The 72,089-nt window shown below is 40.4% G+C and overlaps 2 protein-coding genes, 3 non-coding genes and 1 pseudogene across 6 annotated transcripts; 4 read left to right on the top strand and 2 right to left on the bottom strand.

Annotated features, from left to right (window-relative positions):
• Nucleotides 1-6,285: 6,285 nt before the first annotated feature.
• On the top strand, nucleotides 6,286-6,359 carry TRNAG-CCC (transfer RNA glycine (anticodon CCC)). Its single transcript has one exon. It is a non-coding gene; the product is annotated as a tRNA-Gly (tRNA).
• Nucleotides 6,360-11,089: 4,730 nt separating this feature from the next.
• On the top strand, nucleotides 11,090-11,162 carry TRNAG-CCC (transfer RNA glycine (anticodon CCC)). Its single transcript has one exon. It is a non-coding gene; the product is annotated as a tRNA-Gly (tRNA).
• A 14,649-nt stretch (nucleotides 11,163-25,811) lies between these two features.
• Nucleotides 25,812-31,456, top strand: CRYBA1 (crystallin beta A1). Its single transcript, XM_019980989.2, has 5 exons — nucleotides 25,812-26,153; nucleotides 27,160-27,278; nucleotides 28,622-28,763; nucleotides 30,554-30,696; nucleotides 31,136-31,456. Exons 1-5 carry the CDS (start codon nucleotides 26,109-26,111, stop codon nucleotides 31,281-31,283), a joined length of 597 nt encoding a protein of 198 aa, XP_019836548.2. The 5' UTR covers nucleotides 25,812-26,108; the 3' UTR covers nucleotides 31,284-31,456.
• A 584-nt stretch (nucleotides 31,457-32,040) lies between these two features.
• Nucleotides 32,041-60,133, bottom strand: NUFIP2 (nuclear FMR1 interacting protein 2). 2 transcript variants are annotated; one of them, XR_011561945.1, is made up of 5 exons: nucleotides 59,755-60,133; nucleotides 52,925-54,649; nucleotides 42,380-42,412; nucleotides 33,182-40,525; nucleotides 32,041-32,809 (listed from the first exon to the last, which is right to left on the bottom strand). XR_011561945.1 is itself a non-coding variant. In XM_019980988.2 (4 exons), the coding sequence occupies exons 1-4, from the start codon at nucleotides 60,035-60,037 to the stop codon at nucleotides 40,473-40,475; spliced, it is 2,094 nt and encodes a 697-aa protein (XP_019836547.1). In that variant the 5' UTR covers nucleotides 60,038-60,133; the 3' UTR covers nucleotides 32,041-40,472. The 2 variants fall into 2 exon arrangements, 1 of the variants encoding a protein (XP_019836547.1); XM_019980988.2 differs by having other exon boundaries at nucleotides 32,041-40,525.
• A 5,810-nt stretch (nucleotides 60,134-65,943) lies between these two features.
• On the top strand, nucleotides 65,944-66,758 carry LOC109573198 (small ribosomal subunit protein eS1-like; annotated as a pseudogene).
• A 4,612-nt stretch (nucleotides 66,759-71,370) lies between these two features.
• On the bottom strand, nucleotides 71,371-71,477 carry LOC139177811 (U6 spliceosomal RNA). Its single transcript, XR_011562279.1, has one exon. It is a non-coding gene; the product is annotated as a U6 spliceosomal RNA (small nuclear RNA).
• Nucleotides 71,478-72,089: the final 612 nt, after the last annotated feature.

Consider the following 72,089-nt stretch of genomic DNA (forward strand, 5'->3'; position numbering starts at 1 on the left):
AGTCACAAGCTCACCCAGAATTGAGGAGAAGGGTCACAAACCTATACTTCTCAATGGGAGGAGTGTCAAAGAATTTTCAACCTTATTCTAAAAGCACACCAGCCCTAGACCACTAAGTCTGGACTTGAAGTCAGAGAACAAAGAAACTTCTATCTTGTTTAAACCAGACATATTCACAAAATGCAGTGCACATACAGCCCACAAGACATGGGGGTTGGGGAGGGTGAGCAGATAGTGAAATCTCACAGGATTAGAACTGTTCATTTACTCTCATTTACTCATTCAACAAACCAAGCTCAGTAGCTGCCGCTCCCCAAAGCTCTTATCTCACTCCATACTTCCCTCATCATAACACTTACCATGATCCACTGTAATTACCCACTTACTTGTCCATATCATCCTTGCTCTGCTTATCTCATGGACCATCCCTGTCTTGTTCATCATCATTCACTTATCACCTAGCACAGAACCTCAATAAATATTTTCACAGGTTCATATTTTACAACCAGACAGCAACTGATGCTTCAAACTGTTGGGATCTGGAGATGAAGTGAAGAGAAGTGACACTGGTTAGGACTCTGCAGGGTTCCTGAAAAAGTCCCCAGCAGCTTCAGGGGGATGAAATGAAGAGAGCAGGAGGTGGGACTGCCAGGCCTTGGTGATGATGGGTGAGGGAGAAGCAGGAGTCAAGCGTGTACCCACAGGAATTCTAACTACCTAGTGGTTAAAATTCCAGGCTTTAACTGCTGAGGGCCCGGGTTCAATTCCTGGTTGCAGAAATGAGATCTGACCAGTTGCACAGTGCAGCTGAAAAAAAGAGTGGTACCCAGGTTTCTAATCTGAGTAACAGAATAATAAACAGTGGCATCATTTGTTGAGAGAGAAAACAGAAAAGGGAAGTAGAAGACTTGGGAAGAAGGTTGTGAGTTTGGGCTATCTGCATTTTTAATGCCTGGGGGCCACCCAGGGGAAGTGATGCAGGAGGCAGCTAGACACACAGCTGGACAGACGCAAAGACCAGTAAAGACATGCACACACATTCCGAAACGTTCCCACTTGTGTCCATTCATTGTTCATTAAAAGTGTTGGAGGAAGCTGGGTCCAGGGCAGAGCCCTGGGATGGAAGTTGGCAGACCCACGTGCCCGTCTCCACTACAACCTGCGATGTGTTGTCTTAAGCAAGGGGTTCTTTCTTCCTGGCACATATTTTTCTGCTTTGTTGTAAAAATGAGAGGATCACCTCTGACTTCTCTCTTCCTTCCAGCACTTCTGTACAGCACTTCTATATTTGAAGGTCTACGACTTGAAGGTTATCACGCTAGGCACTGACCCTATTCCTGCTCCTCACAAAAACCAGATGGACCACAACAAAAAGAAAGTCACCTTCAGAAGGAGGCTGGTAGATAAACCACTGTATCTCCCTGAGTCCCACCTGCTTTCCCTTTTTTCCAGTCCCTGCTCCCAGTTCTCTGTCTACCCAATAGTCACACCCGAATCCCACCTTAGCCTCCAGGCTCCTTCAGCCATTCTTGGCCTCACCCTCTTCTCTACCCCAATAGGTGTTTTCTTAAGACCAGCAAGAACAACAGTTATCCTAATTCTTCACATTTGTGTCACACTGTGTATTTCTACTTTCTCAATATACATGATATTTATTGCACAGCAGTTATGTGGCAGGCAATGTGCCAGGCTCTGAGTCCCTGGAATGAAGACATGGGCCCTGCTCTTCTCACAAAAAGCAGAGAAGAGAATTAGCAATGTAATCTGATGTGATACAATCACACAAGGGCTGATAGGACCCACATAGGAGCCATACAGGGGCTGTAGAGGTGGTGTGTGTGTGTGTGTGTAAATGTTGTGTGTGTTTATGAGAATCCTCAAACCCTGTGAAGAGCTCATGAAGCATCAGCACTGGAAGCGATCTCCCAGGCCAATTAGTCCCACTCTCTCATTTTATTTGTACAGAAACTGAGCCCCAGGGAAGTCAAGTGACCTGCCCAAGAACACACAGCTGGTGAGAGCGGCAGAGCCTACACTGGAAGTAGATATCCCAGACTTCTTTGGGTCTCATCCACTGTCCTCTTGCCCCTTCATCGCACTCCTTCCTAAGATCAATCAATAATGATGATATCTTGAGCTTTATAAGTGCTAACATACTGCCCAGCACCATGCTGAGCTCTCCACATGGATTGTCTCATTTATTACTTATAGCATCTCTTAAGAGTTAAGTCTGTTTTTAAGATCTTCTTTGATGATAATATAGAGTCTCAGGTTAATTGACTTGCTCAAAGCCACCAGTTAACATGTGAAAAAGTCAATATTTGAACACGGGTAGTCTGAATACAGAGCCACGTGCATGAAAAAAAAAAAATCACCTGATGACCTTGCTTAAGCTACAATTCCTAGGTTCTACCCCTGGAAAGTCTGATTTTCTAGGTCTCATGTGAACAAGATGGAGCTTGCATTTTAGCTACACACAGTAGGTGATTATGATTTGGTGGTACTTGGACCACACCTGGAAAGACCCAATTCTCTTGTATCTTTTTTCAAAATTCAGTTTTCCTGCAGACACCTCTTTTCCGCAGGGAAATGGCTTCAGGACAAAGAGGGTGCACCAGCGACAGATATTGTGCCCCCTGGTGGTCAGATATTAGAAGCCAGGAACTGCAGCCGAGAGGGCTCCTGGTCAATATCACAAATGAGAATTTTTCTACAATTCTGTTCAGTGAATGTTCCTAAGGTGCCACTGTGTGCCAGCACTGAGCCAGCATAACTCATGATGCGCGCGACAGAAGCAAGACTTCTGAGAGCAGCATTCTTCAAGGTGGCCGCTTACTTGTTTTCACCCACCAGTACAGAGGCATGGATTTCAAGCTGCAGTTGGGCAAATGTCACCTGTTGCAGGTAGTCATGTAGTCAATGGGGTCACAAAAGAGCTGGACACAACTGAGCGACTGAACTGAACTGATTCCAGGTAGTCATATCTGATAACACATGGCTCTGTATTTTAGATTTTTGCGTGTCCACGTGGGCTAAGTTGCTTCAGTCATGTCTGACTGTGTGCAATCCCATGGACTGTAGCCCACCAAGCTCCTCTGTCCATGGGATTCTCCAGGCAAGAATACTGGAGTGGGTTGCCACGTCCTCCTCCAGGGGATCTTCCCGACCCAGGGATCTAACCCACGTCTCCTGTGTCTCCTCCGTTGGCAGGCAGGTTCTTTACCACTAGTACCACCTGGGAAGCCCATTTTAGATTTTTAGGGAGGTGTAAAAGAGGTTTCTGAGAAAAGCTGAGCCCACACTCTGGCGGAAGATGCAGGTGTGTATTTGCCATGCGGTGTGAGGAGGCCAGGCTTCGGAGTTAGGCTGCTGCAACTGCTGCTTCAGGCTCTGGAGTCCTGGGACAGTTCTTTAATCTTCCTGAGTTGCAGCTCCCTTGCCTGGAACATGAAGCAATAATAATTACCACCTCACAGGGTTGTAATGGGGAGGAAAACGGCCTCTTAGAAGAGTGCCTGGCACATGGTAGAAGCTTGAAAAACTTAGTACTTTTGATATACTTTGTAGTTATATATCATGGACTATGGACTTCCCAGGTGGCTCAGTAGTTAAGAATCCATCTGCAATGCAGGAGATGCAAGGAGGAAATGGCATCCCCTGGAAGGAGGAAGAAATGGCAACCCCTGGAGGAGGAAATGGCAACCCACTCCAGTATTCTTGCCTAGAGAATCCCATGGACAGAGGAGCCTGGCAGGCTACAGTCCACGGGTCACAAAGAGTCGGACACCACTGAGTGACTGAGGAAGCACACATATTATGGAATATAAAAGAGATAAACCAGGGATTCTCATATCAATCTTGATTTATTCTCCATGAAAAGGAGCTAAAAGAACTATTAATAATTCTCAGTTCTGTGCAATTGAGGGAAAAGATCTATTCTAGTTCCTGCTGCTGCTAAGTCAATTCAGTTGTGTCCAACTCTGTGCGACCCCATAGACGGCAGCGCACCAGGCTCCTCTATCCCTGGGATTCTCCAGGCAAGAATGCTGGAGTGGGTTGCCATTTCCTTCTCCAATTCTAGTTCCATAGACATGCAAACTACTCCACACCCTTAGTGGGAGTGTAAATTAGTACAACATTGGAAACTTGTTTGACAATGTCTGCTAAAACTGAGTGTGTGTATGACCCAGCAATTCACCCCTAGGTATATGCTCCAAATAAATGCTTATAGATCTTAACCAAAAACATATATAAGTATGTTCATAGCAATGTTGTTGCTGTTCATTTGCTAAGTTGTGTCCGACTCTTTTGCGACCCCATGGACTGTAGCCTGTTAGGCTCCTCTGTCCATGGGATTTCCCAGACAAGAATACTGGAGTGGGTTGCCAATTCCTTCTCCAGGGGATCTTCCCAACCCAGGGATTGAATCCGTGTCTCCTGCACTGGCAGGCAGACTCTTTACTGCTGAGCCAACAGGGAAGCCCAGTTCATAGCAATATTATTTATATCAGTCCCAGAGTGGGAGCTACTCAAATATCTATCAACAGTAGAATGGATTTAAAAACTGGTATTTTCATAGAATACTACCATACAGCAATGAAAAGGAGCAAACTAGGAATGAACATAATGACATGGGAGAATCTCACAAATATGAGATTGTTTGATGTTGAGAGAAAGAAGCCAAAGAAGCCAGACACTGAAGACCATGTACCTTACAGCTGCATGTATATAAGTACAAAATGGGGCATTCCCTGGCAGTCCAGTGCTTCCATTTCAGGGGACACAAGTTTGATCCCTGGTCAGGAAATCAAGATCCTGCAAGCCACTTGGCACAATAAATAAATTTTAAGAAGTACAAAGCGGTCAAAATGAATCTAATGCTGTACGGATTGGAACAGTAGTTACCTTTCAGAGTAGAGTACCCTTGTGCTTGGAGAAGGTATGAGGAGGCTTCTGCAAAGTGGCAATTAGTTCTATATCTTGATGTGTGTGGCAATCAAACAATTGTGTGCACTTTATAAAAACTTGTCATATATTGTGCACTCTTCTGTAAGTATGTTGCATGTGTGCTCAGTTGCTCCTCTGTCTATGGAATTTCCCAGGCAAGAACTGGAGTGGGCTGCCATTTCCTACTCCAGGGGATCTTCCTGACCCAGGGATTGAATCTGCTTCTCTTCCATCTCCTGCATTGGCAGGCAGATTCTTCATCACTGAGCCATCTGGGAGGCCCCCTAAGTATATTAGATTTCAATAAAAAGTTTACCTAAAAATCTCTTGATAGGTCCCTCATGACCAGTCACAGAATATACTCAGGTATCACTCATTACAAGAGCCCAGAGTCCTATAGGGTATCAGAATCAGGAATTCAATGCTCCTCTAAGGATGGGAGATGTGGCCTAGGCTCCTTGAGCTGGAGGCAGGTTTCCTGCTCAAAGCCAAGAAGAAAAAGTCTTTCTTGTGGATAAAACAGTTTCTAGAAAAACTACATCATTGTGCTATGGAACACAGCAAGAGGGCTCAGTATCTGCCTGGAGTCTCTAGGTGGAAAAATCAGACTCTAACACCAAGCCAATCACAAAGCTAGCACCTGGGCCCATGCTAGATTGCCTGTTTGAGAACTCCATTCCAAGAAATTAGGAAACAGAAGTGGTGAAACCCATATAATAATAGCACAGAGAAAGACAAAACAACCCCTACAGGAATCCTCCAAAACCCTGAGAATGAGCAAAATGCTGACCCCTCAAGAAGCAAATAAATACTGAAGAAAATATCATGATGGAGAGATGGCAGATGCAATAAATGAGAAAATTTATACCCCTAGATTTACAGGTAAAAGCATAATCTGAAAAAATGCTTCCATTCATGAAACATGAAAGCTGATTTAAAATAAACAAGTCTAAAATGTTCAACGGAGAAGGCAATGGCAACCCACTCCAGTACTCTTGCCTGGAAAATCCCATGGATGGAGGAGCCTGGTAGGCTGCAGACCATGGAGTCACTAAGAGTCAGAAACGACTGAGCGACTTCACTTTCACTTCTCACTTTCATGCATTGGAGAAGGAAATGGCAACCCACTCCAGTATTCTTGCTTGGAGAATCCCAGGGACGGGGGAGCCTGGTGGGCTGCCATCTCTGGGGTTGCACAGAGTCGGACACGACTGAAGCGACTTAGCAGCAGCAGCAGCAGCAAAATGTTCAAATACATGAAGGGAGAAGTAAAATCCATATCATAAGTGAGATATTGTGGGGGGAAAGGTGAGTTTGAAAAAGACCAAATAGAGGGACTTCTCTGATGGTCCAGTGGCTAAGACTCTTCACTCCCAATGTAGGGGGCCCAGGTTCAATCCCTGGTCAGGAAACTAGGTCCCACATGTCACAACTAAGAGTTCGCACGCTGCACCTAATGATGTCGCATGCCACAGTGATGATCAAAGATCACATGTGATGTAAATAAGACCTGGCACAGCCAAATAAATAGTATTTTTCAAAACCACATCTTCTCTAAAAACAAAACAAACAAACCAAAATGACCAAATAGAAACTCTAGAAATAAAAAACATGTAGACATTTCGGTTTTTTAAACAGAATCTAGTAGAGAGTTGGACAATTAACTAGATCCTGCTATAGACTGAATTAATGAATGGAAGACAAAGATGAGGAAGTTGTTCAGGATGTGGTACAGAGAGATAAGGAGACAGAAAATAAGAAAGAGGAAGTATACATGGTATATAGGATGAGAGGGCTTCCCTGGTCGCTCAGACGGTCAAGAATCTGCCTGCAATGCAGGAGACCCAGGTCTCAGTCCCTGGATCTGGAAGATCCTCGGAGAAGGGAACGGGTACTCTCTCCAGTATTCTTGCTTGGAGAATCCCATACACAGAGGAGCCTGGTGGACTATGGTCCACAGGGTTGCAAAAGAATTGGACATGACTTAGCAACTAACACACTATACTACTATAGGATGAGAAGTTCCAGCCAGGAGTTCAGAGAGAGGAAGATAAAGGTAGCAGAAAAGAGAGGAAGCACACTAACAGGTAACAATGGGAAGTTTTCAGAACTGAAGGAGAGGTGAGTTTGCCAATTGAAGAAGCACAAAATGTAATTTTTTTTAAAGTCCATATCCAGCACCTCCAATGGAATTGCAGAGCATTAAAGAAACTCCAGTACTTTGGCCATCTCATGCGAAGAGTTGACTCATTGGAAAAGACTCTGATGCTGGGAGGGATTGGGGGCAGGAGGAAAAGGGGACGACAGAGGATGAGATGGGTGGATGTCATCACCGACTCGATGAACTGAGTTTGTTTTTTTCATTATTATTTTATTTATTTTACTTTACAATATTGTATTGGTTTTGCCATACATCAACATGCATGAATGTGAGTTTGAGTGAACTCCGGGAGTTGGTGATGGACAGGGAGGCCTGGTGTGCTGCAATTTGTGGGGTTGCAAAGAGTCGGACACGACTGAGCGACTGAACTGAACTGAACTGAAAGATAAACAGAATATCTTAAAGGCTACTAAAGATAAAAGATAACAGATTACCTACATAGGAACACTAATCAGAAGGACAGTGGATTTCCCATCATTGCTGAAGTTTCCAGAAGACAATGACATAATATTATCAAACTGCTCAGGGGAAATAACTGCCAATCAAAATTTTATACTTACATATAAAGTAAGGGTGAAATAATTTGTTTTCAGACTTATAAAGATTAAGAGAGTTTATTATTTTAATAAATTTACTGAAAGAACTATTGAAGAATTACTATGGTAACAAGGAAGACAAATCCAGAAGAAAGGACTGAAATGCAAGAAGGAATGATAAAATATTAATTGGTAAATCTTTTTTTGTTTGTTTGTTTTTAATTGGTAAATCTAAGTAAGTGTTTTTTAAAAGTGAATAAAATAAAGGACCAAACAATAACATACAATATAGGAATAGACAGTTCAGAATTAAGATCTTTATCTTGTTCAGAAGCATAGAGAAACTGGACACATTTAAGACTATGTAATTGCTAAAATAAAAGAAAGAGACTGTACACTTTTCAAGCCAGTGGAGGAAAAAAAAGGTCATTGACAGAGTCATAAGGCAGGAGTGAAGGGAGAAAAGCACAGAAAATCACAATTTTTTAAAAAAGACACAAAGTAAGACTGTAAATTGCAGTAAAGACCCAGATGCTTGGGAAGAATGAGGGCATGAGGAGAAAGGGACAACAGAGGATGAGATGGTTGGATGGCATCACCGACTCAATGGACATGAGTTTGAGCAAACTCCAGGGGACCGTGAAGGACACGGAAGCCTGACATGCTGCAGTCCATGGGGTCACAAACAGTGTGACACAACTGAGCAACTGAACAACAAATTCACACTGTGGAATATTATATAGTCCATAAAGTGAGTGAATGTATCAGCATGGACAGATTCCAAAAATATAATGTTGAAGAAAGAAAAGGATTTGCAGAATTTATATGTGTAATTTATATTTATATAATTTACATGTACATTATGTATTTAGTTTTGCAAAACATAGAAAATTATACACAAATATTTTTATATATACTTATTTTTGCAAAACAAAAATTATACACATATATCCTTATAAGTATGTACTGCTGCTGCTGCTGCTGCTAAGTCGCTTCAGTCGTGTCCGACTCTGTGCTAGAAATATACAAACATAGATGGGAAACATCCATACTAACTTCAGAATAGTGGTTGGTTCTGAGAAAGGATTGAAGGGAATAAGACGGGGCAGGGGGTGAGTACAAAGGAATCTTTGATTTTATCTGTAAGGTTTATTTTTTTAAAAAGATCTGAAGTAAATATGTCCAAATGTTAACCTCGTTAATTCTGGCTGTAAGGCATGAGGTTTAGAGGTTGAAGGCGGCTGGGAAAGTTCTTTCTTACTTTAGAAAGTCACAGGAAGCCACTCTCTCTCTTCTGATGGATGTGAACAATGAAACACACAGCCCCGAATGCTACTGGAAAACATCCAATTCGTGAAAGCAATCAGGCTTACAATGAAGCCAACACTGAAGTCAGTAAAACAAAGATGGAAAAAACCCAGGTTATTGCAACATCACTGGGTCAATCAAGCCTGAAGCTTACCTTACTGCATTATTGTCTGTGAAACGAAGTAAATAATTTTCTTATTATCTAAGCCAGTTTGCGTTAGGTTTTCTATTACTTACAGCCAAACTTATAATAACTGATACAATGGGGATGGAGAAGTGGAGACATCTAAAACTATTAAGGAGGTAGAATTAGCAATATTCAGCCAAAGTTTAGATGGGATGGTTAGAAACAGAGAGGAGTCAAGATTGATCCTGATTTCTAGCTTGGATAACTTAATGGTGACATCATCTCTGAGGCAGCGAAAGTCAGAGGAAGACCAAGTTGGGGAGCAGGAGTGACAGTGGAAATCATCTGAGCAGTTCGGCTATGTTGGGTTTCAAACAGAGGAGTCTGTTTGAAGCTTTCTAACTAGACGTGTCCAGGAGGAAGCTGAATACACAAAACTGGACTTGAATGGTGAATAATGTCTCCCCAAAATTTCATGTCCATCTGGAACCTCAGAACAGGACCTTATATGGGAGTAGGGTCATTGCAGATGAAATTAGGCAAACTTAGATGAGATCATACTGGATTAGTGAAGTGAAAGTCATTCAGTCATGTACGACTCTTTGCGACCCCATGGACTATAGCCTGCCAGACTCCTCTATCCACAGAATTCTCCAGGCAAGAATGCTGGAGTGGGCTGCCATTCCCTTCTCCAGGGGATCTTTCCAACCCAGGGATTGAACCCAGGTCTCCTGAATTGCAGGCAGATTTTTTACTGGATTAGAGTGGGCCCTAAATCCAATGACGGTGTCTTTATCAGAAATCAGAAATGCGAAGACACAGAGAACCACCTGGGGAGAACAGCATGTGAAGATAATGGCAGAGACCAGAGTGATAAACCCACAAGCCGAGGAAGGCTAAGAATTGCCAGCAATTCCAGGAGCTACGAAAGGACTTCCCTGGTGGCTCAGACGGTAAAGTGTCTTGCTTACAATGCAGGAGACCGGGGTTTGATCCCTGGGTTGGGAAGATCCTCTGGAGAAGGAAATGGCAACCCACTCCAGTACTCTTACCTGGAAAATCCCATGGATGGAGAAGCGTGGTGGGCTACAGTGCATAAGAGTTAGACACGACTGAATGACTTCACTTGCCAGGAGCTACGAGAGCGGCATGGGGACAGTTTCTGCCTAAGAACCTCCAGAAGGAACTGACCATGCTGACACCATGAGTAAAATGTGTAGCCAAAGGAACTGTCAGAAAATAAATGTCTGTTGCTTTAAGCCAAGTTTGTGGTTATTTGTATAGTAGCCCTAGGAAATGAATACAAAGAGAGATGTCTGAATTTGAAATTTACCTTTGAGAGTTATCAGCATAAAGTAAGTGGTTGTTGAGGTCTTGGGAGTAGATAAGATTATCTAAGGAGAGTCTAGAATGAGAAGAGAAAGGAGGCCAAGAACAGACTCAGGAAAACTGACATGGAAGGAGCAGGAAGAGGAAAAGGAATAGATGAAGAAGATTCAAGAGGAGCAGCAGAGAGGTCACTTGGACGGAGGTCAAAGGAAGAGAGTGTTTGTGAAGAAGGACATGTTCAATGGGCCAAATATCATAGAGAAAAAAAAAAGGGTCAGTTGGGTGTGGCAATATGGAAATCACTGGTCTTCTGGGGCAGAAAAGTCTTGGAAGAAAGGCAAGGACAGAAATAAGACTGCTGTTTTTGAAGCCTGAGAGGGAGGTGAGGAAGTTGAAATAGTTACTAAATCTTTTAAGGCCTGTGGTTATAAAGGCAGAGGGAGTGGGTGATGACCAGAAGGGGAAGCAGAGGCTGGGGGAGGGGGTAGATTGGGGTTTTGTTTTTGAAATGAGGGAGGCTTATGCATGTTTACAGGCTGAGGAAAAAGTCAGTTGGAGAGAGATTAAAAACTACAGGAACATGACACAGAAACCAAAAAACAGAAACACAAACTCCCTCCCTGATGAAACTAGAGACATATGTAACTTCCAAGCAGATCTTTAAAACAAAAATCAAGAACTTCCCTGGTGGTCCAGTGGCTAAGACTCTGTGCTCCCAATGCAGGGGGCCTGGGTTCAATCCCTGGTCAGGGAACTATAGCCCACATGCTGCAACTTAGAGTTCACATGCCACAGCTAAAGATCCCACGTGCCACAGCTCAGACTTGTTTCGGCCAAATAAACAAATATTTAAAAACAAATAAACAAAACAAAAAGTGAACAAGGGTCCTTTAAGGAGGTGGAGTGTAACTCACCAGTCCCTGTGTTCGGGCTGTGCACAATGACCCAAAGAGTGCAGTATGACATCCAGAAAGGGAAGCCAACCCAAGCAAAACATCACTGGTTTTTAACAATCGCCAACAACAACAAAAAAAAGCTGACTGACCACCCTTTGCCATATAATGAAATCTACAGTTGACAGTCTCTGTCCAGCCATCCCCTTGTAGCTCAGTTGGTAAAGAATTTACCTGCAGTGCAGAAGGCCCGGGTTTGATCCCTAGGTTGGGAAGATACCCTGGAGAAGGAAATGGCAACCTACTCCAGTATCCTTGCCTGGAAAATCTCATGGACAGAGGAGCCTGGTGGGCTGCAGTCCACGGGGTCGCAAAGAGTCGGGCACGACTGAGCGACTAACACTTACTTACCCAGCCATCCAGAATTTCCAATAAGTTTTACTCAGTCTGCTTTTTCTTTCATAAGGATGGAATCTACAGATCATGACACATTTGGGAAATGTCTCCAACATAAAATAATAATAATAATAAACAGAAGTAAAGGAATCTGAAGCGAGTGAAGATTATGTAGGGAGAGGAAGAAAACTTCAAAGAAGCAAACACACCCTCAGAGAGATAAAAGAAAATGCTGTGTCTCTGGAATAAGAACAGGATGCTTTAAAAATGAAACAATCAGAGGAAACAAAACTGGACTCTTGGACATTAAAAATGGGATCGTTAAAATAACAAATTTAGCAAAAAGTTTGTGGCAGACAGAATAACAGCCCTCCAAAGATGTCTACACAGCTTATGAAGATGATCATACCTGACAAAGGGCCTTTGCAGATATGATTAAGGAGTTTGAGATGGGAGAGATTATGGTGGGTTATATGGCTTAATGGGATCTTCCCTGGTGGCTCAGACAGTAAAGCGTCTGCCTACAATGCCTACCATGTGGGAGACCGGGGTTCAATCCCTCAGTCGGGAAGATCTCCTGGAGAAGGAAATGGCACCCCACTCCAGTACTCTTGCCTGGAAAATCCCATGAATCGTGGAACCTGGTAGGCTACAGTCCGTGGGGTCACAAAGAGTCAGACACGACTGAGCGACTTCACTTCAGTTCACTTCTTCATCTGGCTTCATAATTACAAGGTCCTTCTGACAGATGCAGTCGGGAAGACCAGAGTCAGAGACAGATTCAAAGATGCTATGCTATTGGCTTTGAAGTTGAAGGAAGGGGCCATTGGCCAAGAAATGCAGGCAGCCAGCCTCTAGAAGCTGGAAAAGGCAAAGAAACAGATCCTCCCCAAGAGCCTCCAGAAAGAATATAGTCCTGCCTCCAGAAATGGAAGTCACTGTGTTTGTGGTAGTAATTCGCGATAGTAGCAACAGGACACTAATACAGAATTAAAAGCTAAAATCAAGGAAATCTCAGGCTTCCCTGGTGGTTCAGTGGTTTAGAATTGGCCTTGCAAATGCAGGGGACACCGTTTTGATCCCTGGTCTAGGAAGAGCCACCTGCTGAGGGACAACAAAGCCCGTGCTACTGAGTTCACGCTCTGGAGCCCACTCATTCGACTGTTGAGCCCACAGTGCCGGAACTACTGAAGCCTGTGCAGCTAGAGGCCCTGCTCCACAACAAGAGAAGCGCACCACAACCGGAGGGCACCCCTGCTCACTGCAACTAGAAAGCCTACACACAGCAACAAAGACCCAGCAGTCAAAAATAAATATATATTTTTTTAATCAAGGAAATCTCTCAAATGTCAGAACAGAAAGACAAAGAGATGTAAAAGTAAGATAGGAATATAAAAAACTAGAGTATCAGTTCAGGAGGTCCAACATTCCAACAATAAAAGTTGCAGAGAAAGAAACACATTAAACAGAGGTGAGAAAATGATCAAAGAAACAATATAAGAACATTTCAGAGAATTGAAGGACATACTTTTGAAAGAGGCTACTAAATGCCCAGAGAAATAAAGAAAGATTTTTACAAAAGCACAGCCTCAGGAAATTCAGATCACTGGGAATTTTTCCTTTAAAATAAGCTTTTAGAAAGAAAAAAACTCTTATACAAAGGATCAAGAATCAAAGTGATATTATATGTCTCAACAGCAACATTGCACACAGAAGGCAATGGGGAGCTGCCTTCCCCGTTCGTAGGTACTAGCAACTCTATACCCAGCAAACCATCAATCAAATGTGACCACACCAAAATACATTTTTAGATATTTTGACCTTAAAAAAATGATGTCCATTTGCCACTTCTTAGGACACTATTGCAGAATATGTTTTACTAACATAAAAAGGTGAATTATGAATGAGGATACAGATTCAACCCTGGAGCACTGCCAAGGGAGTTTCTAGGATGTCAGCCAAGAGAGGTCTCTGGACAATACCTATGCAGCAGCATAGACGGAAACTTCTTTGGTCTGGAGCAAGAAAACAGAGGCATCCAGATGGAAGTCTCCAAGGACAAAAATGGAGCCGATAGATGCTGATGGGTTGCCTATATAGCAGATTGTGTTAAGAGGCATTTCATGAATATTCATGAAAGGCTCTTAATACAATAGAAATACAATTATTAAATAATTTTACTAATAAAATTGTTAATAAAATAATTTAAAACACTAACAATAACATATTAATAAAATATAAAATAATTATTAATAAATATAAGTAAATAATATTTATAATAAATAATAACATATTAATAAAATTCATGAATATTGTATTAAGGGGTCTTTCCTGATGGCTCAGATGGTAAAGAATCTGCCTGTGATGCAGGAGACCAGGGTTTGATCCCTGGGCCGGGAAGATGCCTTGGAGAAGGGAATGGCAACCCACTCCAGTATTCTTGCCTGGAGAATTCCATGGACAGAGGAGCCTGGCGGGCTACAGTCTATGGGGTTGCAGAGAGTCAGTGATTAACACTTTCATTCTCACTTTTCATGAAGACGCAGAAAAATTGAACACACGACAAAACTAGGAAATGTTTAACTCCAGGGAAAGCAAAACATGGTTCAAGAAAGAGGACATTATCATGCATTACTTGGACCAGTAGTAAATAATATTTACAAAGTCGTAGAAGCTGATACAATGATTATGGATTTAAGCAAAATTTGTAATAGATCTACAGAAGGGTGGGAAGGGCAAGAGAGCTAAAATTCCATCTGCCAAATAAGAAATCAGCATGTTAAAAAAAAAAAGAAATCAGCATGTAATGTCTAAAATCAAGGAATACCGAAGGAAAAGCTAAAAGAGTTGAAAATGGTAACTTATGAGAAGCAGGGCTGCTGAAATAGTTTGTAAAATATCTATAGTTAGTTTGTAAATACTATCACACATAGTTTGTAAAAACTATCTATTGTGCATATTTTAAAAATATGTGACTTAAGCCACATATACTTTTATAATAAAATGTAGAAATTATCTTTTTAAATACTAGATGAGAGAGTATTTTAAATATTTATTTCAATATTTACAATGTTTTTAATATTTACTTATGTATGTATTTTGGCAGCATCAGGTCTTAGCTGTGGCATGCAGGATATAGTTTCCTGACCAGGGATGGAACCCAGGCCCCCAGCATTGGGAATGTGCAGTCTTAGCTATTGAATCACCAGGGAAGTCCTCAAGAGAGGGCTAATGAGTTAAACAAAGTTCCTAAGAGGACAGAATGGTATGTTACCCAGGACAGGAAGTGGTAAACATCTGGGACAGGAGGTGAAGAGGTAGATGTGGAAATAGTGTTGCAGGTATGGTAGGTTCCAGGGGCAGGAAGTTGAGGAAATCCATGTCTGATGAAACAGGATGTAAGGTCTCCTGCTGGGAGTAAAGGGAGCCCAGGTGGGTGAGCAGTGTGGAGAGCAGTGAAGTAACACAGCACGTCACAGGATGTGAAAATGGGCATTAAAGTGGTAGGTATTAGAAATCAAAACGAGTTATGCAGCAGAACACTATGTTGCATAAAATTTCAAAGGAGGTGTTTGAGAACTGATTTGACGGCTCTTAACCTTTCCTTCTGATGCTGAGGTTATCAAGTTGGAGAAATGTGAGACCAACTGTGGAGAGAGTTTTTCTGGGACATTGTGCTGGGAACCCCACCAACCTTCAGGGCAGGAGTAAAAGAGCTTCAGGTGAAGGCTCCAAGGGCTCCACTTAGAAAACTGGTTATGTGTCCCTGTAGTGAGAAATCTAAAGGTCAGAAGTTGGGCTGGGCAATTGCTGAGGAATGAAGCAAAGTGAGGAGCCTAAGCAACAATCAGCCTGCATTCCGAAATTTGCTGAGGCAAAGCACGTATGAGTGTTTCCCATGTAGGTCTGGGTTTCTGGGGTGGGTCATGCCTCAGAAGGAACTGGAATGGGGCTGGAGCAGATTTAGTCCAGCAGAATTCCAAGGATGGAGGGGTCCTCCACAGAGTAAAAGTAGAGGTGAACCATCAGGTGCCTTGGGGCTGTAAAAGGAATTGCCAGAGCGGAGAGGCACAGACCTGGGTCAAGGTTACTATAGGTGGGACTCTCCCAAGAACCAGGAAGTGCCCAGGAGACAGGCAGCTGTAAGAGTTGCTGGGCATAGAGTGTGAAGCCATCTTATCACAGAATCATTGAGTAAGGAATGTCCTGCTCTCCTTGCTCTCCTATTCCCTCCAATCTTTGAAGGATCAGAAGTCAGTGAGTAAGCAGGAAAGAGAAAAAAGAGTGCCCTTCACCTGGGTGCAGGCTTTCTGCCTAATCCAGGTCCTATCTGAGGTAGCAGGGAGGAGACTTACCTTCAAATGGAGATTGACATTTTGATGATGGATTGAACATTCTCGTTTTAAATTGAGACTGTCTTTTATTTTTCAAAGTACCATCCAACTTTTTAATTACCTAAAAATGGCCACAAAAAGTCATCGGACTGCCCAGGTTTATATCCAAGGCAAGGGAAAGAAATTAGCCACAATGGAAAAACATAACGACGCAGAGGAAATGAAATAAATTTGCTTTTATGGCTACTCACCATGAGTCATACCTGTTTAAACAAATGAAGGGCGAGGGATTCCTGTAAACAGCATGCTAAAGAATATAGATTTTGGAACCAAAGAGAATTGAGTTTGAGATCTGGTTCTGCCACTTCCCAGCATTGTGACCTTGGGTAAGTAACATAGGCTTTCTGAGTCTCAGGTTTCTACTGTAAAATGAGGTTAATTAAAGCAGATCTCTCAGGCTTCCCTGGTGGCTCAGATGGGAGACACAGCAGACATGGGTTCAATCCCTAGGTTGGGAATATCCCCTGGAGGAGGAAATGGCAACCCACTCCAGTATTCTTGACAGGAGAATTTCATGGACAGAGGAGCCTGGTGGGCTACAGTCCATGGAGTCAGAAAGAGTCGAACACGACTGAGCAACTAACACACAAACATATCTCTCAGGGTTACTTGGGAGGATTAAATAACATTTGGGAAAATACTTTAAAACATCCAGATTTCCTCCCATTCTCCATTTTATCAAAGGATGGTTGTAGGACGGTTGGTGGGACAGGGTATGCCAGGAAAATGATCATGAGAATGGTGACTTTTTTTTCACACTGTCTTCTCCAAAGGAAAAAAGAGAAGCGGATTGGCTGAGGAGTATCACAGGGGGCTCCAGATAGAGGTGGAAGGAGACTGGTGTTGGCAAATAAAATGCAGGACATCCCGTTCAGTTTGAATTTCACATAAGTATAGTGAAAGTGAAAGTCACTCAGCTGTGTCCTACTCTTAGTGACCCCCTGGAATAGTCCATGGAATTCTCCAGGCCAGAATACTGGAGTGGGTAGCCATTCCCTTCTCCAGGAGATCTTCCCAACTCAGGGATCGAACCCAGGTTTCCCACATTGTAGGCGGATTCTTTACCAGCTGAGTCACCAGGGAAGCCCATTTCAGATAAACAACAGGTAAGAGTCCCTTGGACTGCAAGGAGATCCAACCAGGCCATCCTAAAGGAGATCAGTCCTGGGTGTTCATTGGAAGGACTGATGTTGAAACTGAAATTCCAATACTTTGGCCACCTGATGTAAAGAGCTGACTCATTTGAAAAGACCCTGATGCTGGGAAAGATTGAGGGCAGGAGGAGAAGGGGATGACAGAGGATGAGATGGCTGGATGGCATCACCAACTCAATGGACATGGGTTTGGGTGGACTCCAGGAGTTGGTGATGGACAGGGAGGCCTGGCGTGCTGTGGTTCATGGGGTCACAAGAGTTGGACACGACTGAACTGAACTGAACTGAATGTTTTAGCATAAAAGATGTTGTGGGGCTTCCCTAGTGGCCCAGTGGTTAAGACTCTGCATTGAACACAGAGGGTGTGGGTTCGATCCCTGGTCAGGGAACTAAGATTCCACATGCTGGGTGGTGAGGCCAAAATATAGACAACAAAAACAACACAAAAAATGTTTGGGACCTATTTATACTTCGAAATAGTAATCATTTATCTGGAATTCAAATTTACCTGGGTGTCCTATATCTTTATTTGCTAAACCTGGCTGCTCTAAATGAAACAGACTTCCCTAGAGGTCTAGTGGTTGAGACACCATGCTTCCACTGCAGGGGCCACGGGTTCAATCCCTGGTTGGGGAACTAAGAGAGAGAGAGAGAATTGAGCTACTTGGTTGTGTTTGAGTGGGCTGAGTGCCTTGCAATAGGATACCTGTTTTTCTCTTGTTATTGGTGCCTATTTTTCTAATAGCTTCACAGGGTTCCAGTTGAGAGGAAATTACTTTAAGCTTCAGTACTGAGAAAGTTTTTCCAATAGTCATGTACAGATGTGAGAGCTGGACCATAAAGAAGGCTGAGCACTGAAGAACTGATGCTTTTGAATTGTGCTGGAGAAGACTTGAGAATCCCTTGGGCTGCAAAGAGATCAAACCAGTCAATCCTAAAGGAAATCAATCCTGAATATTCATTGGAAGGACTGATGCTGAAGCTGAAACTCCAATACTTTGGCCACCTGATGCGAAGAGCTGACTCATTGGATAGACCCTGATGCTGGAAAGATTGAAGGCAAAAGGACAAGGGGCCGACAGAAGATTTGAGCAAACTCCAGGAGAAAGTGGAAGACAGAAGCCTGGCGTGCTGCAGTCATGAGGTTGCAAAAGAGTCGGAAACGACTTAGCAACTGCACAACAACTGAGAAATTCAGTAAGATTGAGTGGAATTGAGATGTCCTCCAGCTAGTTAAACACAGAAGAAGCAGGCTAGGAGCCTGACCCCTTAGGACAGCAGCAGTCCCTCGCAGGCAGGCAGGCAGGCAAGCATCCATTTTTGCCTGGAAGCAGAGGGATGGATGAATGCAGAGAGAGCTCAGAAAGATCTGGAGGCTTGAGATGCCTCCCAAATTCTCTCCCAGTATTCAAGCCTTCTCAGGCCCAGCCAGGTCCTGGCTCTCCTACTTGTTGAAAGGTGTAGCAAGGACTAGGGCAAAAAAGATCCCCCAGGAGCAGCCCCTCATGGGGGAGGTAGGTGCTGGCTGAACGCTGACTGGGCCCTTTGCTTTGTACTCAGCCTGCTTATTCCCAAACAACAGAAGTGCTGCTCAGCCGCCTGGTCAGCCCCATTATGCTCTTGCCAGAAAGTGCTGAGTCCAGGGGCCACCCTGGCCCCATGACCTCACCCCTCCCGCCCTGGGCCTCATCCTGTGAGGCTCCCTGGGCCCAGAGGCAAGGCCAGGGGATCCAAGCCATTCATAAAGTTCTACTGAGCCTCTATCATGCCTGGCACATAGCCCTAGTGCCGAGAAATTCAAGGTTCAAATCAACCACATTACATTTGGGAGTGGTCTCATTCTCCTTAATGTCTGGTGTGTATGTGTGTTCAGTCGCTAAGTCGTGTCTGACTCTTTGAGACCCTTTGCACTGTAGCCCGCCAGGCTCTTCTGTCCATGGGATCTCCGGGCAAGAATACTGGAGAGGGTTGCCAATTCCTCCTCCAGGGCATCTTCCCAACCCAGGGATCGAACCCACATCTCTTGCGTCTCCTACGTCGGCAGGCAGACTCTTTACCACTGTCCCACCTGGGACGTCCCTTAATGTCTTTTATCACCTCCAAATCTTAAAGCCCATCCCACTGGGCAGGCAGTTACCCCACCTGTTCATGCAATGAGTGTGTGGACTTAGAACAGATTTCACAATCCATGTCCGCCATAGATCAACAGTGTACAGAAAATATGACAGAAAAGTGAAAATGTTAGTCGCTCACTTGTGTCCATCTCTTTATGACCTCATGGACTGTAGTCCAACAGGCTCCTTTGTCCATGGAATTCTCAGGCAAGAATACTGGAGTGGATCGCCATTCCCTTCTCCAGGGGATCTTCCCAACCCAGGGATCGAACCCAGGTCTCCAGCATTAATTACAGGGAGATTCTTTACTGTCTGAGCCACCAGGTGCTGTTAAGATGAAATAGAGAAAAATATTGGGGAAAAAAATGAACAAACGTGGTCTTTTCCAAATTCAAAGAAAAAAAATTTTGTTTTTGGGCCATGCCTCGCAGTTTGCAGGATCTTAGCTCCCCAACCAGGGACCCAGGCCACGGCAGTAAAATCACAGAGTCCCAACCAGCCCCACTGGCTGTCCAGAAATTCCCCAAAGGAAATATTTTTTACCTGATAAATATCTCTAAAATCTTTGCTGCTTGCTCCCACTAATCTCTGTGAGTATCTGGCACAAGATTCTATCTGATTTGGAACAATCAATAATATAGTTACCATTTATTGATGGCACTGGGTCCCATCACTGCCCTAAATGCCTTCATTTCCCTTCATCTGACAGCAATGGGTCAGGTAGGTATTATAATCTGACTTAATGTCAGAGAGGCAGGGTTGCCCAGAGGAAAGACTACAGCTTTTGGAGCAGATAGACATACATTCAAGACCCTGTTGAGTTCCCTGGCCCAGAACTTGGCTCCTCAGAACCTCAATTAACTCATCAGTAAAATGGGTATCATAATGACCTATTTCATGGGGTTGTCGTGAGGATAAAGGAGGCAGTGTCTGGTTCACAGTAAATGCTTCATAAGTTGTAGTTATTGTTATTAAAGATGAAGAGGAGAGACCCAAGCTCAGTTTAGGAGAAAGGGATACAAGCTCGTTTGCTCCCTTCATTCCCACTCTTGGAGTGGCTCTGCCCTGACTTTCCTGGAAGGAGATGGCGGAGGTAATTGGAGCTTGGAGGCCATAACCATCAGAGGGCTAGGGAAGCAGCAGCTTCAGACAATGTCAGAGGGGGTATCCTATAGAATTTGGTTAAAAACCATATTCAGATGTTATTTGCAAAGTATGGTGGTAGCCCTGGAGGTGGGTGATCCTTCTCTGGCTTCCTTGAACTTAGGATAATTGAGGAAAACGGATAGAGGACAGGCTGGGGATACTTATAACTCTAGGAAAATTGGATGGATATTTGTAAATTGTTTGCACAGTGACCCTCATCATCCCCCTCACAATATTTTTGTTCATGTATTTGGACTTTTCAATCAAACATAAATGCTCCATTTTTCTTCAAAAATTAAAAACTGGCTAAAAAAAATTGATTCCATCAGTCTTCATGGTTCTAACACTTCAATAGGGTGTTCAGTTCAGTTCATTTGCTCAGTCGTGTCTGATTCTTTGAGACCCCATGAACTGCAGCACGCCAGGCCTCCCTGTCCATCACCAACTCCCGGAGTCCACCCAAACCCACATCCATCAAGTCGGTGATGCCATCCAGCCATCTCATCCTCTGTCGTCCCTTTCTCCTCCTGCCCTCAATCTTTCCCAGCATCAGGGTCTTTTCAAACGAGTCAGCTCTTCGCATCAGGTGGCCAAAGTATTGGAGTTTCAGCTTCAACATCAGTCCTTCCAATGAACACCAAGGACTGATCTCCTTTAGGATGGACTGGTTGGATCTCCTTGCAGTCTAAGGGACTCTCAAGAATCTTCTCCAACACCACAGTTTAAAAGCATCAATTCTTCTGCACTCAGCTTTCTTTATAGTCTAACTCTCACATCCATACATGACCACTGGAAAAACCATAGCCTTGACTAGACGGACCTTTGTTGGCAAAATAATGTCTCTGCTTTTGAATACGCTATCTAGGTTGGTCATAACTTTCCTTCCAAGGAGTGTCTTTTAATTTCATGACTGCAATCACCATCTGCAGTAATTTTGGAGCCAAAAAAATAAAGTCTGATACTGTTTCCACTGTTTCCCCATCTATTTGCCATGAAGTGATGGGACTGGATGCCATGATCTTAGTTTTCTGAAATGTTGAACTTTAAGCTAACTTTTTCACTCTCTTCTTTCACTTTCATCAAGAGGCTCTTCTTCACTTTCTGCCATAAGGGTGGTGTCATCTGCATATCTGAGGTTATTGATATTTTTCCTGGCAATCTTGATTCCAGCTTGTGCTTCCTCCAGCCCAGCATTTCTCATGATGTACTCTGCTTATAAGTTAAATAAGCAGGGTGACAATATACAGCCTTGACGTACTCCTTTTCCTATTTGGAACCAGTCTATTGTTCTATGTCCAGTTCTAACTGTTGCTTCCTGACCTGCATATAGGTTTCTCAAGAGGCAGGTCAGGTGGTCTGGTATGCCCATCTCTTTCAGAATTTTCCACAGTTTATTGTGATCCACACAGTTCAAAGGCTTTGGCATAGTCAATAAAGCAGAAATAGATGTTTTTCTGGAACTCTCTTGCTTTTTCCATGATCCAGCGAATGTTGGCAATTTGATCTCTGGTTCCTCTGCCTTTTCTAAAACCAGCTTGAACATCTGGAAGTTCACGGTTCATGTATTGCTGAAGCCTGTCTTGGAGAATTTTAAGCATTACTTTACTAGCATGTAAGATGAGTGCAATTGTGCAGTAGTTTGAGCATTCTTTGGCATTGCCTTTCTTTGGGATTGGAATGAAAACTGACCTTTTCCAGTCCTGTGGCCACTGCTGTGTTTTCCAAATTTGCTGGCATATTGAGTGCAGCACTTTCACAGCATCGTCTTTCTTTATGGTTCTAACACTTCAATAGGGTGTAAAGCTCCCAAATGGAGATGCTGAGAGTATATGAAGCACAAGGACAACACAAGCATGTCAGTTGTGGCTAGAACTGGTAAGGACTGTATGTCAGTTTCATCTCTGCCTGCAGAGTCACATAACCCTGTCATTGGATGTCATTCATTCATTCATTTATTCAGAACATATTTATTGAGCCAAGACTTTTGTTCAAGGCTGAAGATGCAACAGTGAACAAGACAGAGCTCTTACCCTCATAAAGGATGGTGTGTAGAGGAAGAAGCAGATAATTAAGCAATCAGTTTCTTTGTTTTCAAAAATAGCCTTGTTTCTATAGAAAATATGTCCACATTGTTCAAAACTTGAAAAATACAGAAAAGTATACTATGAAAGGTTTTATCCTATATCCAAGCCCCAAGTTGTGTCTCGTTTCTGTCCTTGCAGCCCAGTATTTCTGGTTTCTACAGCAGTTTCCAAGCGTGCAATAATCCCACACAATTCAAGCCCCTGTTGAGTTCTTGAATAATTGATTATTGAAACCCATGCAATAATCAGTAAGTACAGGGTGCCATGAGAGCACTTGATGGGGGTACCTAAGCCAGTCCAGGGGTTAAGGAAAGAAAAAAAGAATGAATGAATGAATGAACAAGTAAGTGTTTCCCTAAGATCCTCAACTCTGAGGAGGAAGCAAAGGGAAGTTGAGGAAGAACCTCCAGCCATGAACAGCTGGTACCTTGAGCCCTTGCACAGCCACCAGCCAGCCAGTACCTGCTACGATACTCAAGGCCACTCTGTCCTTTGCCAGCCACTGATCCAGATGCCACCAGTTAGTCACGCGGCAGAAACATCCTAGGGTGGCACATTGTGTTAGTGTCAGACCTGTCCACTGGGAATGTTCTGTTAAATCTGCAAATGGATTTTTGGTTCTGAGAAAAGAGGGGTCAGACAAACCCAAGTCACAGGTTGGAGAGATTCGCAGAGGGATTAAGAGAACTTTACTAGGAAGAGTTCCTTCCTCTTTGCAAGCTGCTGAGATTTTTTATAGTATCCATCACCAGAAAGAGAGTAGGGTGATACGTAATAATAAGCGTACAATGTGTCAGGCAGATAGTCTCCTTTTTTTGGAAGGAGGGGGGCGGTGTTGAAAGAAGGCTGAATGACTTGCCTGGTCACCCACCCAGGGGGTTTAGGATTGGAACTCACATCCGCCAGGCTCAGAGCTCTCCTCACCCACGGCATCTTCCTGCTCCTCACAGCAGCTACGAGGCCTGAACAAGACACCCTCCCCTCCTTCTGGGCAGGCCCTCCAATTACCCCACACTACTCTCACCAGGAGCCCTGAACTTCCAGGGAGCAATCATTTTACCTGTTAGTGTATCTTGGGTTTGAGAGACTGCTAAGGGCCGAAACCAGTATATCAATATTAAAACAAACACCAAAAAAAAAAAATACTTTTTGGCTCCAAATTTTAAAAAGAAAATTGCAAAATCAAAATGAATAAATATTAATATAGCACAGCTATAGGGAACTTCATGTCTACTAGGTGACTACATAATTGAATTCAACTCTTACATAGTTATATTGGGTTGGGCAAAAGCTTCATCTGGGTTTTTCTGTACCATCTTATGGAAAAACTCAAAAATTTTTTTCAACCCAATACATATAAATATGACATAATAAAGATTTCTGAGCACACAGTGAGCTATTTTCTTTTTTTTTTTTTTTGTGAACCACTTGTTAAAAAATAGAGTTCAGAATCGTCATAATCCTTAATTTTTAAACATCGACAACAAATGTATACCCCGTATGGGAAGGGAGGTGCATTTTGATGTGTTGATATGACACGAGGTCTTAGGAAGGTCCTGGGGTGGCGAGAGGAACCTGGAGAAGAGCGGAGGACAAGAACTCATGCAGACCTGTCCTCACATCCCATCTGCTCTGAGAGCAAGTCCACGGCAGCAGGGCCCGCACTGACAGCCTGGCCCATAGCAGCGGGGCCTCCCTGGATTTCTGTATCCCAGGTTTAAACAAAGCCCTGGGGGATGCCCGCCCAGCAGGCTGAGCCACCAAAGCTCCGGGATCAGGGGGAACAAAAGCCAAGGGAAAGCAGAGTGCTGACAGGGCCAGAGGCCGCTGGCCGCAGGGCTATAAAAAGCAGGAGCCACCGAGGAAGCGGCACCAGATGGAGACCCAGACTGTGCAGCAGGAGCTGGGTGAGTAAGGCCCCAAGGGGTGCTCTGGCCTTTCCTTTCCTCCCCCTGCCCAGGACTGGGGCCCCATCTTCCTGCCTTGTGGTCAGAGCCTCTCAGGATGGCTGGAGAAGATTGGGGAACTCTGGGGGGAAGCAGACTTCTCTTGCCACCCCAAAGGAGTCACTTACATGACCATAACCACTGCCCTAGCCACCATGGCTGGGAGGGGACTTGGGAGCCCCAGAAATGACAGGCTTCTAAGGCACAGAGGGAAATTGGGGAGGGGGCAGAGGTAGAAAATGCTTGTTCAGAGGTTCAGAATGGAAAGATACATCACAGAGTTTACATGCATTCGTCTCTGGGCCAATACCAGTCAGAGGGAAAAGCCATGAATGGCTGTTTTGAATTAAGAAAATTGATGCATATGTGTCTGCCTTTCTTCCCTCTCTCCTTGTCCCCTCCTCACTGTCCTTCCTTCCTTTACTCTTCCTATCATCTTTTCTGTCTACCTTGCCTCTATGAGCCTCAATATCCTCATCTGTAAAATGGGGATAATGACAGGGCTTACTCATAGGTTCATTGTGAAGATTAAATGTATTCAGGCAGGTAACACATAAAGAATAAGACCTGGCACAGAGTGAGCCATGGTTGTGTGTGTGTTAGTTGCTCAGTCGTGTCCAACTCTTTGGGACCCCAAGGACTATAGCCCACCGGGCTCCTCTGGCCATGGAATTTTCCAGGCAAGAATACTGGAGTGGTAACCATTCCCTTCTCCAGGGGATCTTCCCGACCCAGAGACCAAACCCAAGTCTCCTGCATGGCACATGGATTCTTTACCATCTGAGCCACCAGGGAAACCCTGAGCCATGGTTAAGTGTTAGCTATTATTATCATCCTCTTTTCTTCCTCACTTTCCTTCAATAAGTCTTTCAGTGCCACCTGTCCCACTCCTCCAACCCTCACCATCCCAACATGGGTTCAGTGTGGTCCTCCATCAATCACTCTGGAGACCCAGTCCCTGCTCCTGAGATGTTCACCCAGGACATATTCAATAGGAACACGGATCAGTGCTGTGATGAGTGCTGGGAAGGAGGAAAGAAAGCAAGTTGCCATAGGCTGGGGAAAGCAGCAAAGTCTCGGGAAGCAAGATCGAGGCTGGGTAGGTCTAGAAGACAGAGAGGCAGGGAGGGGATGGGAGCATGGCTGTGGACAGCTGGTCAGTATGAGGGCTAGGCAGAGCCAGATAAGAGTGAGACCACGCCTTGGTGATATGAGGGGTCTGGACCAGGTGGTTGCCAAAGGGTTTATATTGGGGTATGTGAGAATGAGGCAAGGCTATAGCGGGTGCCTGGAGGCAGGCAAGTGAGTGAGAGCCATGTTTATTAAGTGGTCCTAGTATCTGTGCAGTGCTTTATCTGCATCATTGCTTCTCATCCTTATAATACCTCTGCACATTGAAGTTTTACTGATGCAAAACGACTGAGGCTCAGCTAGTGAGAGGCAGAGTCTGCACCAAAGTCTGTTTATTGGACTTCAAGCCTCTTTTACTTTCACTCGTGCCCCTCATCCCTCACCCCAGAGGCCATGACACTGGTGTGTGTTCTGTCTTCCAGAATCCCTTCCAACCACCAAGATGGCTCAAACTAACCCCATGCCGGGGTCTGTGGGGCCATGGAAGGTAAGCCCGTCTCCATCACGTGGAAAAATTGAGGAATCCATCAGGGCAGGGGGTGTGATACAACCTCAGAGTAGGACCCAGAGCTATGCTTTTCCATGGGACAGTGACCAGCCAGTAAAACATCAGTTTGTAAAGGAAGGGTCCAGCCAAAGTCTAGATGCTGTCTCAGGAAGGCTCTCTCAGGATGCTCCCATTTGGACAGAAGGATGATCCTGGAAACCCTTGTTGGGTGGGAGATGTTATCTAGTTTTCTAGGTCAACTCTCCTCCTGCTAAAGTTATCTTAAAATAGAGCAGCCCAAGTGGATTATGATGTGGAGAAACTGAGGGCCCAGAAATGAGGAGAGACTTGCCATCGGATCCCAAATCAATGATTGGATCATGGTCTCCTTCTGACCCCAACTTGAGGCTGACTGTAACCACTGCTTGAAGTGGCTGATCCTCAGCCACTGTTTCCCTCAGCACCCTTAACCTCCTCAGTGGATCAACTCTAAGTCTGGTTCACAGTTTTGGGAGCTGTCCTCTAGCCAGGTTCAAGAGTCAATTTCTAGTTCAGGGTATGATAGGGGTTTATCACAACTCTCGCTTTACACATTAGGTTTCTATAGCAGGTATGGCTGAATAAGCTAAAAGTTAATTCAGAGGGAGCCCTTGGAGCTTCCAGAATCCTGGCTTTTGGGCCACACTTATGCAGAAAGCATGTTGGAATGAGTCCACAAATCCTTGGTTATGTCCACAGGGCCAGCTATCATGCCCAGCAGACGATTACTATCAGAAACCTGGCCCCACACCTCATCCCTATGGGCCTGTGAACAATTCCAACCAGTGATATTACTTCAAACCCCTTCTTACCCTGTCTACACTGGAAGAGACCTCATCAGGCCTCCTGGGCTACAGCTAGTGATGAAAAACACTGGGTCAGACATGGGTTAAGATGTTGGCCTGGGCCTCTGTTCTTCCTGATGGACCACATTCTAGCTCTATTCTCCCATTTAATCCCATTTCAGATTACCATCTATGACCAGGAGAACTTCCAGGGCAAGAGAATGGAATTCACCAGCTCCTGCCCAAATGTCTCTGAGCGCAGTTTTGACAACGTCCGGTCTCTCAAGGTGGAATGTGGCGCGTGAGTATCAACCTCAGCAGAATCTCAGGCCTCCTATTTCTGATCCCTTCATACATGGAACCATAAAGATGGGAGATCAGAGAAGAAAGATCTTCCCCCAGACTCTAATCATTTCTGGGAGAGAAGCATCCATACCTAAGTAATCTCAAAAAAAATTTTACATGTGCAATTCAGTAACTCAAAGCTAGAAGGAACATGAGATTCTTCATGGCTTGGAATTGGATCTGGGGGAGATTAAAGAAATACACATCATGGAGTGAGGGAGTGAACATTACCAGTTCTGTGCTTCTGGAGCCCATAGGCTTCTGCCTGGGGTTCTCTCAAAACAAGCCACAGGCCCCTTGAGTTTTTCTTGCCTACATAAAATAGAGACGAAACTATCAAGCTACAGCCTCTTCACAGCTAACTCCCTTTCTACATGTCCCAGAGCAGACACTGTGAGCTAATTTCTCTATATACAAAGGAACTCAACTCCAGAGAGTCATATTAGTTTCTAGCTAGTCTTTCAGGAGTTTCTTGGTGGTGATTAGTTTCCTTGGCAAGGAAGACCCTCTCTTGCTTTGTTTTCCTGCTCTTGGCAGGTTAGTTGAGTCCTTGATCATCTGAAAACATTTCACTGCGCCTGAAAACACAAAGGCTAGGTCTAGGCAGAACTGGCTGTGTATGTAGATAGGCTTCTACAAGTTGCTCACCCCCAACTTAGAGCTCTTCAACCCTCAAAGTGAAATACTTTAAGGTGTCATCAGTAACTAAGACCTAGTTGAAAAAGGTCAATTTGAGCTGTTTTAATAAATAAGGCAAAATAAATAAATCAGGCATATAGAGGTCTGCAGGAGAAAGAACCCATGAAGTGATAAGGAAACAAGAGATTTAAGTCATCCATATGCTGCTTATTCATCTCTTTGCTTCCTTAGAAAGAAGCCAATAGGTTTGGCTGGAGCCAATGCCATAGTCTGGGGTCACAAAGAGATGGACACGACCGAGTGACTGAACTGAACTGAATGCCCTAGTCACTAGATCTTGAACCTGGAGCTCTAAGTAGAGAATATAGCACCTTGAGGAGAAAGGAAATATAATTTCAGAATGACATTGCCAGTACTCATTACTCAAGCCAGTGAAGTAGACCTCTTCAGTAGACAATCCCAAAACAAATATATTTACAAACCCACACAGTGCAGCTGCCAGCTCATTCCCCACCTCTTGTGATAAATGTATGACTTTGTATGGCTCTGTCGGAACTGGCTATTTCACCCACTGTTACCATCTAAAACAAAGATGCTTTCTCCCTGCGGCCATGTAAGCTCTGGACACCATGAACAAACACCATTACTTGTCTTTGGCAGCTGGGTTGGTTATGAGCATACCAGCTTCTGTGGGCAACAGTTTGTCCTGGAGAGAGGAGAGTACCCTCGCTGGGATGCCTGGAGCGGGAGTAATGCCTATCACATTGAGCGCCTCATGTCCTTCCGCCCCATCTGTTCAGCTGTGAGTCCTTGAGATTTTCATTTCTGTGCGTGTGGGGGATGGATAAGAGAGGGTGCATATGGACTGACTTATTTCCCATCAGTTGGTCATGCTGAAATGTGGTAGGAAGAAGATAAAAGTATAAAGAGAAAAACACAAGTCTGCCATTTTATTTTTTTCTCTCCTAGATATTTTCATTAAGCCAAAAGTGTGGGCCTTCCTGGGGGCTCAGTCAGTAAAGAATTCGCCTGTCAACGCAGGCCCTGTGTTGGGAAGATCCTCTGGAGAAGGAAATGGCAGCCCATTCCAGGGTTCCTGCCTGGGAAAATCCCATGGACAGAGGAGCCTGGTGGGCTACAGTCCATGGAGTCACAAAGAGCTGGATACAACTTAGCGACTAAACAACCAAGGGCCTTCTTAGAGGTGGCAGGAAGCAGATTTCAGATCTTCAAAAGTGCAGTAGGATAATTAGAGCACTTGGCATGTAGTAAATCCTTGAACAGTTAAATTTCAATCTATATACTACTTTACCTAGAAACAGGGAAAAGGTGAAGTAACCCTTTAGTATGTGGGATGACTGAAGAAATAGGCAAGACTTCCAGTACCTCTTATCTTTGATTCGTAACTTTGTTTCTAACACTAAAGTGAAGTCGCTCAGTCGTGTCCGACTCTTTGCGACCGCATGGACTGTAGTCTACCAGGCTGCTCCATCCATGGGATTTTCCAGGCAAGAATACTGGAGTGGGTTGCCATTTCTTTCTCCAGATGTTCCCAACCCAGGGATTGAACCCGGGTCTCCCGCATTGTAGGCAGACGCTTTACGGTCTGAGCCACCAGGGAAGTCATACACTAAGCATTACTCAATTATGCATCAGAATGGGACGCTTCTCCTCTGTGGAGAACTCAAGCACAAGCAGGGTGATCTTCAGGGGTGTGCTGAAAAATGATCCCTATATTGGGAATAAGGCTGGGCTGAAACCTTTTCAAATACTCATCTGTATCATGTGATTTTTCTCATGATTTTAGTTAACGATCTCATCTTAAAGTCCTACCAAAATCCAAGCAGTGGAGATGCTAAACAGCTCTAGAACTAAAAAGTATTTCCCTATCTGGACGTGTTTTCATTTTAACTCCCGATTTCTGCCCCCCTCAAATGTATACTTTACACATAGTAAAATACACAAATTCTAACTGTATATTCTTATATGAGTTTTGAAAAATATCCATACCCACCTAATACCCTGATCAGATATACAATTCCATTGCCTCATAAAATTACCTGGTGTCCCTCTCCAACTGCTCCTTTCCACTATCACTAGGGCTAATTTTGCCTGTTTCTGAACTTCATAAAGGTCAGTCTCTGCCTTTTCAATGCTGTGTGTAGTCCTCATGTCCCCTACCAGACACATTTTTTCCAATGCTGTGTGCGTGTACCCACCCCACCCCCAACACACACACAGACTTACTTTTCCTCTCAACTTGTAGAACCTTTTCCACATTAGTATTAATCCTTGGTCGGCTGTCTCAACTATTTTTTTCCTGCTGTCATATTCTCTTTCACTGGTCTCTTGTGGTTCCAAACGATACCAGTTATTTGTACTTTTTTTTTTTTTGTACATTTTTAATGTCATAGTATTAAACTGGATTATACAGGATTACAGGTAGTTTTTAAAATCTCTGTATTGCATGAAGTATTTTTACATGCACTTTCTTCTGTAAACCAGGGGCATTTTGAGTTTGACAAATGTGGTAAAGAATTATGACAAGCCTCAACACTGGTGCTAAACTGAAAAAAAACTTCTGTATTACAGAATCATAAGGAGTCTAAGATTACAATTTTTGAGAAAGAAAATTTCATTGGACGCCAATGGGAAATCTGTGATGACTACCCCTCCTTGCAAGCCATGGGTTGGCCCAACAACGAAGTTGGCTCCATGAAGATACAATGTGGAGCGTAAGTGCAAAAAACAGGGTTGGAGCACATTTCAAACTCTTGCAGTTGTAAACCTTATGAATATTAATGTATCAATGGTCGTGTATTACCTGAATTCACACATTGATGTCCCATTGGTATGACCGTCACATTCTAGCTATTAGAACTCTGAATCTCAAGTTTTTGGTACCACTATCATTAACCTCAGTTTTTTCTCCCCCAAACATTTCACTACCGAAGGACTTACGTTGACTACTCTCATACCCCTTTTCCACAACTTCCAGCTGGTTGTAGGCACCTGTTCATACATGCTGCCTGATAATATTTAGGATTGCTATTAATTTTTAAGCCTAAAAGCATTCCATACTATTGTGTTAGGGAAACCAGAGGCTCAGGTTTGGGGGATGTTTACCAGGTCTCTAACTAGTTTTAATAACTTGATATCCTCTGGGTTTTCCAGCTGGGTTTGCTACCAGTATCCTGGGTACCGTGGCTATCAGTATATCTTGGAATGTGACCATCATGGAGGAGACTACAAACACTGGAGAGAGTGGGGTTCTCATGCCCAGACTTCCCAGATTCAATCCATTCGCCGTATCCAACAGTAGTGGATTAAAAGCTCCAAGTAAGAATTCCTCAAGCATGAGACCTTCCTAAACAATCTAGAATAAAATATATGTTCTGCTGATATTGCTTCCAAATGTTAGCTGCTGAAATCCACAATAAATGTCATTAAAAAAAAAACCCCAACAACTTTGTAGACTGAATGCTTTATAGAAATCACATTTACATGGCTAAGAATCTTTAAAGACAAGCTTCCATAAAACCCAAAGTTCCCTTTGGTGTCCTTGCAAGTAAGTCATTACCACACCAAGGACGATGATCCTCTATTTCAAAAAACATTACAGCATATAACCCACATCTATCAGTCTATACAGTGACAGACACACTTTTGGTAATTGTTTTTGCATCTTTTCTCTTTTTCTCCTTACTCCCATTCTAACACTGATGTTAGCACTGCTATTTTTTCACCTGTGACAGATCACTGCTAAACAAACTTAGGAAGCTTCTCAAATTGTCACACTGTTTAGCTCAATTTAGGCTTATTTCAACTGTAAGAACATAAGGCTCAGTGTCATGACAAAACACAGCATAGCTGTTCTCACAGAGGTGATTTTTCCATACATATGCAAATTCTAAGCACCTTAATAACCTGATTAGGAACTTATGACTATGCTATATTTAAGCCTTAAATTATTTGTACATTTGACCCATTTAAAAAATATTACCAATGTCACAATCTTACCTTAGTGCTCAGTACATTTTTTTGAATTAAAGCACACAAAAGATGATAACACAAACACCTTGGAAACTTTAAAATTTTTTATTCAACAATGTACACTTATTGTCTCTTAATTTGATCTACAAATTTCTCAAGTTTTTTTTTTTTTCTGATAAAATAAGTCAATCTGGGTATGGATGTAGAGTGCTTGTAATTTATATTTTTGAAACACTGAACATGAAGTAAGACATCAATAAAGGAAGATCATCACGTAACTGACACTTCCTCAGAATCCATGACATCAAAAACAGCTATGGCAAATACCTAAGCATTTAGCAAAAGAGGAAATCTCTGGCCACTGCTCTTATATCTAGAAAAGGCCTATCTTTTTGACTGGGCAAAACAAACACTGAAAGGACATTTTTTAAATTGGGAGACAGAAGGGAAAAATCCTCTCACATAATTATAGCCCACTAATTGTCCCTTCCCCCAGATTAAGAGGTAACAGCTCCTAAGTGCTAACGCACACAAGACACAGAAATTACTTCGCTCCTCCAATACATTCCAAGACTGAACATGTGAACTCCTGACAGATGCTGAGGAGTAGCCATAACCATCAAAGATGATGCTATACTCCTGCATTCATGCCTTTTAAGGCCATGCATTAAGGGCCACCTTTTGCATTCTGACTAGTAGACTTCATTTTTAACTGTCACTTCCAGGGAAGACACAGAAGGGCGGGCTTGCTGTGTTTTCAGTCAACAACATACATTAAGAGCACATTTGATGATAGAGAAGGTAATCCTCTTCTATACATAGGAAAAACATAAAACGGAAATATTTCTTTTATATCTAGGAGCAAGGGGAAAATATCATTAGTATTATCTCTACTTAAACATATTAGCCTCTTCTACGAAGGTCCGGAAGAAAATACAAAACAATCTTTTAAAAGATGATTTGACAAAACCTGGCCAGTACATCTACACAATCCTTTAAGTACACAACATGTGAAGTAAAGCTATTTAGTACATGCAGACTGCAGCAATGAAATCAGATCAGCTCAATTTCTAAACTTGTTCTAATCAGCTTGGGCAGTTTTAAAGAGATACACATTATCTTTAACTTGTGCTTTGATCTTTAAACAACTGAATGATTCTAAATCTCAAGTCAATCATTCAGTAAACCAAAATTTATGCTAAAGCAAAGGTAAAAAGCTCATCCTACCTTTAAACCAGGTTTAACACATAAAATTGTCACAAAACTCCATGTGGTAAAGGTCCTTCCTTCATTTCAGTTTCAACCACTTTTCATTTCTATTTGATCAAATAAACCAAAATTTCATTGGAGTATTCAACAGTTTGTAAAGCTGATAAAACTGCCCTGTTTAAAAAAAAAAAAAAAAAAAAGCCCTTTAGCAGACACGAGTCAAGCTCTCATTTTAAAACTATGTTATTAAAATAGGTGCCAATTTTTCTCTTCTAGTTCCAATGATGAACTAGCCCAGAACTCTAACTTTGAGCCATGTTTCTACAGATGGTAAAGCTAAGAGCAGCAAAATAATAAGGATAGGTCACTTTTGGTAATGACACACAAATTAAACTTTCAAAACATGTGCATAGCTTTATTCATCTACTTAGATCTAACCTTTTCATGGAGCTTCAGCAAAATTCGAGTGTGCAAAATGCATTTCTAAAACGTAATGCAAGCAAAGCTTTTCACATTTACACTGGCAGAAAATACAGAGAAACTAACAAGCCACAGTAGGGAGAGTTCAGATCTTTTCTTTTTTTTAATGACAAGAATTGCACAGTTCATTATTTTGAGACAATTGTTGCAGACATAAATATTTAAAATTTTCTAAGCAAGGTGCTTTAACAATAAAAAATTTTTAAGTTGGGAAGAGCCAATAACTTGGATCATAGCTCACAAAGAATTCCAAATTAAAGTGGACTCATCTCCCTAGATTTTGCAAACAATGCTTTTTATAACACTTTATAACACTAAAGGAAACAGCAAGCTGAAACTTTTTTCAAAGCACACAAGTGGTGTCATCACATTACTTGAAGAAGGTGCTGAGCGGGGAGGGAAGGGAAGAATCTTTTTACTATTTCCCACTACAGAACAGCCACTAACAGACTAAGAACAAAACGAAAAAAGAAAAAGGAACAACCAAAACAGTAACTTAAATCACCAGTTTATAAAACAGTTCCAGTTTGTGACAAGATCTATAACTTGAAACAGAGAGCACCAGTTGGGCAATAGAATGAACATCTCATACTGCATAAAAATTAGTGAGGTGGTTAAGAACCATCAACTATCTCAGGCATTGTAACATGGCCTTTCCAATTTTATTGTTTTTTTAAAATATACATGCAAGGCACATTGATATAAAAATAGATCTCTGGCCAACAAATATATTAAATAAGCAAATTAAAATTTTGGCTTTGCAATATTGGCAACATCAAAATATAATCAGATAGCTTTGGACCACGTATCTTTCTCATATTCCTCCACCCCATTTGGTGTTTTTCTTCCATCATAATTGGGTTCAATCTCCTTCAAGTATGTGCTTGAGAAATGACTTTTCCTCATGTCAAGTAGCGTAAGTTTATCTTCGCTAAGTAAAAATACCTAGAGAAGCAGAATAGTTGGTTTTGATTTGACTAAACTAAATCAGATTGGCTTGGGGCAATGTTACTTCTCCTTTGTATACAAACAAACTCCCCAGTATATATAGTAGACAATTGATTTCTTTCTAAAATATCAGCAACAAACCAGTACTACTATTTCCTTTAAGCCATTCTTCCCAACTTCTCTTTTTGAGGCAGAGGGAATAATAGAAGCAAAATTAAAAGATTTTCAGTAGTAGAAGACATTTTAAGGCCAAAATGTGTAATACTAACAGAATTTGTATTTTCCTAAGTTAATATCCTTCACAGGGCAATACCATAAAAAACTTTTTGTACGGATCTCCCAAAGGGAATTTTAAAATCCAATCACTTTTGCTAGTGGCTGTGCTACAGGAAAGGTAATCAAAGCAACCTATAAAGGTATGGTATATAGTCACGTAAAAAGTGCATCACATTCTTGATTTTTCAGTTTCTCATAGCAGCAGCAGGATTATTCCAAGACAGAAAATAGTTGTATTTTCATCCTAAAATGCAACAATACCTAATGAAATGTATTCAGTATCATGAAAGGATTTTCCTCCATGGAGGATAAATGAAACAGATTAATAAGACAAACAGGGGCAAACTAAAGGCATTCATTCATATTTACATATTAAAACCACTTTTGTTAACACCAAATCTTTACACCTAGCAAAAGTAATATTTAAGGATAAAGCAGACATTACTAAAGCAGAATCCATTTTTGGAGCCTAGTTTAGCACCTGAGGAGAGGACATATGGAAAGCTATAATTTACCTCAAGTTGGTTTGTTGGTCTTTAGAATAAAATTTCAATGTGCAATCAAAGTGAAACTGGATTGGAAAATAAATGTTTGCAGCTATTTTAATAAGGCTGTAGAAAAGGGATACTGCGGTATTATAAAATGGCTTTAGAACTCTGGACATAAAACTTGATAGGGAAGTACGAATCAGCAATCCCATTTGTGAGGGACGGCTGTTTCATACATTTCTAGCCCGGAATTGCTATTTGACTCTCCCAGTAATGCAAAAGCAACATACCATTCATACTTCACTGGGTGTTTTTGTTGTGCAGACAATTTAAAACTTCTATTTGTAAGCTCCTTCTTGAGTAGCAGAATGGTGTGGAATTTAATTAAAACCCAGTTAACTTGAGTGATGTGAATTTTGCTTTTGAATGAAGCCAATGACTGACTCATCCTTCTTTAAACCAACCCATGGTGGTCCTTGTTCTCACACATCTGAACAGATTGATGTATATATTTTAAAAAAACATTTTAAGATAATTAGAAGCAGAAGCCCAACTTTCTCACTATAAAAGAATCCTGGTGCTCTGTCAATTAGTTAATGAAAGTAACATCTTTATTAAGAACTAATAACCTAATGCGTCTCTGCAAACATAAAGCAGCTTTTCTCCTAGTCTTATCCTCTGGCCCCTCCCCTTAAACAAGTTAACACTTTGGGTGGGGGGGAAGATGAGCAAATTCTACCCTTTTAAAAATTCAACAGTAAAATTATGGGTAGGACTACTGAAAGACACTGCGTGATCAGAATCTACAACTGCTGCAGCATTAACGAACCTGATCATAACATGTATTTGTTCCACTGTAGTCTGTTGTACACAGTTAGCACAGGTACACAAGAGGGATCATGTGTTATTTGAGAATATGGCCCAGCGATAGAACTATACTCATAATCCTTGGAAACTGTGGACTTTTAATCTATTTCTAGAACTTGAGGAAGAAAGTCTTGAAACGATGACTTCCTCCTTAGAGGAGTTTAAAATCAAACAATGTTCTCTTCCCAATTTCCTTGACTGTGGCCATTTGGTACATCACAAATTTCACACTAAATGGCTTTTTTGTATTTTAAAAAGTTTACAGCATAAAATAAACCATTAGATGCCTTCAGTTGGGTTAGCAACAAGCCTAACAACCAAGCACGAAACTACTGCTGCTATGTAATGTTTTGTTGAAGAAACACATTTTGTCTTGTGGACAACACTCATAATTGAGGTTTGCTGTATTTCCCCTAGAAACTGTTATTTGAAAAAACAATGCAGCACTTTTTTTTCCTTTATAAAGTTTTTGCCAAGATTCTGTGATTAGGAAAGCAGATGATTAAGGAAAACAGCAAAATTCTAAAACTCTCCAGCCATTTATTTCAAGAAAAAACAAACTGGCATTAACAAATTCCTAGTTATTGTCTATCCCCTCCTAGAAAGTAGAGGAGGAAGTGCTAACTATAGATGCTGTAAATACACTGTATGTGAAAGCTCATTACTAAAGTCAGAGTAAAGGCTATGGAATTAACTTCAGTTCATTAAAGTGGGGTGAACGAAGAGAAAGATAAATACACCCTGTCTTTTGAGGGGAAGGGGAATTATTCAAGACATCTACGAGAGTGGTATGTGACGCAGACACCTACAATCAAGGCAGATTTAAAAAGAAATCTTCACCCATAATTAGTATCTTCATAGCTATTAAAAAAATAGGTCATGATTTCATTCTTAGTGCCATTTTTCAAATACTACCCTTTTAAGGATTAAAACCACCTGACTTTATTCTGTGTAATGAAAACAAATGGCACAAAATAAATACAAGTTCATTCTCTGAATACTAATATAATGTCTTACACACATTCACTTACTAATTTTTAATATTTCCTTCTCTCACACACACACAAGCACTCAACAAACACACAGACACACACCTTTTCAGTCTTTATAATGGAGGGATGTTAAAAATCCCCTCTAGACTGTATTTGGTTTATGCTACAGTACTAATACTCTGAGTTGAAGAAAAATTCTTTATACCGAACAATAACACATCAACGTTATTTAAATGTGCTAAATTAATCACAGCTGAAGTTTAGAAGCTTACATAAAATAATCAGGAAACAGATCAACTCTTTAAGATTTTTTTTTTAATAAGTGCTCTGTAAGGAATTGTGTGAGGACCTAAGAAGAAAGATTGCGACAAGTAGAGTTAAGTGTTACCAAACAGCACAAAGGAGATATATCCCAAAGTCCTGCTTGTACCTAGGCAAGTAAGTCCATTAACCCAATGCCCCCAAAATACTGACAGTTAATATGATGGGGCACTAGGGTTCCAGAAGGTAAAGAGACATCCCTAACTCTATACCTCTAACCATATAGTGAAGGAAATTTCAGTGGGGGAAATCAAAGTGAAATGTTGCGTTGTTTCATTTAGAAGGGAGACTCAAAAACCTTTGGACAAACAGACAAGGGAGACATTCTCTTTTTGGCTTCTCTAAACAGAGAGGCCTGAGGGATACGGAAGGGAAGTAGGAAAGCAACAACAGCTTGTCAAAGATATTTTGAAGATAAACATTGCTTCTAAATTAAAAATTCAGATGAGGGCTGTTTTTCTAATTCCTTTCAAAATATATATTCGTTCAACCTCTGTATACCACAAACCCAGAAAGTTTCTTGTGAGTTGTGAGACAGAAGAGCTTTCAAATACCAGGCAAGCAAAATGGATGTTTTAAAAAAAGGGGTGGGGGGCGGCGGGGAATGAGGACGAGAAGAGAGGGAGAGAATCTGGCCCTAAGGCGACAAGTGGTTACACAAGGCAATTGAACACACAGCAGAACTTTAAAACCTGTAAAACAAACTGGAGCCTTTTTTTTTTTTCTTTAATCAACCTTGTATCTTTTTTTTTTAACCTTTTGAAAATTTTTATTAAAAAAAAAAAAAAAAAAACACAAAACACAGACTTCTTTCACTTCAGTTATGTGGTATGATGCATTTTCCAGTTTGTTCAATGCTTTAAAGCTCAAGGATGCCTCTGCTTTCAATTGTACATGGGCCTGAAGCATCCTAGCTTTTGGCAAGCAGGCAGGAGACTCAACAAAAATCAAAATAGAACAAGGCAGACTAAATGCAGGGCACATCTGTAAACATATTATACATTTGAAAATTACAATATCCGTAAAAGTGATACAGTTTACAGGTGAAATGAAACTATCTGGAACTGGCCTACCACAAGTTTCTGAACCTGGACTGATACAATAAGTTATCTTATATATATATATATTATGTATAAAAGTTTTGTTTACATCAAGTGGAATTGGCAATCCATGCTTATACTTTTAAAATCTAAGCAGGGCAGAAATCCAGACTATAAAGATATTTTCTCTACTCTATGCTGAGTCCAACAGCTTCTTTCACAAACTACTTGTTAAAAGCCTCAAATAATCAAACAAAACATGAAAACTCATCCATACTACAGTCGCTCAAAACTGGACATTTCTTAAGCAAAAGGGCTGAGCAAAAAGTAGCTACTTCCTCCCCAAATAACCCTGGGGATCCAGTCTACTTTTATTAGAAGACTACATCTCTCTGTATAAATACCCTGCTATTTTAACCTGTATTTGACATACATGGATATACTAATTTCTGTGTTTGTGTGTGTGTGAGACGCGATGCTATGTCAGGCCAGAGAACTTGTTTTTATGCCACTGACATCACCCAACCTTATATTGGACCCTTAGTTTCTGCACACACAAAAAAATTTATTTTAGCATGCTATATACAAGCTGCAGTGCAACAGGATGGTAATGTGATAAGACAGGGCTGATGCTCTTCTCTGCCCAAAAGAAAATTTCCAGAATTTCACATTATTTTCCTTAAAAAAAACCCATTTGCTCTAGTAATAAAATATATTTATTAAGATATAATTAGAAGCTAATAAGCTCAGAAGTATAGTTTGCATGAAAACACACCTTCTATAGGCAGGGTTTATTACCTCCTCACTGGCTAAAAACATGAAGTTTTAGTTTTCATGGACTTTTTTCTTCCCCTTTTAGATTTCTGAGAAATTAAAAAGAATTTACAGAAAGGTACAGAAGTTTCTCTTCAGATGTTTGATGAAAAACAAGAAAAATAGCACATTTAGTGTTAGTGACAGAGAGCAAGTCTGGAGCACCTACAGTTGAAAAGCAGAATACATTTTTGCTCCCACTTACACAGTTACGTTAGAACATGGGCACAGGAGGATTTTTCCAGATTAAATATCTAAAGCCAATTGTTTGTTCTGTAACTTTTGTTTAAATGACACTCATAAAGTTTTTACTTATTAAAGTCCAATAGGTAACCAAAGCCAAGTGAAACTATGTACCACCAACTACTTCAGAACTGTAGAACTTCAATGCCCTCCCCTATCCCCCCACCCCACAAAAAATAAAAGAAAACAAAGAAAATATTTCCCAACACCCCACAGAGGCTGCTTATTCCTGGCAAGACATGCAAATCATATTCACTAAAAAAAAAAAAAAAGACCCCTGCAAACTTCAAGGCATTTTATCCAGCATTCTCGCAGGGTTCAAAGTATAACCAAAAGATCAAGGGAGGAGTGGGGGAAAATGTTGAATCATTCTGGGTTCCCCGTGATTAGTGTATCACTTTAGTCACAGAACAAGATACAGAGATCTTTTAAAGTGGATTTGCCTTTCCAGTGGGTCATTTGTTGCCCAAGGTGATGACAGCAGGAACTTTAGAACCACGCTTGTTAATAAGTCCATATTCATTAATCACTTGCATTCACACTTAAAAACAAAAACTAAAAACAAAACAAAACAAAACTATTCAGTACCGGAGATTAAATAACCATGTGTAGTCTCTTGAAATAAATTTGTTTCCTTAAGAAGTCTAATTACTTTCAGTTGCCTTTTTTTAAATAACTATATATATATAATGTATATATATATATATTTGTATATATTATCCTGTGATTCTACTTATGGTTCCTCTGCTGCGTTGAAGATCTAGGAGCATAAAAGCCTTGTGTCCCCCATGAACGGTGGCTCTAATGCTGCAGAAAGGTTACAAATAGGCAGTCTGGTCCTTCATTGATCTGGACTATCCATGGCTTCATTGTAAGTGATTATCCTTTTGGGATCTGGAGGGAAGGTTAAAACATAAACACATAAATAAAAACAAAGTCTGAAATTCCCATGTTCAAAAAATAAATCCCAATAACCATCATGTAAACTGCCCTCTTTTATGAAAACACAATTTAAAGACCATTTCCTCTTTGTATTAACATACACGTGACCCACTTTTCCTCAACCCATTTCAATGGATTCCCAGGAACAAGGTCCTCTTGCCAGTGAGGAAGACCATATATTAGAGGGTTGAGTTCAGTTAACCAGGACAATGTGCTTCTACTGACTATAAAAGCAGCACATTTGAAAAAAGCAGACAAAATTTAAGTCGTCAATAATCCAATACTTTAAATAAAAACTCAGATTTATTTTCTTTTGTTCCTGGCAAAATGAAGTCAAAATTTATTTTAAGCAGTGAGGATTATCTAGTAAAGAACTGTTCAAGTTAACACCTAACACCAAAAACTTCAGGTTAACAAGTCTGGCAGAACTATCACTTCAGTTTTAATTATGACTTATTTCTTCCTTCTAATTTCCCACAGTACCTCCAGACTTTATTCTCAGCAACAGCAAAAACCTGTGGATATCCTGGGCTCGAGTATAAAACAGTCAGAATGTGTTTGGCCAAACATTCCAGCGTTATTTTAAATTTCCATTATTTGTCTGTATGCCCCCCTCTTCTGGAGAGCAAAGATTGCATTGCATACCACATCTATCTATCCTAAGAACTTTTAATCATACACATGCTTTAGTAAAAAAATAGGAAACCAATAAAACTTGCTATCTAACAGAAAAGTATAAAGGCCTGAAAACAGTATCAAAAAACTCAAGCTCACCTCAGGCTAAGAATCAATCTAATTTTGTCCAGAAACAATATCCTTTCTAGAACTCCAAGGGACATCCACTAGCAACTTGCTATGAAGATAATATTCATTCTTAATAGTTAATAACCATTTTAAAGCGAAAAACAGGTAGGTTTACTTTTGCAGAGTATATTTTATAGACTACGTGTTTAAATAAAAAGGCACACAGAGAGCAACACAAAATAAGAACTTGTTAGTTATTTTCAGGCCACAGCTGTGTTAGACAAAAAATATCTGGACTAAGAATAAGAAAGAGCAATGTTGGAAAATCAGGGAAACTTACTTTGTAGTCTGGACACTTTAGTTTACACTCTAGTTTACATAGCTTACATAGTAACCTCTCTGTGCCTCAGTTTTCTAATTTGTAATAAGAAAATCGAATTTCTCATGTCTCTCAAGTTCTGAAAATCTAGGACTTTCACATCTGTCTGCAATTCACTTATTTTACCCAGCAAAGTATATGGAAAGTGGGATCCAATTTAGTTACAGAGCTCTGAAAGCCAAAACCTATCAATATTAACCTATCAGTTTCAGTGACTAACTCTCTAAACTAAAACTCACTTCTATTTCAGGTATCCCACAGCAAATATATTTTATTATATTTGGACAGAAGGCACTCAGTAATTAGGACAACCAATTTCAGTTTTTTGAGAACTCCAACACAGATAAAGATTGACCGTAAGTGGAAACATTTATGTTGGTTTTCTAGATTAAAAAATATTTTTGGTCTTCTTATCTTTATATTCAGGGAGGAAAAATATTCACATTCTTTACACAGCAGGTAAAAACTACACTCACATACATTCTTTTCACTTACAGTATTACCCTGTCTTTAGCAGTCCTGGTATGGCAGCTATTATCCTTTGGTTGTAGTTATTATTAAACAACTTTAAAATACAAAGTCTAGTTATTTGGTGGGCCACTATTCATATTATTCCCACCCAAAAATAATGTATTGTAACTAGTGATTAGTACTAACATTTCAGGTAACCTAACCATTCTTACCTTGCTTCTGCAAATTCCAAACAGATTCCATTTCTGCAAAGAAGAAAAAAAAAGAATTATTTTTAAATACTAAATTTTGCAGAGGAAAGTTTAAAGCTGAGCTTTTCACTTTAAAGCTAAGAAACCTAGACTGACTATTGCTGGGCTGGAGGTAGGGTTGAAATAACACAGTTCTAAGAAACCCAGACAAAACACTCATATTTTCCTTTAATTGTTTAGAGTGTCATTGAGATGGTCTGAAACGTTGATTACAGAAAGTAAATTATTACCTGAAATCAAACCACCAAGATTAAATTGTATCTGCACAAACAGCAAACATTTGCAGATGCATGCTATAGGTAAATGATGAAAAACAAAACAAAACTCACTGTTATTAAAAACAACCCAACATCCTTCAACAAGGTGCCTGGCACTTTTGAAGGAAGCATTATCAAATTTAATCAAACTAGATCTTAAAATGCCTTATTAAAATTTTACTTAACTCTTTGCTATATTTAAGTAGTTCTCTCCTCCGAACCCAACCTACTCATATTTAAGCCCAAAGGTCAAAATGCCAATGCATGCCTATTTATTAATAGCATTCAACCCTTATCTGCTCAACTCAAATGTGATTATTTATAACATGCCTACTTTAGTATCTTAGAATAAGTATGTATATGAAGAAACTATAGTGACAGTATAGACAGAGGACAAGGAAAACTACCTCAAAGCATAGAGAAAGCTTCACAGAAGGGATATTTAAGTCTTGAGGAGTAGATGACTATTACAGCGAAAGAACCAAAGGACTGTACCGAGTAATAGGAATGACCTGTAACTAACACTGAGAATAAATGCTCTTCCATGGCCAGCTAACTACCATTCTGAAAAGACAAAAAAGTGGCTTTTATTCTGTATAACTGGATGGTCTGTATTCTATAATTTTTTTGTATTCTGTAACCTATCAGCAATCAACCATAGTTAAAGAAAAATGAAATTGGAGCTCGTAAAGATCAGATACAGCTGAACATGGATTTTTTTAAACATGAATTATAGTTAATGTACAACATAATGGCTCCCTGGGGCTAAAGAATGTGTACAGATCTAAAATTATTACTTTTTGTTTGATGTGTATGGATGGGGGCGGGGAAAAAGATTGGCAGGAAAATTCCCATCTCCTAGGAGGTCTAAGGAGAGAGAATTGCAACCAATCTAATCTGGGGGGAAAGAAAAGATATATCAAGAAAGGATTTCTAGTCATGGCACTCAGTTATCACATGAATACAATTTCTAACGCTATTAGTTTCAAACAATTAGGAGGAGCTGCAAGAGTCATTAAAGCTGTTATCTACAAATTTCTGGATCTCAGAAGAGCTAATTTTAAGAAGTCCAAAGATAAGCCTTTTCCTGGTTAACATCATTACAAGAACATTAACCCAACCACATTTTCCCTTCTAAAGTACAATAATACCACATTTGCAACAAAAATTCCTGAGGTGTTCTGTATTTACAGGTTCCTTGATGCTCATTATTCAAAATTTGCTTCCTGCAAAGATAAATCTATATTTAGTTGTATGTTGAGAGAAGAAAGGAACAAGAGAACTTTCCAGTGTTACAGCCCACCTGTACTATATAACATTTTCCTTTCTCTTCCCCACCAAAGAAATCTTCAACCTACCCCTGCCCTATTCTTTATTCAGGGGATGGGGAGGGTACTACATTCAAGAGTCACAGTAGCAGCCACGCTCCTTTAAAAGCAGAGTAAATATACATGTTTTGAATAAAAACAACAATAACTATTTGCAAACACTTCAGACTGAAGACATTTCCTTAACTTCAACTAGGACATTCAGCTTTACATTCTACTCTAATACTGTACATTTTTAATTATTTCTGGCAAGAAAATCTTATTGCCCTCAAATATGGACTCTGGAATAAGTGACTCTGACCATGAGGAGGGAAAAGAGATGGTCTGATCTAGCTAAAAAATTAGTCATGGGCCAGCCTAGCTTCCAGTCAGGAAATCAGCATTATCTGAAGTGTTGTACTAAGAAATGAATGCAATTCCCTTTCCCGCTATTTAATATTACTTCTTAACTGGTAGCAACTTGATTTCCTTGATTAAAATTTTAATGTTTCTATGAAACTCCAAGTTAAGATGTAAAAGAGGAAATAAATCAAATACTGTTTGTATGATTCTATGCCATGTTTAAACCACTCTAAAAAGACTAACCGGAAGCTAGTGATACAGAGCACATGACAAAGAAGTGAATGACATTTTGCCCTCTTTCAGGTTACAAGTTAGGATTCAGATGTTAAATATAAAATGAGTTTCTCTGTATAACCTTGTTTTTTAACTATCACAAGAGAAGCTGAACAGTATAAAGAAGGCTATAGAACTATACAGAATCACAACATAGTAATTAATCTTTTTACTACTAATACTACCCTCTTCTACACACACACACACACACACACACACACACACACACACACACACACACACACACACACACACACACACAAATACCCAAGTCTTTAATCCCGGTTCTTTTACAACAGGCATCACAGCATCCAATTATCCAAACAGTTATGGAGAAATGGCCACAGGGCCAAACTTAGTAGTCAATTTTGCCAAAATTCTGTCATTTAGACCATTACCATAAAAATTTGAGATTTTACTGTATCAAAATTTTAAAAATTCAAATACAATTGAATTTTTACATCAAATTAAATTTCCTCAAGTAATGCCGCTCAAATGAAGCAAATTTAACATTCAATTTCCTAAAGCAGACAACTTCTACATAGTCCGTATCACAAGGCTTCCTGGAGTAAACATCCAATTAAATAAAAGTTCTTAACTCCAAGTTGATTAAAAAGTGTTACTTAGAGGATAAGGATACAGATGCAAAAACAGAAAGAAATACTCTTGTGAGCTCAGTAAAGTAGGTAGGTAACTTTTCTAGGGAGAAGCATCAACGCAAACAAAGCTTGATGGTATTAAACAACGTGTGCCAACTTACAGCAGTCAGCCCACTGGGTTCTACATACCACCTGTATTTGCAAATAAAATGTTACTGGTATAGAGCCTCACCCAGTGCTCTTTTGTACAAAGCAGAACCAAGTGACAACAGAGACTCTATGGCTCGCAAAGACTAAGATATCTACTATCTGATCTTTTATAAAACAAGTTCACTGACTCAGGCTTCAGCAGTCACAAGTAATTTAGTAAGTCAATAAGGCGAAAAGATTTAGACAAAGAACACCACCATTCACGGAACAGAACTAAAAGTTGCCACAAAGGAAAGATTCAGACAAAAATGCCATTTTGGTATTTGTGGGAAAGAGCACAAAGCATTCATGAAAGAAAGCTTATTATTTAGTCACATAGGTGAAGGAAAGTCACTGAAGAAATGAAGTTATTATAGTACATGCTAGGAATGGATGAAATGACAATAGAAAAAGCCCAAAATGTTACTGCAAAAGTTAAGAAATTAGGGCAGTTGTATTAGAGATGGAAAAGAATGAAGACGTTAGAGAAGATCCATATGAACCTAAATGACAAGGGTTGTATGTTAATTCACTAAAGGGGAAGCCAAGAAAGGGCAGTTGTGGGGGAAAAAATGAATTCAGTTTTATAAACACAGCACTGGAGTGACATTGAATTGAATACATGTGGTCTGAACTCAGCATAAAAGCAGCTAAAGAAGTCTTAACTAATTCACAGAAACAGGATTAGTTACCCAGAAGAGTTTGCAAGCCTGAAAAGGGGACTGAAGGAACATCAACATTTGAGAAAAAGAGAATGATAATACCAAGAAGATCAGGAATGTTGTATCAAACATACAAAAGTAAGAAGAATAGACAGAGTTAGAGAATGTAGGGAGGGAGTATTCACAACTGCAACTCTTATCTAAATTTATCAACCACCACATCCCACAATATATGCAAATGTGTGCGTGCTTAGTCACTAAGTCATGTTGACTCTCTGCGACCCCAAAACTGCAGCCCACCAGGGTCCTTGGTCCATGGGATTTCCCAGGCAAGAATACTGCAGTGGGTTGCCATTTCCTTCTCCAGGGGATCTTCCCAGCCCAGGGATCCAACCATGCCTCCTGCACTGGCAGGCAGAAGTTACCCATTCCCCTTTCTCTTGCCCAGTGCCATTGCCCTGGTTCAAGCAGTGGTATCTTATACAGCGTTCTAAAGTTGTCTTTTATCTAGAGACCATTAATTGAGTCTCAGTTTCTATCTTCTAAGCCATGGTTATAATTCTCTTTCTTTAAAAATATAAACCTGAAATTGATCGCATTGCTCAAAACATTTCATTGGATTCCCATTTGCTAACATGGAGATTAGTTCTGTGTGTCTGATATAAAATTTATTTCTAGAATAGGTACATTAACAACTTGATAAATTAAAGATTTTTAACATGTACCATTCACCTTTCCTGAAACTGAGTGACTGGCAAACTTCAAACATATGCTGTTTTCACCTAAAATATTCTGACTCTCCTTCTACAATAAGCCAACATTCACTTCTTTGAATTCTAACTACCTGTGTCCCCTGACCCCACCTACTCAACCTTAGTGCTTTCTCTGTATTTCAAATGCATTTTTCTACAGAGCAGTCACATTAGTGATGTATTTCTTTCCCATTACACTGAGTTTTTTAATAACATGAACACTGTTTTCATCTACTTCTCACCAGTGCTTCACACAGTACTTGACACAATAAATAAAACATTGATTTGAACAGAATACTACTCATAAATCAGTCAAGGAAGTAATAATATAGAACATGTTTCAGGTAGACCCATTTGAAACTATTATTCAATCTCTTTTGACCTACAAAAAGCAATTTCATATCGATTCATATTTTAATTCTAAAATCCTTCAAAGACTGAGGTTAACTAAGAGGGTTAAAACTAAATAGAAGCTTAACTTTTTCTCTTTAAAACTGAAAGATACTATTGCCCCAGTTAATAGAACACATTTAAAAACACTAACATTTTAAGTACATAATGGCACCCTCCAAAAAGAATCAAATCATATATAAGGCAAAACAAGCTGACTCCCACAACTGTGAACCCCTAGATCAATTTATCAGTAATCATGGCTTCCACCCCTTAAGATATTTTAGATCGAATTCTATAAAATCCTGCAGGGGTGGTGACATAAATTTAAATTCTGCTTCTCTTCCTAGTTCAGATTTATTCATCCTTTTGATTGATTTCTGGCTATCCCAACACTGTGTTTTGTTATTTTAACTTCTCCTCAACCACTCATTGCACCTACCTGCCTATTCTTTTGGTTGTCAGAAATTTCTCCCTAACCTTTTTTCATTTTGACTGTACCCAGAAAGAAATATAGTACATTTTCAAGTTGATTAAGGTAGTTGTAAATCATCACCTTTTCAGTAAATGGTAAATTAACTCTTCAGTAGATCAATTTCAATCCTATATTCCCAACTTGGAGCTACACCAACAGGCAGCACGACTGTCAGGACCACCTCTAAATACAATAGGAACTTGGAGCACTTATTCTATTACTTTTAATGGTAAAATATAAAATTTAAGTTGCTTAGAATGAAACTGTTGCTATGACAGTAACAGACAATTTCTGCTACTATAGCATGGGTAATTACTTCCCTTTCCCTCAGGATTTAGGCTAACAAAATGTAGGAGTTAAATTTTATCTTCTATTAAATTCCTTCAAAGTTACCTTCCAGATTAGCAGCAAAGTAACTAGTGTACTCATAAAGCAGAATTAATGAGAAATCAAGTACCCAGTATGGTTGTTAAAATGGAAAGTCACTGATAAAAAGGATCTTACATAATGTTAAGAATTACTTGTCATATATATTCCTATCTGTCTCATATTACAGAGAGAAAAAAAGGAGTCTTCCCAAACCTAGGATGTTCAATTTGGACTGAAACCCAAATTAAATCTGCAGGTACCTGTTTATAAGATTGTTAGGAAGATAGCTTTGATGGCACAATTATGGGGCAAATGCAATAAAAAACACTGAAAATGCTTATCAAGCACTGCGTTAACAAGAGAAAATTTAACATTCAGATCTATTCATGAACAAATGTCTAAACTGTATGAACAGTTCCCATCAGTTTTATGGATCAATTAACCATAACTTGACTCCTCAATATCCTGTCTCCCATATCCTATAGATGAAGGAATATTTATCAGTTCTCTCTTGCCCTTACCAAATCTAAAAGCTTTTTGAAATGTCTGTTTTATTTCTGGTTAAGTAATACAGTCACAAGACTGAAAATACAAGAGGAAAATCTTTGTTATTTCTCTGCCTGGACTATCCCAGTAATCTGACTGATCTTTTACTTCTAGTCACCAGAAAAATGCCTTCTAATCTACCCTACAAATTGGTGCCACATTAATATACCTGAACACAGACCTACAAGTCAACTGCTTAAGAGCAACTCAGTTTTTACAGCAGTTGAGTAGACAAAGGCTGATATACTTTAGAATATTATGAAACCCAGGCTTAAAAATGATAAATGATTTGCCCAAGCACATAGGAGTCAGGAATAGCAGCATTAATACCCCTGTCTTTTGTCAGTTTAAGTTACATACTACCAGTCTATCTTCAATACTCAGAGGCTCCCCCTGCCCTCCAATGGGAATTAAAAACCTCCATGATTTGACAGTAATTTACCTTTCTTCTCTTTTATATATATCCTCTCACCACATCCAAAGTGGATACCTTCCAAGATTCACATCACTCTCATTTCCCAACTTTTCTGTTCTTTATGTTTCTGTTCTCTGCATTTTCATTAAGTAAAATGTCTTCCCTCATCCATCAAAATCCAGCTTAAATGCCACTGCCTCCAGGAAAACATACCCTGCACTTACTCTTCCTACCTTTACTCCATTAGAAATTCTCTCTCCCTTCACTAAAATCTCTTATTTGTACTTTTCTTAAAACATTTAAAATCTGTGCCTTAAAACGTGTGTTATTTTCTCCTGTACTGAAGTTATTTTAAGGAAAAGATTCACCCTGAAAATGCAAGTCTTTCATAACTAAGCAAAGTACTCTGCCTATGAAGGTACAATACAAGGGAAAGGAAAACACAATTTATTGTACAACTCTTCAGTAGTATGGAAAACACACACACACACACACACACACACACACACACACACACACACAAAGGATTAAGCTGAGGAAACCTCCCTATAGACTTAGAGTTCCAATCCTAGTCTGCAATTAGTGTCACTCAGTAAGTTAAAATCTTTTTTAAAAATTCAGGGTTCAACTCACATCTACTGGATCAAACCACTTATTCCAATAACCTGCCACTTGTGGAGGTAATAGGGAAATTTTTTCAATTTCTTGCAATAGCCTATAATTGCCTCAGGAATATTTTATACTAGATAACTTTCACTTTGACTTATCCCAACCATCAAAAATTAAAATTTATCTCCCCTACAGCTCTATGTGCTGGATAAAATTTACCATATCAAAGTATTTAATGAATACTCCAAAATGTCAGCATTTTGAATGCCTGACATCATTTAGTGCAATATTAGCCAGGCAAGGTAAATTAACTAGTTTAACACTATAACCAAACACAACTCAAATCAATGTTACTTCTGAAGACACGGCTTCAAATAAGTTTAGACCATTTCAAAGTCAATGACATCACCTCAGAAAGTTAGAAATCTAAAAATTTTAAGCCTCTGACAACAAATCAGCATTTCTGAGTAACTACTTTGAAGGTGGCAATGGTTATATGTCTTGGGTATGTTCATTAAAAGCCATCACTCTATAACATACTCAAAAGTATCAATGAATAACATGTTGACTCCTAACTTCATCCAGTGCTTCCCTGGTGGCTCAATGATCAAGAGGCTTCCCAGTTGGCGGTAGTGGTAAAGAACCTGCCTGCCAATGCAGGAGATGTTAAGAGACATGGGTTCGATCCCTGGGGCGGCAAGATCCCCTAGAGAAGGGAATGGCAACCCACTCCAGTGTTCTTGCCTAGAGAATACCATGGACAGAGGAGCCTGGTGGGCTACAGTCCATGGGGTCACAAAGAGTCAGCCATGATTAAAGTGACTGAGGACACACGATGGAAGATCCCCTGGAGTAGGAAATGGCAACCCACTCCAGTATTCGTGCCTAGGAAATTCCATGCACACAGGAGCCTGTTGAGCTATAGCCCATGGGGTTGCAAAAGAGTCAGACACCACTTAGTGACTAAACAAAGATGAACTTCAATCAACTTTACTTACAGATTACTTTTGAACACTTGAAAAGACCATACTAAAGGACTCTCTTAAAGGTCAAGGGCTCTTGCAAAGGATATTCCAGTAAGTCCCACTGATTACCTCTTTTTAGAGTTTCAGAAAACTTGCCTTAATTTAAAAAGATCTTCATATCTTTCAAAGGTTGTGACACAAAACAAAATTCAAATAAAAGAAAAATTAGTGACGTGATGGATCAATCTACATTTGCCAGAAATTCAAAGAATCTGCCACTTTGTGACCTCACTGAACCGAATATTGTTTGTTTTAGGTAGGAAAAAACAATACCAATTTCTTCTCAATAATGTCCAACTATAAAACTCAAACTGATGCACTTTACTAAAGCAAATCTTTCAGTAACGTCACCAAAACTAAATATAACTGCATCCACGTATGATTATCTAGTTTATCTAAGTATCAGTGATTTCATATCTGTTTAGCCCATCTGTAGGACAAATACATACACGTAACACCTAAGAATAAACAAGAATTAATACTCTGATTTAAAAAGGTCTGCATTTTTTTCATAATAAAAATCAGACATCACCAACCAAGCACCTAATGGAACAACTTGCCCCAGAATTCTTCCAGGTTGTGGGAGAACCTCTCAGGTTCACACAACCACCACAGCTGTAAAACAGTTTGGCAAAGATTTTGAAAATATAGTGGTCTCTGGAGGGCAGATGGCACAGAAAATATTACAAATACCCTGGCAGAATTTAACTTATAATTAACCAATGTCTTAAGAAACTAAGTATTTCTTTTTCCCCTAAGCTTTCCTAAAAATATCCAGCTCTTAGTTAACTTTTATTTACTTCCAAAGAGCAGTGCTGGAGAAAAGTGAAGACAGATAATTTTATCTGCCAGGATTTCTACTCCTAAAGTCCCATAGGCAATTCTATTTATTCCCATTTTTTAAAGGAAGAAAAATTTAAATGGGTATCTGTTTACTAAATGTTTTACAATCTGCAGATAGAAAGGTATGGAGACTAGATAATTTGCTTAGAAGTCACATAAATAGCTTTGTTATTCATCTACAAAGCAGTGATTCTTCTAAGGAAAATATGAATTGCCTCATCACCACCATCAGGTATGCTACCTCTTCCTTACAATTGCAAATCATTGCCTAAATGAGCTACTGTTCAAAATGGGGCTGTGCAGTATATATTGGGTGTACACATGCATGCAGGGGGTAAGGATTTCTTTCAGGGGAGGTGTGGAAGACAGAGAAGGAAAACTGAAAACCACTCTTCTCCAAAGCAAAGAGGTGCTTGTAACATCATTTGTAAACATCATTCACAGAACAAAAACCACTGTTGGGAGTATGGGATATGGCATATATATGGAATAATAAAACAAGGTCCTACTGTATAGCACAGGGAACTATACTCAATATCCTGTGATATACCATACAAGAAAATATGAAAAAGATATGTAAAACTGAGTCACTTTGCTGTAGAGCAATAATACACTAATTCAACTACACTTCAATTCAAAAATAATTTTTTAAAAACTGCTACATGAATACTGCAAAAACAAACAAGAAAACATTGTTTTAAGGATTTAAATTACTTACACCATAAAACAAATTTTCCTTTAAGGCACAAATAAACCATATTCTAAAGAAGTTATTAACATGGAGCTTGAAAGATATCTGGTTCATTTTTAACATGGGCTTTGGGGCTATGAAAAACAGACTCCCAAAAACCTGGTCGCTATAATGCTAACTGTCCCTGTAATGGTAGTTTATTTCTAGTTACCTTTAGCACCCATTACTCCTTCTTATAAGAAAACAAATTAGCTGACACTCTTAACTTTTTAGACTTCTCCAAAACACTGTTCCTATTCATTTTAGGCAAATTAGAACTATTAATTGAGCTCACTAATAAGCACATGATATAAAAAGCAAAGGAGACACAGCTATTCAAAGAAAAAAATTAAATAGAACTCTTATGAGTGTTTAAGAGAAAATAAAACATCATCCCTTTAGCACCCCCACCCCTTTATTCCCTGAACAAAAGGCAAGAGCTCGATTATAACTTGTTTATATAAAAAGAAATGTTTTTAAGTTGCAAAAGTGAATATTCCTTCTAAACTTCAGCCATACTATTTCCAAGACCCTGAATTGTTTGATACCAGCTGCTTATCCATAATGTTATTCTCAACTAAGCTCTGCAATCCTTAAAGAATCTCATAGTAGCTTCCAAAATTCACCCTTAGTATAACAGCCAATAAATATGTATTAATAAACGACCAGTAAGAAATTTCATATAGGAAACAAACAAGTTACCTTTAGTGTGATATACAATAGCAGCCCTCAGGTCAAAAGAACCCCAGCTATCATTCCTTTCTAGGCCTCTCTGGTATCTCTGTTCTTTGGCGGAGCCTAACAAAGTGTTCGTAGGAGACGCCAGAGGATTTTGATTTTCTACCTCATAGTCCTTTGAGAGAAACACTAAAGCACCTTGACTACTGGTGTCTGCTTTTTGCAGGTCACCTATATGACTGGGTTCCAAGGATAAGGCTCCACTCTCATTAGTAGTCCCAGATTTTAGAATGCTACCCAGAACTTGAGGACTAGTCCGTTTTTCCAGCTCATATGCCTTGGGAAACACAGGATGCTCAGTTCCTGAGGGGATTATTTCAGCACCCTGTGAAACCAAAGTGGCAGGATATTCCCCTTGAAATGTCACCTCCATCACTTTATGATCTGATGACTTCCCAGTAACAGTTTCAGGGCCAGCACTGGGTTCATTGATAAATGATAAACCCCACTGATTCTGGAAGATATCCCCCAGGTTTTGCTGATCTGTCTGAGAGGGTAGATCCACTTGAGCTGTGCTCAACAGCACAGTTTGCATATTTGAAGGGTAGATAAAAAGGCTGGACTTAATTTGTTCAACAGCTGCTGAAGTCAGACTCATGTCCTGGAGAACTGAATCAGTCCCAGAAGAGATGGGTGTTAGAGTATTAGCAGCAGTAGTTAGCAGTGGCTGACCCCCTGGAGAATACACACTTGCATCAGTCCCTGCTAAAACTGGCCCATTAGAAAAGCTGGCCGAAGTAACAGATTTCAGCGCTGACATAGGGACCTGGGATAATCGACTTGAAGCTTGGGTCTGAGTTTCCCCAGTAGATGATGAGGAAGATGAAGATGAAGATGGTGACACAGAAGAGTTCTGTACAGTTTTGTTGAGGTTTTCCTTAACTTTGCTTGCATAACTTATTTTAGGAACGATTTTAGCACTGCTATTGTCCACTGGAAAAACTGGGGGTGGCTTAAACAGGGTCCACGAGTCCTCTTTGGAGGCAACAGCAGAAGTATGCTTTCCTTTGGGCCGATCATCAAACTTTTTGCTGCTCACACCAGGCTTAATATCAGAGCTTTTCCGCAGCATATCACCCACAGCAGGTTTTCCTCGACTTGTTCCTCCAGGCCCAGTTTCATATTTCCAAATAGGCTTTGAACCATCTACTCGATTTCCCTTTTGTTCACTGTAGTCAGGCTTGAAAGTTTCAAGTCCCTGTTTTAAGGTTGGGACATTGGTCTCTTGTTGCATTATTTTGTCCTGCACTAAATTAAGGTTTTCACAACCCTTGGCACTATTGCGCCTAGCTTTCCTTTTTTTAGGAGTGGTATATCCGCTCTCAGATCCACTACCATCATTATCTGCTCCTTTGCCCATATAACCATTAGTAATATAGCCAGAATTATTTGTTACAACACCATTTGGAATTGCTACAGTATCAGTCTTGTCTATAGATTGGTTCTCTCCAGATTTATTTTCATAAGACTTCCCATTCTTTTTGTCCATACTGTTTTTCTGAATAAAATTCCTGGTTTTAATTCCTGCTTTCCCAAAGGTGCTGGACTTTACAGTCTGCTTCAGATTAGTGTCTACAACTTGTTGGTTGCCATTGAGGACCCTGGAAATAGGGTTGGTAGCTTCCTCAGAACCCAGGCTCTTTAAAGATATTTCTCTTTCTCCAGCATTACCATTTAGTTCACCGTAGCCTAGGGGGAAAAAAGTTAAAAAAATTAGAATATGTAAACTACAGTAGTACCTAACATTTAAGGACTATTTAATATTCACAATGTGTTAGACTCTATGCTGAGCTTCAGCTTTATCTTACTATTTAATAACTCTATGAGAAAACACTTGTTAGCCCCATTTACAGATTAGCAAGTTTACTAAGAAACAGAACTGACCTAGGATCAAACCAGAGTCCAAGGTCAGAAAGAACATAACTTCTTAAGCATAATATTTTTTCTCTAACAGCATCAACCTTCTCATCATTCTCACAAGGCTGTTATAAAATTTCCATTACCATTAAGAACAGAGCTACCCTTCGGGCAAAATCAAGTTAAATGGATACAGTAAATCTAAGTATTACAGGAAAACTAAAGACTGCACTTCTATGAAATCATAAATGGATGGTGGTCACCATGCTGCTGCTGCTGCTAAGTCGCTTAAGTCCTGTCCGACTCTGTGTGACCCCACAGACGGCAGCCCACCAGGCTCCCCCGTCCCTGGGATTCTCCAGGCCAACACTGGAGTCGGTTACCATTTCCTTCTCCAATGCATGAAAGTGAAAAGTGAAAGTGAAGTCGCTCAGTCATGTCTGACTCTTCGCGACCCCATGAACTGCAGCCTACCAGGCTCCTCCGTCCATGGGATTTTCCAGTCAAGAGTATTGGAGTGGAGGTGCCATTGGCTTCTCTGGGTGGTCACCATAAGAAGTTCCTAATTGCCTTCTGTCAAACAAAAAATCTAACACTTGTGAACTTTTTCGAAAATGATGTTAAACTTGACACATCCCATACATTCTATCATACTATTATTGTATGAAACCAGAATGCCTATGTGCCAACTCTTACTACATTTTTCATTTCATTATACCATACTGCCTAACCAAATAATTAAGAAAATACTAACAAATAAAAGGTATCTAATTTTAAAAAGTGTTAAGGTATTCAAGTTTAATTTAAGAACTTCAATCACCATAATCAGTTTATTATTACAGATAATTCAATTGGGTCAACAACTTTTCTCATTTCCTTACTAGTAAAATAGTGACACTAGTTAAGTACCTTACTATGAAACATTCCCTACAGCACCGTGAGGTCAAGTCATTAGAAACAAATACAAGATAAAAGCTAAGGATAAGACTCACAGACACACACACTCATTCATTTAAATCAGCTTTACAGGGGGATGGGGGGAATCCAATAGTATTTGGTATTAGTATTCCAATAGAAATACTAAATAATTTGTCATTTTCATTCATTCTCTTGGGCCTGTAGCCCCTAAAAGGCTAAAACGCACATGAGCTTGTATATTTTTGTTTTCAAATTTTGTTTTAATATCCAATATGGTAACAGCAATAAACATAGCCCATACGACTAGCTCTTCATATATTTTCAGAGGATAAAGAATATTAAGATTTTTTTTAAAAAAAGCTTGAGAACCATTGTTTTAAAAAAAATTGATGTGAAACAGAACACACTGAGAAGATTCACAACAGGGTTTACTATAATTTTAAGTCACTTACTCTGCATCAGTGAAATGAGCAAATTATATGAACCTTCAGAAATTAACTCAGGAAAACATACTTAAGGCATAACCGTTCTTGAGCAAGAGTGGCACAGAACCTGTTCCATGAGACAATATATTTGTAAAAAGTTCTTAACTTCCTCTAGAGTTATATTTTACTTTTCGTCTGGCTGAAAAAGCCATGATTCTGTGTGACCCCATAGCCCCATAGACCAGGCTCCGCCGTCCCTGGGATTCTCCAGGCAAGAACACTGGGGTGGGTTGCCATTTCCTTCTCCAATGTATGAAAGTAAAAGTGAAAGTGAAGTCAGTCAGTCGTGTCTGACTCTTGTGACCCTATGGACTGCAGCCTACCAGGCTCCTCAGCTCATGGGAAGCCATGATAACCAATCAAATCAAACTTTTGGTGAAAAAATTCTAACTATGAGACTGGAGAGAGAGCTGCTTAGGATGTTTTCTAAAAGGTTTGTTTTTCCCCAGAAAATCAGAAATTTCAACAAACTCTCAACACTTTAACAGATATAAGTTTACTGGTGTACCACTCTAGACTAACCAGAACTACATACACCATTAACGTACTAACAGGCTAAAACAAAGGCTTGTACTCTTGGGCCAATTAGTCATAGCTTTTCACATCTCCAAGATAAGCAGTTTTAAACACAAAAGTAAATAAATTAATAATCCAAAGTGCAAATCAAGTTGGACCAAAGCCAAGACTTTAAAATTAACTAGAATAATTTTTACTATTTAGTTGCTGATATCAGAAATCACCAAGAAGCCACTATACTTTTACCTCTAAGTTTTAATAAAAAAAAAAAATTTCTCATTTAACTATATTAAAAATTTCCCACCAAAACAAAAAAAATTCCCATGGTAACCTTGTTGGTATGCAAAATGTCTGACTTTTTTTTAAATTTAGGTATTAAAAAATGTAAACATAGAATTACTGAGAAAAATGAAAGGCCTCCTAGCGCTTTTATTATTTAGGGTTGCCATGCCAAAGCATCTAACCCTACTTCAAAAGGACTCAGCAAAACTCGAGTCCTGAAAAATCCAGATTAGTATCTGAAATTACCGAACAGATTTGCATTTCTCCCTCTCTTGCGCCCTCTTCTGGATAAAGAAAAACTGTTCCTCTTTATAGATTTGTGAGTAATGGGTCATCAAAGCCCCCCTCAACACGCTACAGACACATTTCAAAAATCCTCACAAGCTTTCTTAATAAATTAGACCTATGCATGTTGAAGCAACAGTAATGTGGCCAGGACACACAAGAAAAGTTGCTCCCCCCACACTGTTCACATTCTCTCAACTGCTAAACCCAGTTTCCCCTATTTATCCCCTTTCAGGATAAGACAAACTAATTTGAAAGATGTCACCTTGAACGGCTCAGGGGATGCTTCCGTAAGTGGAGAGAAGTCCTGCGGGGAGTATACTAATACCTGACAGACAAAGCTGAATTTTCCAATCTGAACTGTAATACTGCCTTATAGTTCAAGTAAGCATAATAAAAATTTTTTTCCACCTGAAGCTGAAAAAGATTTAACCTTTTAAAAAAATATAGGATGTAGTTTCTAACAGCTCTTAAACTGTTTCAAACCCTTAGGTTAAACACTCAAGAAATTTAATGTTCATTTCTACTGCACATCATCAGTCCCTATCACCCTCCAAAATGGAAAATCTGATCCCTCAATTTCAGTCTTCAAGTACTATTAAGTCTGTAATAGAATAGAAATAGTTTTTCTCCAGCTCTCAGTAAGTGCTTATATCAAATCTGACACCCTGGGTTTAATATCTTCTTACAATTTCAACTTATAAAGAGAACAACTATTGTTAAAAATCTGCATGGTTATAAACTTTTAAAGTTCATTTCTTCTTAAATGTTTTCTAAAATGACTTTTGCCTTCAATTTAATATTTGTTAAAGAGAAGAGTTGGGGGATTCCTATCGGTTTTAAAATGGGAAAACATCTTTCCTTATTAACATGAAATAAGTCTCATCCCAGGCAAGATGGTAGTGCACAAACCTCGTGGATGAGCCACCTCGGTTCACCCCTAAGGGCAAGAAAAAGGGGTCAAAAAAACCTCGCCCTCTCTTCCATTCACTCACTCACTCTTCTAATCTCATTCCTCAAAACCACTGCCCAAGCCCAGAAGGTAAATGTTGGGGGGGGGGGGGGGGTTGTTGGAAGAAGATAAAACAAGCATTTTTTGTAAAAATGAGCTGCTAGAAGAAAACGACCCAAGTGAAAGCCTGAGAGGCGGAGTCGTGAGCGAACCTGGCAGGAGACGAGGTTCCTGTGGCAGAGAAACTCGTGACCGGGGAGCCTGGTTCCCGCTGGGTACCCCACCCGGCCTTCAGGCACCGCCTCTACCCAAAATGTATCCCCCCCCCCCGGCCCCCCTGCCCAGAGGAGCGCCCGCGGCCGCCGCCCGCGGCCTCCTCCTCCCTCGCGTCAGCTTTGAGGCCGGCTCCCCGCCCCGACCGCCCGCGCCTCCCGCCGCACCCGGGAGCGGGAAACGCGGCCGCCGGCGCGCGGGGCCCGGCGCAGGCCGCTCCCCTCGTGGCCGCTTCCCTCCCCCACCCCAACCGCCCCCGCCCCTCACCCCAGGGACCCGCCCGGGGCCGCGCGGCCGCCGCCGGGTTACACAACCCGGCCGGCGACGGGGGGGAGGGGCGGCCGCGGGCCGGGGGCGCGGCGCCCCCGCAGTGTCGGGGGCGCGGTGACGCGGGGGGATCCCGAGGCACCCGGCTCAGCCGCGCCGGGCGCCCCTCGACACCCTTCCCCCTCCGCTCTTCAGCGGGCCGGAGTCGGTGACAGGAATCGGCTTCCAACATGGCGGACAGGAAGCGGCCCCGCGAGGAGGAGAGAACATTCCAGCCGCGCCGGCTCTGGGGGGAGCGGGCCCGGGGCGCCGGCCTCGGAGTGAGCCGCAGGGACAAACTGAGAGGTCCGGTGCCCGAAACGAGCGTCTAGGGGTGGAAATGACCCGAGAGATGAGGGGTCCCAACCGCCCCCCGAGACGGGGAACCCCAAGGCCACAGGTGGGCTTGGGGCGGCGGGTGAGGGAGGACACTTCCTCAACTCTGCCCCGCTACCCGCTCCCCGCCGCCTGCACAAGGGTCTCGCGACGCCACCCGAGTCGGAATTCGCTAGGCCTTCCTGAGTTACACCCCGAAGCATTTCGGGGGGCTGGGTTCGCCCCCAACTCAGGGCCCCCAAATTAGGGTCCCTCGTGGGCCGCAGGAAGGTAAACGAGAGAGGAATATAAAGGCTAGACTTCCAGGGCCGACCCTCCGGGTTTCCCTCCAGCCCGGGCGGGGGCCGGGAAGGTCACACTGGCCTGGTTGGGCCTCTCCCATGCTGAGGAGAAGAGGGCGCTGCAAACCTTGAGGCCCAGCCCGAGCTTTCGGAGAATGAGAGGGGGCTTCCCCACACCCGCAGGACACCGGCACACAAGCGCACACACCCCGACCCCTTCCGCGCTTTTCCGATCCAGCCCCACCCCCATCTCCCGCACCCCCCCACCCATCCCCCTTCCCCCACTCGTCCTCCCTCCCGGACCTGTTTTCTTCTTCGGCGTTTCCTGGTGCTGCTGGAGGGCGTGTTTCTGCTCATGTTTCAGCGGCTTTGGCTGGGCCTTGGGGCTGCCCTCGGCTCCATGCTGCAGGTATTGGTGAGGCTGCTGGTGATGGTGGTGGTGATGGTGGTTGTGGCTGTGGTTGTAGAAATAATAATGGTGATGGTGGTGCGGCTGCTGCTGCTGCTGCTGCTGCTGGGGGTGATGGTGCGGATGGTGGTGGCTGTGATGGTGCTGAGACTGTGGCTGGCCGGGCTTCTCCTCCATTGAAAGCGGCTGGGACTCTCTGGCTGAGGCTGCGGGCTGCTGCACCGTCAGGATCTGAGACTGCTTCTCAGGGCTCACTCAGTATATCTGAGCGCGTCTCGCCAGCGCACTGGTTAACAGAGCGATTCTGCGAGATTGGCAGCTGCATCCCAGCAATCAGGAGCAACGCTGCGCCTCTGGCCCCGCCCCTAGCCCAAATCCTCTTTCCTTCCCCCTTCGCCACAGCCTCCTGGCCAACGCCACTTACCCTATGCAACCTCACAGGGCCGGGCCTTCAACGTCAGCACTATGGCTCTCTCTTGTGTCGCTTTCTCTCCTTCACCGCGCAGTCTGCGAACAGCACTTTCTACACTCCTCGCCAGCAAGCTAGCTCATGTCGAGGGTAGCAGATTCCACTGGCGATTCCGCTGGCTCTGGGAGGCATCTGTTGGTTTTGCAGCTCCTAGAATCTATTGGCTTTCTTTTTTTTTTTTTTTTTCCTAAATCCTTTTCCGGGTAACCAGAGGGGAAGCTCAATTCCCTTAACCCTGAGACCACTAAAGGGGCAAATCAAAAAGAAGAAATAAATACATTTTTAAGAATACAAGAGCTTCACAATCCAGTAGATCATTTTGTATTCTGGATTCATTTTGCTTTGTATTCATATGCTAATCTCTTCCTTTCCACGAAGGGATTATAGGATTCCACAATGGGGTATCTGTGTAATTTTCTAAAAGGGCACAAAGGGTTTAAATCATTGTTTCTTTGTAGTTGGAGGCAAGGGAGAGCGGGAGGAATGAAAATCTAGAAATCTACACAGAAGCAGTTGTTTGGTTGTTGTTTTTTTTTTAACTCTGCAGGTGAGGTCAACGGTGAATTCAAGAAAGGTTTTAGAATGCGAAGTTTCAAGAGAGAGGAAAAGAGTACTTTAGAAGTTAAGTTTTAAAAAATGTTTTGCATATATGGAAAATATTGGAATGTAAAGAAATACTCTATTGCGTTGTGTAACATTGGTTTAACTTATCCGGCGTTATCACATTACAGCCTGATTTTTAAAAGTAAATGTTTAGTCAAGAGAGTGGTTACTCAGGAAGGAGGAAAGGGTTGTGATGGGGGCAGGAGGGTGCACTCTGATAGTCTTTATTTCTTGACCTAGATAGTGATTACAGATATATTTGCTGTATAATTATTTCTTACTGAATATGTATGCATCGGTGTGAGTACCTCAGTCATGTTGGACTGTTTGCAGTCCATACCCCATGGACTCTAACCCACCAGGCTCCTCTGTCCATGGAATTCTCCAGACAAGAATATGAGAATTGGTAGCTAAATTCCCTTCTCCAGGGTATCTTCCTGACCCAGGGTCTCCTGCATTACAGGCAAATTCTTTACCGTCTGAGTCACCAGGGAAGCCCATGAATGTTACATTATACATTTTTTCTCAGTCTGTGTTATATTGGGGGCATTTTTTAAAATTTACCATAAAATACACAAGATTTACCATTTTACTCATTTTTCACTATGCAGCCCAGTGTTGCTAAGGACGCTCACATTTTATGCATCCATCACCACTGTCCATTTCCAGAACTTTTCATCATCAGAAACTGAAACCCTATGCACATTAAACAATAACTCCCCATTCCTCCCCTGCCCCGATAACAATTATTTTATTTTCTTTTTCTATGATACTTCGTATAAGTGGAATCATACAGTATTTGTCCTTTTGTTTGGCTTATTTCACTTAACATAATGTCTTCAAGGTTCATCTATGTTGTGGTGTGTATCAGAATTTCCTTCCTTTTTAACACTGAATAATATTCCATTGTATGCATATGCCACATTTTGTTTTTCCATTCATTCACCAATGAACATGTGGATCGCTTCCTCACCGTATATCTTAACAATTTTTTAGATGTGGCTTGAATTCCTACAGCAGGATCATGTTAAAGGAACAAAGAAGCTTAAAAGAAAAAAGTTGTACTTTGCAATTAATGAATATCAGCACAAAAGAATAATTAAAAGATAAAACTCTTTTTCCAAGAGCAAATGTCACTGAATTCAGACAACCATGTCCAGATCTTGACTTGATCTTTATAGTGAGGATTGTGTTGCCTTGCTAAATTTTAAAGAAAGACCCCTTTGGGTAAAAGGGGTATATATTTACCCAATTTTGAGAGCTAAAATCCTAATAACGTCGTGACAAATAAGTCCTTGCTGTTGAATAGTATTGTACCACTTTCCCATCTATTAAAGAAATAAAAGTGTTTATGGAATTTAGGATTATGTTGACAGGGCTTTATATTCTTTTGCTGATTTGGACATTTGGTTGAAAATCAAGAATCCTTGAGTCATAATTTCTCTTAATACATTTTCTGCATTATAGTTGCAGGCAAACCAAGAGCACTCTTTCTGAGCTTCTAGCTTTTCACATCTTTGGCCTGCCTTGGTGTCTTCACACACATTTATATGAAGTTTAGGAAACTAAGCCTTGCTCTCATATGCTCTAGTTACTATGAATGTTGCTGTAGTAGTATGCAATAGTATGGAGAAAGACTTGTGATATAATGTAAGAAAAAAATGCAGAGTACTAAATTCTATGTACAGTAAGATCATAACCTTATAAAAACATGAATCTTTGTTTACTTATTTGTTTACTTTGGCCACACTGCACAGCTCATAGGAATTAAGTATGGAACAACAACAGTAGAATGTAACTTTTCTTCCTGCTGATTTTTCTAAAATAGTTTTATGTAAAACATATTTTAAGATTTGCCATGTATTTGAAAAATATAATCCCATAATACCAAACTTCCTTGAAAAGAGAATAGTTGGGTCTACTTCAGTTCTGTTCAGTTGCTCAGTCGTGTCCAACTCTTTGCGACCCCATGAACCACAGCACGCCAGGCCTCCCAGTCCATCACCAACTCCCGGAGTTCACCCAATCTCATGTCCATTCGGACACGACTGAAGTGACTTAGCAGCAGTATGTCCATTGAGTCGGTGATGCCATCCAACCATCTCATCCTCTGTCGTCCCCTTCTCCTCCTGCCCTCAATCTTTCCCAGCATCAGGGTCTTTTCAGTTGAGTCAGCCAAAGTATTTGAGTTTCAGCTTCAACATCAGTCCTTCCAATGAACACCCAGGACTGATCTCCTTACTTCAAGTATATTTTTATATTTTAAATAAAATCTGCATCAAGGAAAAAAAAAACACATTAAGGAAATGTAGTATAAGTCTGAAGAAATTTTGGGTGCTATTTTTTTTTTCTTCTATTTTCCAAATGTGCTGTTATATAGTCACTACTTTTCATAATAACATTATTTTTAAAAATTAAAATAAGGGACTTCCCTTATTTGATTCCTGGTCAGGGAACTGAGATCCCACATGCTGCATGCTGAGGCCAAAAAAGTAATTAAAATAATAAAAAATGGAATCTACACAATCTTTAAAATTCATTTTACGCCGTATTTTACCCACAGTCAGTGTAGGAAGTTGTAATGGAGAAACAGGCGGTTCCTATATAAGGTAGGCTAATGTTTTAACTATCACCGTGTTCATAACACCTATGGAGCATTTATGATGTGTCAGGAACTGAACTATTTTACCTTTGTTTTCATGTGCAATTCCTTGAGGTAGATATTAAGCCCATTTCTACAGATGGGGCATACGAGACCTGAAGAAGTTAAAAGAGACTTGCTTATAATTTAAAAGCTACCAAGTTTATGTTGGAGCCTGAAGTAGATTCCAGGTCAGATGGATAGAAAGAATTTTTAACACTATCAAGTGTGGTATACATTTCTAAAATTGTAGTAACCTCTGAAAAACATTCAAGCTATATCATAACCCCCATGAAGGTAGTATCTGGTTATCAACAGAGGCAGGGGCCTCCAAGGCCCTGGAGGGGCCCTAGAAATGATCTCTTGAAAGAGCTAGGTATTTTACTTTGTAAAAATTTTTTAAAGTAATATCATTTTGTATTTTTTCCTTAATAAGGGCCCTCCCCAAAACCTGGATTCACCCCTGTTAATAGTGATTTTTAACAATCATTTGGGAATCTGACTCAGTGGTGGTATAACTTCAATAGGTACTTTAAAAGGTTATAGTCATGTTTTATAACAACGTGGAAAAATGCTATAACTCAAGGGCAAAAATCAAGATAATAAACTATATGTATACATTATGATTGCATGTAAAATGTGAATTCAAGGACTGAGGGAACTTGAAAGCAATAAAACCTTTTTATTCATTTGTTCATTCGCAAATATATATTAGGTACTTTTTATGTACCTGGTCTTATGCTTTTTGTTATTTGGGTTTTTTTTTTTTTAATTCATTTCTCTTATTGATAGAGGTTTGGAACTTGGGTAAATATGTTTACGACACTGTCTTAATTGTCAGATGAAAGCCATTTTTCACATACCTTTATTCTTAACCTTTGTCTACTATGACCACTTAAGAGATACAGAGATATTTGAATCTTCGAACCTCTGAATTCTCAAAATTTGGAGAATGGGCAAAGTGACCTCCAAGTTCGTCCCACTCTTAACATTTCATAATCATTATCACTGCTCTTTATTTCCAGATTACCCCTTTATTTCATTATAATGGACTATTCAGCAGCAAGAAATGTAGCTGATAAAAATCTAGTTTTTCCAACTGTAACAATTGATTATAACTTTACAGAAATTATAATCAGAAACAGAATTATGTAGTTTTATATAAATGGAAATTGGTTCTCTGATGATAGTTCCAATTTCAAACAAGGCAAATCACTGGTAACATCCACTGTTTTATTTCAGCAGGGAAATAATTTTATTCATGTATATTTCCTTTAGATCTCAATATATTTGCCTTGAGACACTAACTTCAAAAAACTTTCAAAGGAGTTGAACAGAGGTATGGGTAAATTAGGTTAGTCTTTTAATAACTGGGATATGACGACTTTTCTAAATATGAAAGTTTTTTAAAATGACTTTTTTTTTAATGAAAAATAAGGGGGAAAGTTTGAGGGAGAAACTATAGCAGAAAGGTATGAGTGTAAATTTTGTAGCCAGACAGAACTAGAATGGAATCTAGAATGGAAACTGCTTAGCTTTGTGATCCTGTGTGAGCAAATTATTTTTCCTCTCTAAGCCTTAGTTTACTTTTCTGAAAATGAAAGTAATATTAATGCCTACCTCACAAGTTATAATGAAAGTCAAATTAGATAATGTAAATAAATTTGTTGAATAAAGTGTTTATAATGTTAGTTCAGTTCAGTTCAGTAGCTCAGTCGTGTCCGACTCTTTGCGACCCCATCAATCGCAGCACGCCAGGCCTCCCTGTCCATCACAAACTCCCGGAGTTCACTCAAACTCACATCCATCGAGTCAGTGATGCCATCCAGCCATCTCATCCTCTGTCGTCCCCTTCTCCTCCTGCCCCCAATCCCTCCCAGCATCAGTCTTTTCCAATGAGTCAGCTCTTCGCATGAGGTGGCCAAAGTACTGGAGTTTCAGCTTTAGCATCATTCCCTCCAAAGAAGTCCCAGGGCTGATCTCCTTCAGAATGGACTGGTTGGATCTCCTTGCAGTCCAAGGGACTCTCAAGAGTCTTCTCCAACACCACAGTTCAAAAGCATCAATTCTTCAGCGCTCAGCCTTCTTCACAGTCCAACTCTCACATCCATACATGACCACAGGAAAAACCATAGCCTTGACTAGACGGACCTTTGTTGGCAAAGTAATATCTCTGCTTGTGGTACTAAATATTAATATTACTTATACTAAGTTATTAAATATTAGATATATAAAGTTAAACTTTCAGATATGATATTTCATTAAGGAAACAGTTTTAGAAAAATCAATTAGCAAGTTAACCAAGAACAGAATGTTTTCCCAATCTTTAAAAGAATAAACAAATAGGTCTTTTGGCTCTTGGAGAGCACCATGGCAGGGGGCAAAAACAAGTGCCTTCTGAAAAGTGGCAAAAAGGTTGCCAAGACGAAAGTGATTAATCCATTCTCTAGGAAAAATTGGTATGATGTGAAAGTAGCAGCTATGTTCAATATATGAAATACTGAATAAACAGTCAGGAGAACTCAAGGAATCAAAATTGCATCTGACGGCCTCAGGGTCATGTTTTAAAAGTGAGCTTTGCTAATCTGCAGAATAATGGAGTTTCATGTAGAAAATCCAAGCTAAGTGCTGAGACCGTTTAGGGCAAAAACTGCCAATCAGCTTCCATGGTATGGATCGTAGCCATGATAAACTGTGTTCCAAAATGTTCCAAAAGTGGCAGGCCATGATTGAATCTCATGTTGATATCAAGACTACCAATGGTTATTTGCTTCATCTATTCTATTGTGGTTTTACTAAAAACCACAATAGTCAGATTTGGAAGCCCTCTTGTGTTAAGGAAGCACCAACAAGTTCACCAAATCCGGAAGAAGATGGTTGGAATCATGACCTGAGAAGTGCAGACAAATAACTTGAAAAAAGTTGTCAATAAATTGATTCCAGATAGCATTGAGAAAGATATAGAAAAAGCCTTGCCAATCATTTTATCCTCTCTATGATTACTTGTTAGAAAAGTAAAAATCCTAAGAAGCAAACGTTTGAATTGGGTGAACTGATGGAGCTTCATAATAAAGGTAGTAGTTTGTGGATGAGTTGAATGCTAAAGTTGAATGAGATGATAGATAGGAGCCATTAGTTCAAGAATCTGTTCAAAATTCAGATATTTAATGGTGACAAAAAGTCTTATTTGTGATGTTTAAAAAAATAGAATAGGCAACTGTTGTCAACTAAAATCAATAGTGCATTCAGTAACAGTCCTTTCTGAGTAGCAGGTTCAAAGTTAACTTTCACTTTCTTCTTCTTTGCTTCTGTTTTTTTCAAAAAGTTGGACTTTGAACATTTATTCCTTTTGTTAAAAAAGAGTATTTTTTTTAAAATGAATTAAACATCTGTCTGCCCTGTGAACATTAACTTTAAAAAAAGACCAGGGAATTATTTCATATGCCATTTTGGATTCTTTTCTAGTCTCCAGTAGACAAAATAAATTCAGTATGAATGAATCAATACATATTTAGTTATCAGTGTGTATACTTAGTTTTTTGGAGTCCATAGTTAGATGCATCCAGAAGTTGGATAAAATGTCACTCCCTGAGAATAAAACTAGTAAGACTCAACATAAACTGGATGAAATTAACCACTAATAGGGAATCTAGTCAGTGTGATTAGACTGCCGAAGAAACTATTAAAATAGTATATCCATGAAAACTACTATTGTAGTTGTTAGTTTTATTTCCCTTCTTATTGTCTTTTAGTATTTTTAAATTAGTACTTCAAAAGTTATATGTTTGGTGTTATGTTATTTATTGCTGGGTTACAACTTACCCCAAACCTTAGTGCCTTAAAACAGCAAACATTTATTATCTCACAGCTTCTGAGGGTCAGGAATTTGGGTGCTACTTAGTTGGGTGCCTCTGGCTCAAGGTCTCATGAGATTGCTGGGAGCATCTGCTTCCAAGGTCACTCATGTGGTTGATGGTAGGATTCAGTTCCTTGTGAGATGTTGGCCGAAGACCTCAGTTCCTCACTGGTCGTTAGCCAGAGGCCTCTCTATAGGGCAGCCCACAACATAGCAATTGTCTCTCCTCAGAGTGAGCAATAGAACAAGAGGGAGCTCTCAAGATGAAGCCGTAGTCTTTTTGTAACCTAATCTCAGATGTGACATCCCTTCTGCTGCATTCTATTTAGTAGAAGTGAGTGCACACCTACACACAAGGGGAGGAGATCACAGGAGGGCGTGAATACTGTACTTTCATTAAAGAGATCATTGAAGGCCATCTCAGAGCCTGCCTACCGCAGGTATAAAACCATTCATTAAACTTCCTCTGCTTGCTCTGATGTCATCACCTAGCTATAATTCCTAATGTAATCTCACCTTATATGTCACTTGTTTGTAAGCAGAGACAGTACACTGAATAACACACAGAAGTTCCTCATCATTTATTAAATTAGTAAATATTTTTAAACACTTGAATTTTGTCACCTGCTGGCCTTGTGAGTTTGGTAAGTGTGATTCAGTCTTCCTAATGCTGATAAGTATTAATATCTAAACCTAAATTTGTGGCCAGGCCCAGGACTGTAGTCCTGCCTTGAGAGGGCCCACCTGAACTATCAGGAGGCCTCCTTCTCCAATAGGAATGACAATATAAAACACCTACATGGGGGCTTCCCTGGTGGTCCAGCGGCTATGACTCCATGCTCCTAATGCAGGGGGTCAGTGTTCAGTCCCTGACCAGGGAACTAGATCCCACAATGCCACAACTATGAATTCACATGCCCTAATTAAAGATCCCGCATGCCGCAACGAAGACATGGCACAGCTAAATAAATATTAAAAACAAACAAAGGAAGAAAAATGCCTACATGGCCAGGCAAGTTAACTTGGGTTAAGTAACTTGGCTGTAAGCAAACTTGTATGTAAGAAACATTTCTCCTTGGGGACTTCCTGGTGGTCCAGTGGTTAAGACTCTGTGCTCCCAATGCAGGGAACACAGGTTCAATCCCTGATTGGGGAACTAGATCCCACATGCTGCAGCTAAGACCCAGTGCAGCCAAATAAAAAAAAAGCATTTCTCCCAACATGGCATTGAATTCTACAGTGATAACTCTATTAAAGCATGTATCTATTTATTTTAAGAACTGGGTAGCTTAATTTTTAGATCTAATATCTGCATTCAACTTATGAAAGGATAATCTGATACATGTTCTCAAAATCTTTTTATATAAGGTAATTTTTACTCTTTTACTATGTAAGGTAATATTCACAGTTTCTAGTAATTGGAATATAGACACAGCTTTTTGAGGGCCATCATTCAGCCCATGGTGGGGCTGTTGTCTGTAAAAAAATTTTTAAATAATAGTAAAATTGACTAAATATCAGTCTACTTTTTGTTATCACCCTGTGCACACAATTTTAAACAATGTCAATGATAAAATACTACCTGTGGGGGCAGACATTTCCAACAGCTTCCCCCACCTCAGTGTACCCATACTGCCCATATTGTAGTATGAGCTCTTCAGCTTGCTTTAACTTTTCAGGGGCAAATTCTGCAAAAAAACAATTTGGTGATTTATCAATAGCAAACCATGTCCCCACATCTTGATATGACTCCTCATCCGTCAGAAATCGACTAAAGTAAATGTCAACTTAAGTAAATTTACCCAAGGAAAATTTCTCTAAAGACACTTTCTAGACTCAAAGTGCCATACCACCTTTCCCATGTATTTCCTGTATTTGTTTGTTTCTTTCACAGCACTTGCCACCCATTGTGGCTATTTTATTTGCAGGTTAATTTTTCCCATCTTCCTTACTTATTTGTAAAATCTAAGACTTTTATGTCTTGTTCTCTGAGTTATCCCCAAAACCCAGCACAGAACCTGGCACATGGTAAATGTTCAATATATGTGTATTTTCATTGCATTCCCAGCTCATGTACTTCCCATAAAGCACATTGGCTCAATGTTGGACAACTCTTCTTTCTTCATCTCCTGTCCATTACTCAAAATGAAATAGCCACTTATTGTTTAGGACTGGCGACATAGAAAATTATTTATCTCTATAATTCAGAAACAGCTGCAGTGTCATGGATCTTAGCAGAATTGTTTCTACTGCTCCAAACTCCATCATGAACATGATTAGTAATGTTTTATTTTGAAAATTCACAGAGATATCATAAGACCAAATCACAAAGTAAAATATAAATATGGCATTCACATTCTGAAGGGGACCTACGCATTTTGCCCAGGCATGACACTAGAAATAACAAGACTGTAGTGTGCACCTCAAACTTAGCAAGTTCCAAATATAAATCATCAGTTTCCTTTCCAAACCACGCATATGTGAGTGCTAAGTCGCTTCAGTCATGTCCGACTCTTTGTGACCCTATGGACTGTAGTCTGCCAGGCTCCTCTGTCCATGAGATTCTCCAGGCAAGAATATTGGAGTGGGTTGCCATGTCCTCCTCCAGGGGATCTTCCTGACCCAGCGATCAAACCTGCATCTCCTATGGCTCCTGCATTGCAGGCTGATCCTTTACTGCTGAGCCACTGGGGAAGCCTCTCCAAACCACATGCTCCTCTTAACTGCCCTCAACATTTCTTTTAGTGGCATAGCTCTACACCTGGCTAATTCTCCAGGCTCAATCTCTAGCTCTCCTTTCTTCTCCCTTTACTCTTTCTTCCTAGGAGAGCTTACCCATCTCCAAGCCTAAAATCTTATCCCTACAGTGTTATTTCTAAAATATGTCCCTAATCCTCTCCTCTGTGCTCCAGACTCTCAGCTGCCTACTGTTCTATCTTAGAAACATCACAGGCATTTCAAATTTATCACATGTGCCTGCATGCTAAGTCACTTCAGTTGTGTCCAGCTCTTTGCGACCCCATGGACTGTAGTCTGCCAGGCTCCTCTGTCCATGGGATTCTCCAGGCAAGAATACTGGAGTGGGTTGCCATGCCCTTCTCCAGGGGATCATCCCATATCTTTATCCATTCATCTGTCTGTAGTCATTTAGGTTGCTTCCGTGTCTCGACTGAGTGCAGCTATGAACATTGGGTTGCATGTACCTTTTCGAATTAGAGTTTTCTCCAGATATATACCCAAGAGTAGGACTGCAGGATCATATCTCCAGCATTTCTTGGTGGACGTCTTAATGATGGCCGTTTTGACTGATGTGAGGTGGTACCTCTTTGAAGTTTTGATTTACATTTCTCTAATAATTAACAATGTTGAACATCTTTTCATGTGCCTATTTACAATCTGTGTGTCTTCTTTAGAGAAATGTCCATCTTTTTTTTTTTTAGTTGTATGAACTGTTTGTGTATTTTGGAAATTAAACCTTGTTGGTCACATAATTTGCAAATATTTTCTCTCAGTCCATAGGTTGTCTTTTCATTTTGTTTATTGTTTCCTTTTCTGTGCAAAAGCTTGTAAGTTTAATTAGGTACCATTTGTTTATTTTTGCTTTTATTTCTATTGCCTTAGGAGACTGACCTAAGAAAATATTGGTATATGTCTGAATATTTTGTCTATGTTCTTCTCTTCTAGGAGTTTCATGATACCATGTCTTATATTTAAGTCTTTAAGCAATTTTGAGTTTATTTTTACATATGGTGTGAGGGAGTGTTCAATTTCATTGTTTTACATGTGACTATCCAGCTTTCCCAACATTACTAGCTGAAGAGACTGTCATTTTTCTATGTATATTCTTGCCTTCTTTGTTGAAGATTAATTGACTGTAGGCATGTGGGTTTATTTCTGGGCTCTCTATTCTGTTCCATTGATCCATATGTCTGTTTTTGTGCCAATACCACACTGTTTTGTTTTGGTTTTTTGTTATCCTTGCATAGGGACCATGCTAATCTTCTCTGTATTATTCCAATTTTAGTATATGTGCTGCCAAAGCAAGCACAATACCACCCTGTTTTGATTTCTGTAGCTTTGTAGTATTGTCTGAAGTCTGGGTGGGTTATGCCTCCAGCTTCATTCTTTTTCCTCAGGATAACTTTGGCAATTGTGGATCTTTACAGTTCACGGGGTCGCAAAGAGTCGGACACAACTGAGCGACTGAACTGATGCTTTTATATAAATTTTAGGATTATTTGTTCTAGTTCTGTGAAAAATGTCATGGGTAATTTGATAGGGATTGCATTAAATCTGTAGATTGCTTTGGGTAGTATGTCTATTTTAACATATTAATTCTTCCAATCCAAGAGCATAGGATATCTTTCCACTTGTTTGAATCATCTTTAATTTTCTTTATCAATGTTTTGTGGTTCTGAGCATATAAGTATTTCATCTTCTTGGTCAGGTTTATTGGTAAGGTTTTTTTTTTTTTTTGGATGCAATTTTAAAAGAGATTATTTTTGTACTTTTCCTTTCTGATATTTCATTGTGAGTATAAAGAAATGCAGCCTTCCTAACACCATACACAAAGATAAACTCAAAATGGATTAAAGATCTAAATGTAAGACCAGAAACTATAAAACTCTTAGAGGAACATAGGCAGAACAATGACATAAAT

The sequence above is a fragment of the Bos indicus genome, chromosome 19 (genome assembly GCF_029378745.1).
Source record: "Bos indicus isolate NIAB-ARS_2022 breed Sahiwal x Tharparkar chromosome 19, NIAB-ARS_B.indTharparkar_mat_pri_1.0, whole genome shotgun sequence".
NCBI lineage: Eukaryota > Metazoa > Chordata > Mammalia > Artiodactyla > Bovidae > Bos > Bos indicus.

Excerpts from the sequence above, each read along its gene's own strand:
- CRYBA1 (XM_019980989.2), top strand. The coding sequence starts at position 26,109 with ATGGCTCAAACTAACCCCATGCCGGGGTCTGTGGGGCCATGGAAG. Across the intron at positions 26,154-27,159 it reads GGTCTGTGGGGCCATGGAAG|ATTACCATCTATGACCAGGA; the intron begins GTAAGCCCGTCT and ends ATCCCATTTCAG. Across the intron at positions 27,279-28,621 it reads CTCAAGGTGGAATGTGGCGC|CTGGGTTGGTTATGAGCATA; the intron begins GTGAGTATCAAC and ends TGTCTTTGGCAG.
- NUFIP2 (XM_019980988.2), bottom strand. The coding sequence starts at position 60,037 with ATGGAGGAGAAGCCCGGCCAGCCACAGTCTCAGCACCATCACAGCCAC. Across the intron at positions 42,413-52,924 it reads TATTGTATATCACACTAAAG|AAATGGAATCTGTTTGGAAT; the intron begins GTAACTTGTTTG and ends TCTTCTTTGCAG. Across the intron at positions 40,526-42,379 it reads TTGGAATTTGCAGAAGCAAG|ATCCCAAAAGGATAATCACT; the intron begins GTAAGAATGGTT and ends CCTTCCCTCCAG.